This window comes from Oryzias latipes, chromosome 18 (assembly GCF_002234675.1).
Source record: "Oryzias latipes chromosome 18, ASM223467v1".
NCBI lineage: Eukaryota > Metazoa > Chordata > Actinopteri > Beloniformes > Adrianichthyidae > Oryzias > Oryzias latipes.
This window is the reverse complement of record NC_019876.2, coordinates 19,243,151-19,315,239: the sequence shown is the minus strand read 5'-3', so window position 1 is coordinate 19,315,239 and position 72,089 is coordinate 19,243,151. Positions and strand designations below refer to the sequence as shown.

The 72,089-nt window shown below is 39.9% G+C and overlaps 3 protein-coding genes across 8 annotated transcripts in view; all 3 read right to left on the bottom strand.

Annotated features, from left to right (window-relative positions):
* The window catches only part of actn3 (actinin alpha 3), a 41,547-nt gene extending 24,959 nt beyond the window's left edge, over positions 1-16,588 (bottom strand). The window contains exon 1 of the mRNA XM_004079863.4: positions 16,214-16,588. Coding sequence (XP_004079911.1) covers positions 16,214-16,351 — 138 coding nt within the window. The 5' untranslated portion in view covers positions 16,352-16,588. The remainder of the gene's footprint in view (positions 1-16,213) is intronic.
* Positions 16,589-23,113: 6,525 nt separating this feature from the next.
* LOC101158309 (RNA-binding protein 4) lies at positions 23,114-47,331 on the bottom strand. Of its 6 annotated transcripts, XR_002875224.1 has the most exons (6): positions 46,925-47,054; positions 37,475-37,827; positions 31,690-32,725; positions 29,036-31,509; positions 28,505-28,594; positions 23,114-26,396 (listed from the first exon to the last, which is right to left on the bottom strand). XR_002875224.1 is itself a non-coding variant. In XM_023965778.1 (4 exons), exons 2-4 carry the CDS (start codon positions 37,821-37,823, stop codon positions 31,200-31,202), a joined length of 1,695 nt encoding a protein of 564 aa, XP_023821546.1. In that variant the 5' UTR covers positions 37,824-37,864; positions 47,074-47,331; the 3' UTR covers positions 23,114-31,199. The 6 variants fall into 6 exon arrangements, 3 of the variants coding, with proteins under 3 accessions (XP_023821546.1, XP_023821545.1, XP_023821544.1); XR_002875223.1 differs by having other exon boundaries at positions 28,505-31,509; XR_002875222.1 differs by having other exon boundaries at positions 23,114-28,594.
* Positions 47,332-51,479: 4,148 nt separating this feature from the next.
* Positions 51,480-65,666, bottom strand: ccs (copper chaperone for superoxide dismutase). Its single transcript, XM_004079861.3, has 8 exons — positions 65,511-65,666; positions 65,254-65,326; positions 63,886-64,023; positions 61,832-62,009; positions 55,908-55,968; positions 55,515-55,592; positions 53,640-53,743; positions 51,480-52,435 (listed from the first exon to the last, which is right to left on the bottom strand). The coding sequence occupies exons 1-8, from the start codon at positions 65,532-65,534 to the stop codon at positions 52,285-52,287; spliced, it is 807 nt and encodes a 268-aa protein (XP_004079909.1). The 5' UTR covers positions 65,535-65,666; the 3' UTR covers positions 51,480-52,284.
* Positions 65,667-72,089: the final 6,423 nt, after the last annotated feature.

Genomic DNA, 72,089 nt, shown 5'->3' with positions numbered 1-72,089 from the left:
GTTCTTACAAGTGTTGATGTGTTGCTATTCCTAATGTATAAATTGATGATTGTTCTCTGAAGGAAAGAGTTGCTTGTTATGTGTTGTGTTTCTTTGTGGAAGTTAGAAAACAGTGGGTACCCACAAAGAACATGTGCATTTTTTTTTTCTTAGATGGTTATTATGGTCTCCAAATAACCTAAATTAAAGTGATGTTTCTTTTTATGTACACTGCAAATCCCAATCCAATCTATATTTGAGGTTTTAAAACAAATAAAATGCTTATATCAGCAGTAATATTAGATTTTCAGGGATTGAATTAATTCTTTTTAATCATAGTTATTTATAAAAATGTAGGATATTCAGACATTTGTTTTGTTGGTGATGGAAATCTGAAATTTCCTGAAATCTGCCTGTTCAAACTACCTTGTCTCCAAACAAATTAGTGAATTTCGATGGCTTTTTGGATTGTGAGCTCTACAGAGAACAAGAGCTCAAGCAGGAATGCCCTCTCTGCTGTAATTTGATGTAAGCAGCGTCCCAGGAGAAAAAGAGGCTGCCTGTCAAGCTCGCCGGGTTTTGAGCAGGTGCTGCTCCCGCTTTACGGTGGCATGACCAAATTTAGACTGACTGCTAATGCAGCACCCAAACCCTTAGCCCAACTTGCAGAGGAGATAAGGAGGAGTCTGAAGGAGGAGGCAGAGCGCCAGCAGAGAAGGAGGAGGAGAGGAGGAAGTGGGAGAGGGAGGATGTACAAGCTAAATTGGGTTGGCATGGGATATCACCGCGCAGCTGAGACGGCAGGATTCCTGAGCTAAACTGTAAGACAGACGTGGAGGTGCAGGGAAGGAAAAAAGATGCTACAAGAGAAAAGCTGATGAGAGATGACTCGTAACCCTAAACCAGGAAATGGAAGGAAGTCACCTTTACAGACTTCAATATAACAAAAAATGTATTCACCAAACATAACTTTCCCTCCTAAATCTCCAATCTGTAATTGTCCAATCACAGATGTATGTTGAATTGAATTTAGTCCTTCAGTATGAAGTCATTCTGACGCTGAAACCTTATCTGCCTCCTGTGGTCTTTTCCTTCTGTCCCCACCTGTTGGTCTGTTCTGACCCAGCTTTGTACCACTTCTGGCAGAATGAGGTCACTGCAGCTCAGCTGCATGTCTGACATAACTGCGGCTCTGCAGGCTGTCCACCCTGAGTACAGCTGGCATGCCTGCATACATGTCTAACCACGCCAACAAAGACTCCACTTCCCATCTGAAAAGGCTTAGAGGTCTCAATAATGCTGCTGGCTTGACGGTCGGTCAAAACACTGTGGACCGCAGCTCTGCTGGAGGCCTGGACGCCACTACCTCTGGACAGTGAGCTGAATGCTACAATTTTCCAACATGAACAGTCTACAAAATGCTTTATTTTTTAATTTTAAACATTTTTTTTATCCCAATTACATCAAAAATTAAAAATAATGCAGCATCTACACAATGCAGAAGCAGAATGGGCCTTGTACAGTTACTGTTCCCCAATCTCATTTTTTTATGCCATCTTTCATTTTTCCAACATTCAAGCTATGGTGCTTTTCTTTCTCCCCTGGATGTGTGAAATGAAAGTTAAATTTCTTATTAAAGAAGGCTGGTCTTGGTTCAGAAAATAAAAAAACTCTATTTAAATAAAAACAAAATATTTAGTTGAGTTTAATGTTGGTCATTTTTATTTTTATTTATTCATTGATACTTTTCCATTTGCTCTTAGAAATTTTTGAAATATTAATAATAATGTGAAAAGAAATCAAGGATGGACACACTAGCTCACTAACCCTCTATTACAATATTAATGATGACCTGACAGAACCCATAAAATAGGATTAGTATTTAGTACTTGTGTAGTGCTTGTATTAGTTGCAAAGTAATTCAGCCAACCCATTCAAATAATACATGATCCACCCTGATAAATAGCCGAGCTGTGGTACACAATTCCTGTCTGTCTGCCTGTCTGTGAATCAGTCCTCTGCATTTAGTATTTTCAGGTAATAGGGTCTTTCTGGTACAGAAAGATGTACGGTGTGTCCAATATATCTATGGACAATTAAAAAAGGAGAAAAAGAGCAGATGAAAATAAATGCAAAAATCTGCTAGCTTAAAGCATTGACTGTATGAAAGAACTGGACTAAGTGAGTGTGACTTCACTCTATGGCTATGTCCGAATTCCCACCCTAATCCCTAACTACTAAAAAACTATTTAGTGCAGGACTATGTAGTTCCCTGGATTTTATAAGAAATTCGGACACGACGCTTACTACTTTTTTTTAACGCCGAATATGACATCATCGATTTTACTAAGTTCAAATCTAATTGATATGAACGTTTTGGGACAATCGTGTGTGAATTCATTGTCTTCTGAAGATAAAAAAGGTAATATTTTAATTAAAAAATATTAAAATGGTTAAATAATTATTAAAATTATTAAATTAATTAATTGTTAAAATTATTAAAAATACAATTTTTTGCAAAAATTGTTCAGGCGCAGACTGTTTTTTTGAAGATACTTCTGGGAAATGTGCAGGGCACTCGAATTTGGAATTGTAGATTTTGACAGCACTACAAAATGGCGAACGCACTCTATAGTGAGTAGTAAAGGAGTTTGGACGTATAGACTTGCCTCAGATGGCAACCACGTGAAGTCAGTTCAGTCGCCATTTTTTTATGATTTGGACTTCACCATGTTGGAGCCAGACATGGTTAGTAAGCGGTAAATTGTCCGTGTCAGTCTGAGTCATCATTTCTATGGCAATAACTCTTGCCAATCAGCAATGAGCTTGTTGTCAGACCACACCCATACCACTTGAAAGCGGGCTCAGGAGAATCTGGCAATCAAATGTTTGGAACGTTTGACACCACGTACCTTTATCAAGGCAACTTATTGGCCAGATTCTAACTTGAATAACTTGCAATTAAGGAAAAATATGATTAAAAAAAAGAAGATTATCAAGAACATGTTAGAAATGTATCAGAGCAAGAATGGTTATTCTGACAATTTTAATGACTGAGTAATAGCTGTTTATTTCTCAATAGAAGTTCAGGGGATTTTGGCTTTTTTGAACCAGCGGGTACTTCCTATTTAAAACACAAGGGAGATGGGTAGCCAAATCTAGCTCTCTTAGTCAATGCTTGTGGCAGCTGTTTTGTTAGCTACAGAGAGAGAGAGAAAACAACATACTTAAGAACTGCTTTTTTGTTTTTGTTTTATTGCAAAAGATTTTATTAGAAAAAATGAGGGTCTTTATTTTTGTCATTTACATTTCTTAAAAAAAGAATTTGAACAGGTAAAAATTTATAACAGATCACTCTTGATACAATATCTAAAAACCTGCCACCCAAATCAAGAATAGGATACATTTAAAACAGTGTTAAAAGCCATGACATCTCAGATGCTGACAATAACCAAGGATATGCAGAACACCACATGACAGAAAAGTAACCACGGAACCATGACTTACAGCTTGGTTCATCAAATTTGTTGTATTTGTTGTTATAAAATAGGACAACATTTGCTTTTAGCTTCAGAGTACATTATTTGAGAAAAAGGAAAAAGCAAAAAAAGGAGACAGTTTCTTTTTATTTTGAGCTTTGAAAATTCTTCCTCCTTCAACCAAAAAAAATCCCATTGACGGCGTTACCACGAAGCAGCCCTCCAAAGCTAACAATTTTGTACAGAAATGTCAAGGTTAAGCCTTAGTGTGCATCCAAAACTTTGAAAGTGTGCTTTTTCAAGCCTTAATTACTAAAATACATGCCCTCTTCTTGTCTGCTGTTTAAATGCATTTGAATAAACATGTAACCCACTGTGCTCGTTTACACAGCTCAATAAACCTAGCAAAAATACTTATGATCCTGCTTTTGTTTTTGATAGCTCTTGTGCTTTAACAGACTGCAATCTTTTAGATATGTATGCAACCTTTTTACAATCATAAAACAAGCATTTATAGCTCTGTACGAGTGTAAAAATAGTTTCCCTGCACAAGGGACCTTGTTGACTAGAGCTAGAGTTTTCATCCACCTGTTCAACAAACATTTCCAACAGTCTACATCATATATCCACTCATGACACATTAACAACTCAAACCCACTTCCATGCACTGTGCAATGTGTACACTAATATAGGAAGACATAAAAACATAGTTCTCTTCTCTTTATAAAGGTTTATGTCCATCACAAACACATATATATGAAATATAGATATACATCTGTTATCACCGGATCTCCCACATTTCATGATTCCCTTTTTACTTTACCTTTTGACCTAAAAATGATCTTTTGACATTTGATAATAAGATTTTGACCACTCAAAGTTTGGGTATTGAGCGTTGGCATTTGTAAACAACAGAAAATAAAATAAGCATGAACCCCATAGCCTGTAACGGTTCGTATCATATTTGCAACATGCATTTCTGATTCCCTATCTAGTTGCACATCTGGTTTTTCTTAAGCCTTTCAGAGTAAACTATTTACATATATTGGATCAAATATTACCTTTGGCACACTAAAATACAAATTATTTATTATATATGTTATTTTTATGAACTTTTCCAAATCAGAAGTAAAAGGGACTTGCTTCTTTTGAGAGGTTCGATCTCTGAGGCACCACCTTTTGCTCCTTGTGGGTGCCGCCCATTTCATAAAGTCACCCTAGAGCCAGTGTTCCCCGTAAATCTGTCCTATTCCCCCTGTAAAAGTTTCCTAGGGGTGGGGTATTTTAACCTTTGTGCTATCCTATGACCCCACCCTCCTTACATTGAAGTGTTCTCCCTACCATGACAAAGGTGGATAAAGGTGGAAAGATTTCATGTAATCTGTGGACACCAGTGAAGATCACAAATCATTGAAGAAAAAAGGTTCAGAGCACTGTCTAGTGGGTCTAGACGACCCAACTCCCAATGTTAAAGTGCCTAGGATAGCACAAGGGTTAAAGGAGCCCGGCCACTATTAGAGAGAATCCGCTCTTTTTCATGGGTTGGGAATAGCTAATGCTCAGAGTGCAAAATACCGCTTTGGGGTTGTTTATTGTCAGGAATGAACAGCATAATCAGTGCTTTAATTGGACAACAAAAAGTGGTCCTCTCTTTCATGAAAATTGAAACATAAAACGGAGAGAATTGTGAATGTAAATATTGATCAATAAAAAGAAGTCAATGCCTTTGTTCAATGCGTAATAATGTGAAATAAGAAAGAGGGAGCTCAGGTCAAGTCTATAAAAACATTTAGTCATACATTGACTGTGTACTTAAAGTTATTTTAATTGGTGTACAATTATAACATTGAATTTTTTATTTGATTCAAAAATAGGCAACTAACAACAATGTAACAAAAAATGTGGCATTTTCCTGAAATGGAATAACTAGTCAGATGCCTCAGTAAAAGCACGTGGTCCCTGCTGAGCCGAGCTGAATGTTTGATTGACAGATTCTCACAAGCCGCTTTCAGAGGAAGGAGGGGTGTAGGCTACCAATAAGCTCACTCATGATTGGCAACTGTAGTTACCCTAGAAACGTGACTTAGACCATATTGGTCAATCATCACAGATTTGGCCTCTTTTCGCAATAGCCAGAGGTAAGGCATTTACTATTGGTGACGTCACACCTTCTCTGTCCAGTGATAACATATTTTAGCAATGGTCACAGACACATTGGGCCTGCTGTCAGATCTGGCAGCGCAAGAAACTGGGGGAGACTATTCAATTTGCCTGTCTGGGTGGATTGGGGTTTCAGTGTGGGCTTTGTCAATGGATTTTGTTTTCTAGCTGTTTACTCTGTTTGGCTTCGTTTATTTTATTCTGTTATGTTTATTTCTTTCTGCACTATGAGTGAGAGGGAGAGGATGATGACACCCTTGTGTTGAAAAACTTGAGTTCATATGATAAAGTCAGAGTGCATTCTGACGTATTGCTCAGTTAGACATTTCTAAGGATGACGCCTGACACTAGTGGTGCAAGTGCGCAGTGCAGGTGGACAGGTGCAGAACATTCCAATGATTTATAATTATTATGTCTTTCTTTTCTTAAAAAAAAGAAAAAACATTTTTAAGTTTCCGAGTCTATGGCTCTTTAGGGAGACGAATCTTCTGGATCAGTTCATTTCGAAGAGCCGTTCAAAAGACTGGCTCTTTTGGCTCTTTTTATATTTATTTATTTTAAAGAAGCCAGCCTGTTTATTCATTTAATCCTGGAAAAAAATCACAAGGCGGATTGATGGGCATAGATCTGGATCAGAATAATTCAAATACAAATTTCCAACCAAAAACTGAGTTTAAATTACTTTTGAAATATCAATTATAGCTTAATTTAACATGTGTGGACAAGATGTTAAAGTCTGATGTGGATTAATTGTAAACATTCCACAGCCAGCATATACAGTGTGTATGTATAAGGAGTGTGTATGTGTACTTTGAATTATGTAAATGATGCAACAGCTAAAACCTGGGCGCTGGAACCCCTAAAAGAGCCATTTGGTCCAGTTTCTTACTGACAATACATAGTTAGAGCCACAAAATCTCACTACTCTTTTGATTAAAATACACTTTTTTTCCGGGCATTCGGTCATTTGTTTATACACGTAACTTTTAAATATTCGCAATAATTAAACTAACAATGTTATATTTTTCAATAGGCTACATAACAATTTTGATTTATTTTAATCTCACAGCAGCACATTTAAGTTCCTTTCAAAATTAAACTAAACTGTCAAAAAAGATCCTTCTAAATCATTATATGTACTTGCACTTAATATAATGCAATTCTTTCATTTAATAACTTTGCTTCTGAACAGAAACTAGGAACTACTGTGCAGCAGAAGTTAAAAACATGAGCTTTAAACTTAATCTAAGAATAAACAGTCCTGACAATAGATTTAATTATCATTTTACACAGTCATCTGACAAACAAGTTGTTTTTTTTACTATCATTAAATACCTTATTAAAGAAAATAAACGTCCATGTTTTCTGCCCTGCAGTTCATTATCATTTAACTTGGGATAGCACTTTCCCTGCTCATTTCTAAATGGCTGCCTCTGTAAAATTTAAAAAAAAACATTTGGCGGGAAAAGTCATTTTGTAAAAATCATAGTGATAATAACCCACTAAGATGATTTTTCTTTTTGGTTTGTTGTACAGTTAAACTTTGTTTAAAATGTGTGGATCAAATTTGAGACAGTGGGTATTAAATAAGATAGCAAATATTTGCAAATATTAGCAAATATCTGTCAGTTTGAACTCTGAGCTCTTGACTTTTGCTCCGAACATGTCAAAATTCAATCATCCATCCACATGAGACTTCTACTAACACGTTTTTGGGAACCATTAAATATATCTGATGTTTACTACAATTCAGACATCTTCGTTTTAAAAAGATAGACAGAGATGGGTTGTAAATGAATATAATAAATTGACTACGTGTGTTTAAAGCCAAAGTTGTAACATCCTCAATGTGAATTAGTCAGAAAAATGTTTATGATAAATGACTTCGAAATGAGAACAAAAAAAACCCTCAAAACACTCAAAACACTACTTAGTTTGATTCATGGTGGAACTGGAACTTTGAAGAGAAAGTGTTTTTTACCTTAAATGCATTAATTTTGCTTGTAGCTGCTGCATTTTTTCTCTCTATCATTATTCATCTGCTTCATTTTCAACTAAAATTGATCAGAAATGCCACAAATTCCTTAACAAGGGTTATATCCCAACATATTTCTTCTATATTTAACCCTTGTGCTATTTTAGATGACCCCACCCTTGCATTGACGTGTTCTTCCTACCATGACAAAGGTGGATAAAGGTGGAAAGATTTCATGTAATCCATGGACACCAGTGAAGATCACAAATCATTGAAGAAAAAAGGTTCAGCGCACTGTCAGTGTGTCTAGATGACCCAACTCCCTATGTTAAAGTGCCTAAGATAGCACAAGGGTTAATCAACTTCCAGACTTCATCAAGGTTTGGCTTAACTGCATTAGAAGCACAGTCAGGTTAACCCCCAGATCATTAGAGTAGCACCATAATGGCCTCCAGTGAAGGGCCATTGGATTTGTCTACAATTAGAGGGTAAAAGCCCCAGTTGCCCCACTCCAGCCAAAGATGGAAATAAATGCAGGCATATGCATGTATTTCAAGTCAATTCAAAATAAGCTCACATGGATTCTTCTTGATAAAAAAGTGAAATCAGAGGTTGATTTAAGACAGCATGCATTCCACAAAAAAATAAATGAAAAATTGGGCTTATATTACAATTATTTCATGCAAATTGTTGCATTAGCTGAACACTCAAAGCTCCAACAATGTTTGCAAACCAGATTAATATGAGAGCTTTATAGTTGTCAAGGTAATAAGCCAAACACCTGCCATTGATTTACAGCATACAGACAGATAAGAAGAGGCTCCAGGCTGCAGCAGAAATATAACTTCCACTGGTGACACCATGTCAACGCTGATTAGGGTTGTCTTCATCAACAGCTTTTCTTAATTTCCTCTCTGTGACTTTGTTTCTCTTATTTTGAAACAAACCAAAAGAAGTCTTGTCTCTCCCAGCTCAGCAGAAACATTAGGTTTCTTTAGAAGAAATTGATCCACTTTGAAAAGTGTCATCCATATGGGGACCGTTTGTTTTGACACAACCATCCGTCTGCATTGTCAAACTAACCGTCATTAACCCTTGTGCTATCTTAGATGACCCCACCCTTACACTGACATGTTCTCCCCACCATGACAAAGGTGGATAAAGGTGGAAAGATTTCATGTTATCCATGGACACCAGTGAAGATCACATATCATTGAAGAAAAAAGGTTCAGAGCACTGTCTTGTGGGGTTTAGTTGACCCAACTCCCAATGTTAAAGTGCCTAGGATACCACAAGAGTTAAAGCAAACACATGTTGCACCTTCATGCTGCTCTGTGTGGTGTTTCTCTCACAATTTTGTGGCCTGCGTCATAGTTCAAAGTTCAGTCTAAACTTAGCATCTGCACACACCTAAGCAGAGACACACCATTTCTAGATTAGTCAAATAAAAGGATCAATCAAGAGGAAAGGCGGAGGGGAAACAGAAAACAACAGCTTATTGTGGAAAGAAATCTAACCAAGTACCAAACAGAAATACCTTCTAGTTTCAGCAAACTGAAGAATTAAGAAGATGAAAGAGTTCTCTATTTCGTTTTGATAACAAAAACAAACCACACGTTGCAGACAGCAATACAAATTATTTAGCAGTTACTCAAAAAATAAATGGTAGAGCTGGTCCTAATAAGGTAATTCCTTAAAGAACAAAAAAGGACAAAAAAAGAATAAAGTTAGAAACAAACTTTACAACATAAAACAGAAATTTTAAGAATAATCTATCATTGATTTTAAAAAGCACCTAAAACTAAAAATATGTTGCTCATTTCCTGATGGTTCATTTAAATTAGGGACCAAACTGATCAAATTATACACAATAATAATAACACAATACTAGAAGTGTATTTTCGAAACCATCACAACATTTCTAAGTAAATATGGTTTCTTGCAACAAACTAAAAAAATGACACTTTTGTCCTGATTCCTTTCTGGTTTTCATGATGGGCTGAACATCTGCAGCAATCCCCAGATCTTAGTTGTAGGCAGGACAGTCAGACACACACCTGAAACACACTTAAAGCTACGGACACACTGGGCATATTTCCATAGGCAAGACACTCAACCCCACATTACTTCTGGTAGCTATAAGCAGTTTAAAGCTACGGACACAGTGGGTAGGTGACGCATGTTCTTGAACGTGCCTTTAGTCCATTGTGTTCACACTGGACGAAGCAGTTTTTCTTTCTACCGTTTACTACCGCAATATCCACTATCCATTGTTAAAGAGCATACTGTGAAATCTTGAAGTGGTTCAAATGTCGCAAATCTTGCTCCAGGCTTTTTCTTTCACAGCTCTATTCCCATATATGAAAGACTTGGTGTCATTTTTCTGGCCGGGAACAAACTGGATTGAGCCTGCCTGACAAACATGTTTGTACTCTCGTCCTGTTCATCTGAGATCTAAGATCTAATTTCGAGATCTGAGATCTAATTCCAGGTTGAATTTCCAGGGATAAAAATAATCTCTAATTTCCTAAAAACTGCTGATGCTGACTTGTCTGTTGGTGCAGGACTTTGTTCCACTCTCACAATTTAAAACTTCTTAAAAATATTGTAATTTGGCATTAAAGTGTATTTTTTAATTACTAAATAAAACATACAGAATAACTTTATGATATTCTTGCACACACAACATCTAGCTTTATCATCAGTTTGTTTTTTTCCTCTTTGCACCTGCCAGCAGCTGAACTGACACCATGATTGATTGGAGAGAAACGCTGGGGATCATAGAGGTTCATGGATGACCTCAGCAGCACTGCCTCCATTCTCACCTTCAGCTGTGGAGCCACGGGCCAGCCAGATGAACTGGTACCAGTAGTTAAAAAGGATTTACTGCAGAGAAGCTGTCCTGAATCGGATGATTGGCGGAGGCCGGGAGGAGGGTTAGGTCTAATTTCAGGCTACATCTTTCCAAAACTCTTTAGGCAGATCTGCGCTCAGCTAATTCATCTTAGCAGAAACCTTGACCATGAAGACATACATGTGAAACTGATCTAGGGGCTGTATATAGCAACAGCTAGGTTTCCCAGCATTCATTTGGCCTAAAGAGCAAGTCACAGAAATGACCTTGTGGTTCCTTCTCCGCCCGCCACAAAATGAGGTTCTTCAACACTAAATGGAGCAGAGTTTAAGGTTTCACTTTGAAGATATGAAACTTGACTCAGAGCAAAACCATGACTCATTCCTTAAGCATGTTTCATCATTCAGGATGTGCTCTTATGAACACAAAGAGCTAGGAAGAAAGCTTTTGTATCATCTCTAAAACTACATCCCAAACAAGGTTTCAGGTATATAAATGTTTATATTAACGTTGTCCAATTAGCAATATATGACCAAAAAAATAAAAAATAAAACTCTGGAATTTGGATCTGAGCTGAAGATTTTTGGAACACTTATTCTTCTCTTTTTCTTGTTTTTTGAAGCAGCAGACTTTAAAATGACTATCTTCTGCCAATTAAAAATATCAACTGCGTTAGTGAAACAGGAGCTTAATTCAGATTGTTTTTTTGGTTTGTTTTGTCTTGTGTGTTTAGTAAGACTTGTAGCTCAGGCTGTTGGATAATTGGAGCAAAATAGCACAAACACTAGATTTCGGACTCTTAGCATTTAGACGAGGGGTGACGTCTTTTCAACTGTTGAAGAGCTCACAGACATGGTGGCGTCTTGCCCTCTGCATTTTCAACACATTTCAACACATTAAGCCTTAACCCCATGACTAGATTTTCATTTTTTCCATTGTTTGCTGGAGTGGTTCATTTGTAAAGCATGTGATAATTTAAAAAAAAATGCATTTGTTTTTTATTTTTACCAACCCTCTGTTCTTTTTTACAGTCCTGCAGAACTGCTCAAGTCAATTCATTTCTGCTGTGTTCACATCATAGATTTAGACACTGCTGCTGTATCGAGTCACAACACACACAAAAAGGCAGGTTTTCATGGCATTAACACATAGCACAGCAGCCAGGTCCTCAGCCTTTCCTCCATGCAGTCTCAGAGGACTCCCGGCCTTGCACTACAGCTGTTTATAGAAGCCTCCATACATGGACACGGCTTCTGGAATAGTAACTGCTACCCGATCTGCCTGCAGACTCTCACCTGTCCGCTTACGTAGGCCCTCTAAAAGATGCTCTCTGATGAAGCTCCCAGTGCTGATACACTGCACCACAGCTCTTTAATGCCAGTGATTTTAATACAGGTCAGGTCAATCACCCACTGCTGAGCACGGCGTAAGGTTCTTTAGTGGTTTTTAATTAATGGTTCAAGCCTTTAAATCTACTTGAAATAATGTAATTAAGGGTTAATGCAAGACAAAAAAAATGTTGGCACATTTTAAGTAAGAAAACTATATTTTCTAAATGCATAAAACTACTTTTGTGTAACATTTTATTATAAGGATCCTCAATTAATGTTGCTAAATGCATAGTTAGGTATTAAGTAACTAATAAAAAGCATTAAAAACCACCTTTACTTTGCATTACCTTAATGCATTAGTTAATATTTAACTAATGTTTTATAATTCAACTATACCTAACCTTACGTAATACATTGCAAAACATTAATAAAAGTTTTCCAATGCAATTTCTTCAACATATAATGAATACATACATTATGCTTAAAAATTGCACAAGGTAACATTTGTTAGTGCTCTGTAAAATATTAAGTAATAAACATTAGTAAACTATTTACTAATGCAACTGAATACACTTAGTAATGCATACAAGTTTTATATAAGCCCTTTATTTAATGATTCATGCTTAACTATGTATTAACTAACATTATTAAGGAACCTTCATTATCAGCCTTTAAAAATACTTAGTGTTACCAACCTCTTTAGTGTTGTTGGTCTGCTGGGAGAAATGATGGTGGAGACCTCCAGGCATCACCTCTAAAGCTTGACTTTTAGGTCATCTGATCTCTAATGCCATCTTTACATCTTGGGATGTAAAGTCACCAATTGTGTCTGAGTGGAACAAGTGCATGACAGCAAAATCTGACATTCTTTAATAAAAGCAAACTGGACACAGACTTTAGTCGAAAAAGAAATGCTTCAGTATGTGTCTCTTCAATTACTGCAGTCATGCTGTTCAACAGAAACAACTGAAGAAGTATTTTGAAAGAGTGAAAAACTGATGTTTTTATTTATTTTGACAACTAATTCTTAAAAGAAATACTTTTTTCAAGTCCATATTTAGCTAATGATGTCAGGAAATGAGGACTGTCGTGAAGGTTTATTTCTGATCGAACTTGCTCAGTTTTCAGGAACAACAGAGAAATGGAGAAAACCTTTCAAGAATAAATGCCAGTTCTTTTTGTTTTTAACACTTTTGTTTAGGTGCAAACTGCAGGAAACTGTTGCCTCCAGTCATCTGTCAGTGAGGAAAGAAGCTCTTGAACTTTAGGGGGAATATGAAATCTCCTCTGGAGGAATGATGTGGCGGTGTGGACTCACTAGAGAGACTAATCGATATGTCTGTCTAACTCCCACACAGCCAGCTGAGATGCTGGAAGTTCACAACAAGATTAGACCAGAAGAAACCTAAATATGCTGCACCTTTAGATGTTTCCTCACACGTTCTCACACATGAGAACATTACGTAATGTAAAGTATCACATTTCTAAATATGACATGGTGAGAGTCAAAGCATTTGGCCAATAATTTATAACACAATGTAATCACCGTTTCCTAGATGAACCAATAGGAGAGTCGATAACACCTCTGAGCGATAGAGAGGAAACTTGACTGAGCAGCAAGTGGTTAGCAGAGGAAATCTCAAACTCAAACTGAAGAAGACCTCAGTCACAGTGATGATCCTTCTTCTTATTGACTTTATTCTTTCAGTTCACCACACAAACTGGTTTGCTGGGAGAAAGGATGGATGTGATGAGAAATCTTTCAGGGATCTGGTCTTTAAACATCTACTTCACTCATATATGTCTTTTTATCTGATTAAAAGTTTGTCTGTTCACACTATTTTCAGTGATCTCACTCCACAAATTATTCCAGGGGGTTTTAAGTCATCTAGATAAAACCTTCTTTGCATCTTCTTATATGGAATACTAACTTCTGGTTTTGCAGTAGACAGATCTCTTTTCTCTGTTTCTGCTCTTTACTAGTGCGAAATCAAAACAAGCTGTCAATCATTACGTTCACAATCTCAAAAAGGCTTCATGATACACAGACCAAGATTGTACAATTCAGATATTTGAATTATTCTTTAAAGCTGTATCGGATTCTGCCCTGATCTGTGTTGACAAACACTTTACAGCCACGTCGAATGGTGGGTGGCTTTTTCCGCTGAAATTTCAAGGATAGAGCAGACAACAGGTGCTGTGAAGCTTTGCTTTCATATTCACGACACTCTGCTGTGATGCGCGGGCTATATTCACAGGCTGATATCAGCTCCTTGAGTTGCATTTTACATGCCGACAAGTGCTGTGAGGGCCGTGACCTACTCCACAGGGAGGATGGAGGCTAAAGACCACAGGCCTGCTTCACTACGGAGGCTTGATTTGAGCAACTAACTGCATTAAAAAAAATTGTAGGTCCACCAGACACATAAACACAGTGAGCAAACTCCACCAATATTTAACACAAAATACTGATAATAAAAAATGTTCCTGAGTGAAGAAAAGACTGGGGATGGACGGAAGGAGCAAACCTGGAGCCAAATGATTATTTTTAGCATCATGTTTATTTGGAGGCCTGTGAAACCTAGCCGGGGGCATACATCCACCAACCTCTCTCTAACATCTGTTGAAAGCTCTCAGCCTGTCACTGGGCTTCACAGGACATTCCATGTCCAATGCAGATTCACCCAAGCTGCTGTCATTTTGGTACTTTAAGTCAACATGCGGCCATTTTTCAGATAAAAATTGTTTAAAAAAAAGATAAAAGTTAAAAATTATTGCAAATAAATTAGATAGCAAATAACATGTAAAAGAAAAATTAAAAAGTAGTATTCAAGTAAAAAAAAAAAACCTAATGTCTGTGCAAAGTGCTGTAGCATACCTGCGGATTTAGCAAAATAATCAATTTAATTTGGATACAAGTATTTACTGTTTTTGTATAATCAATGAAATAAGATCATTTGGAAGATTGTAAATAAAAATTAATAAATGTACTGTCCTTCCAGACAAACCTGTACTAGTGCAAAGAGTTAACATGCAACATTCACTATTTAAATCAAAACACTCCAGAATCAGAGCACGAAGTATATTTAAAAAAAATAAAAATATAAAAAAACCTTGAAAAAAGCAGCTTTGAAGACCCAGCAGTATTTACATCTAAGAATAAAGTAGCATTCAAGGTGTGGTACAACATTGGTAATTTTTACAAGAAAACCAAAGTCGGGTGTAACAAAGTTTTATATCATGAAGAGAAATAAAAACCTGAGATTATTTTTAAAGTAAGAAAACCTCATACGGTAGAAAATTTGTACCTGGATGGTTGTCCTTAGCAAAAGTAGTATATTTAAGGGAACTACAAGTATAAATAGTCTATACTAAAAGCGAGAAAGTAAACTTGGAAGTTGACTTTTTTATTCACTGTCTATTTATTGTAAGCTTAAAATGTTTAAATTTAGTCTGAGCAAGTATTCAGTTAGTATACTTCCTACACTATGTTTACATGCTCTGTTAGTATACTAGCTATACTTACACTCAAGTATATTTAATAAAATAAACTTCTAGTGATTACTTTTTGCCAAGTGTTAACCAAACTATTAGCGATGAGCTTTTTTTAGCTTAGGCTCAAAAGGAAGGCCCGATAACTACAACACACACTTACTCACACAGAGCTAAAGCTAACATGAAGCTATCACGCAAATAAAAAATAGATGTCACGAAGACAGACAAATTTGGACTTGGAGTTTCTCACCGACACCTGGCACACCTGTATTCTTGACTGTGTTGCCATGGCAACAACTGGCTCTTTTTTTTCTCAGAATAATATAAGTAATTTATGAAAAAAAGTCTAACAGTGTATGATTGGTATTTGCCTTAATAGGCCTTCTCATACATTACTATCTTTGTTCATATATTCACTTGTATTTCTTTTTTTTAAATAGTATCATTTGTTTTAGCAATTGTATATTTTAAATTAAAGCTCCTAAATTTGTTTTTCTTAAATAACAGCTAAAATGCTCCCCCCTCCCCAAAGCTTTGGCTCTCAAACTGTCACAATAAAATCTTAATGAAAATAAATTAAATTTGATTTAAACATTTTTTTAAATGACTTCAAAAAGAATGGGGAAGGCAGAATTATATTTAGACAGTCTGCAAGGGAATCGGGGGGTGACTGAAAGACAACACTGAGAAAGTTCGGGCGCCTAAAATATCTGCCCACACAGCTTCAAGTAGGACTGAAGGGCCAGGTGCATCAGCTGCCAAGGAACCAGCTATTTACTGTGCTCTTCCAAGATTTAGCCTAATACTCAGGCATCAACGTGAGTGGAACTCAGAATGCTAAAGAATGGGGCAGTTACGGCGGTGTGAGCAGACGTAGTTGTTCTGCATCATTGGGCACAAGCACTCATCTTCACAGGAGAGCCAGCACATCCAAACCCACCTTCCTCTGTTGCTTCTCCCAGGCTGGGTCCAGCAGCAGGTCCCGGTCCCAATCATCCTCCTGAGACATGTAGGTCTCCTCTTGGTGGATGGAATAGGAGTTGGTGTATGTTATTTGGGATTCAACAGCTGTCATCATTCCGCCTCTGTCAGGACTTCAAAAGTCCCCCACAGCTTATAGTGTGGAAAAAACAACAACAACAAACTCAGCAGTAGAGACGACTTGGTGAGGGCAGAAGCCTCCTGGAGATGAGGAGACAGTTATGGGCGGCTGAGACCAGACTCCACTGGTGAGAGGTGGCTGTGCGGAGGTGGTGCTCTCCCACTACCAGAAGACCCTGCTAACAGGTGCTCCTTTCCTGGTCAAGTGTCACACGTGACCACACCCCAATATGTATGAGAACCACAGGCCTGGGTGTCAAGTTCTGAGCCTAAAAAGGGCCAAAAGGAGGGGGTTAGTGCGTTGTGGGCATGGACGAGGACTTGTGAATGGTGTGGTGGTGGATGAACTACACCTCCTCTCACCAGTGAGAATTTTATGGGCCATGCTATGCACCTGTCGCTGTTAGTGATCCTCAAAACAGACATGTTCAATCTTAAAGACCAACTCCAATGAAATTTTTATTTTTAACACGTTCTTTCAGCAGGTATCTCATAATGGAGGACATGTGTAAAAGAATTTAAGATTAAATCTTCATTTCTGAGTATTTCTTTATTCAAATCACGTTGGATCATGAAAACCAGATGTTTGAAAAACTTGGACACCTGACGCATCAAATGCCATGGGCGCTCCACGGTCTTGCTGTCTCCGCTACAATTCTAAATCCTCCACTTGCAGACAAATAGATCCATGTACATTTTCATTTTCTCGCCTGAGCATCCATCTGGCTCTAAACTGTGCGGTTGAAAACTCTGATATTGTTCACTGTATTTCTGCTAGCATTAGTTTGGGCTTGTAAGGCACTTGTTAGTGGGAGAGAGTGTAAACAAAGGCATGCTCGGAAATTAGCTAGGTTAACTTCTGCACCAATGATCCCGCCCACAACCCAAAAGCGAATTTCTAATGAGCTTCTGCTGTTCTGCACAAAAATGGGTCTTAAAAATGAAAGGCTTATTGATTTTTGCTAAAAAACGGCATAATCATAGTTAAAAGACAAACGGGAACGATTCTACTGAAGAAAGAATATATATTTGGAGTGGGACTTTCAAGACCCACTCCAATCTATGAGTAGAGTTCTTACCTTCATCCAATTCCTCTCCAGCAAACTTTCCACAGGCCTGCACATGTACTTCTTTAGCAGGGGAAATGTCTAGCACTGCAGGGTCTGAGTCCCTGATGGTGTAGTTTGTTACTGATGGTAGCCTTTGTTACTTTGGTCCAAGCTCTCTGCAGGTCCTCTGTGTGGTTCTGGGATTTTTACTCATTGTTTTTTTAAACATTTTGACCCCACGGGGTGAGATCTTGTGGGGAGCCCCAGATGGTGGGAGATGGGGTCTTGTGTTCAATTTAATTTTATTTATATTGCCCAATCTTAAAACAACAGTCGTCTCAACTGTCGTCTCAAGGCAGGGTCAATGGCCAAGTTTTGGAGCACCGACGAGCCAACTGGGATCTGGAACCGCTCCCGCAACCCCGAAGGGGAGTGGGAAAGAGGGACAATACATGAATCACACTGCACCGAACAGAGGCATGGAGAACTAAATGATAAATAAATGGTAAATGGTATATACTTGTATAGCACTTTTCTACCTTACTTGAAGGCCCAAAGCACTTTACAGTCACACACTCATTCACCCAGTAAATGATCAAGAATAGAAGAGAAGAGAAGTAGATGAAAATAGAATATGGAACCCCAGTGCACCATACTTTCCCCAGCTTCGTATTTCTAGCAGCCCACTGACAGCTAATTGTTATTGAAATTAAGTTTAATTCAAACCTGTTAATAGTAAGTTAAATAGTATCTGATTACTAGCTAGCTAGATGAATGTTTTAAGCCTAACTTTGAATGTAGAAACTGTGTTGGCCTCTCTTACTTGGGCTGGGAGCTTATTCCAAAAACAGGGGCTTGGTAGCTGAAGGCTCTACCTCCAACTCTACTTTTAGAAATTCTGGGAACCACAATCATTCCTGCATTTTGTGAGTGAAGTGTTCTGTTTGGGTGGTAAGGCACTATGACGTCTTTAACACAGGATGGAGTCGTACCATTACAGGCCTTAAAGGTCAGCAGGGGGATTTTGAACTTGATTTTAGAATCAAATTTGGAGCCAGTGAAGTGAAGCTAACACAGAAATGTGTTCTCTTCTGCTAGTCCCTGCTTGCTGCTGCATTTTGAACAGGCTAGGAGCTTTTAGAGCAAGCTGCTGGCAAAATGTTACAGTAATCCAGCCTAGACATAACAAATGTATGGATGAGTTTTTCCGCATCACTTTTAGATACTATGTTTATGATCTTAGCTATATTGCGTAGCTGAAACTAATGCAGTTAGACACGCCTGTGATTTGAGAGCCTTATATGATAAATCCTGGTCAAATAAAACCCCTAGGTTTCTTTTATTTTTTATTTTTACTTGTCCTGTCCAACAGCTGGGCAGACAGATGAGAGCTGAAGGCCTCTTGTGTTGGACATATTTTACTTTAACAACGGGGGTTATGAATCTTCTGACAAACCAGAGGTATGTCTGAATAACCCCCTTTTGTAATCGAAGCCAAACTTTATTTATTTTAATTGTTTTTGAAAATCTTTTGTGTTGGACTGGACGGAAAAGGAAAGGAGGGAAGAAGAGAGAGGGATGTTAGAGAAGGGGGGATAGGAGGGTGATCATAGGAGGGGGGAGGGGGGTAAAACCATGAAGCAGCATAAAGCAACAAGCTACTCCATGTTTATCATTACGGTAAGGTTCAGATAGAATACAAATCTCAAAGGGGCGGGGCCTGTCCTCACACACACTCAAATGTTATAAACACACCTGTTAGCTGCAAAAATGTCCACATGTCAACATGTACACAATACAGATATTGTTCACACATGCATACTTATGCCTTGAAGCCAACTAGTGTGAGATATTTCATTCAATCACGCAAACTAGTGCAAAGGTGAGCTAACACCTCAGTTGAGTGTTTATGTTCTTCTAAAATGGATGATGGAATGTGAAAAGAAGGAGGGGGAGTGACCAGCCACCCCCACACCAAGACCCCCGCCGCAGCAGCCAGAAGCCCCCAATGCCACGCGGCAGCAGGTACAGAACAACCGCCCCCCGGGTGACCACGTCCGCCACCCAGGCCAGGGCCAGCAGGACCGCCACGAGGCCCCCAGAGCCAGAGAGCAGGGAGGCATGGGGGGAAAGAGAGTGCCGCCCCAGCCCAACCAGGAGAGCAGCCCCCCCACCGCGCCAGGAGGGCCCAATGCCGGGCCCCACCCGAGAAGGGTGCCCACAGCCCCAGACGAGCACCCCATCACCACCCAGGGGTTCTGAGCATCCCCCCGCCCCAACCCCAGGTACAAGCCAAGACCCCCCAAGGGAGACCCGCTCCGCGCTCCAGGCAGCCATCCACCAGGCCCACGGTTGGTCCAGAAAGGTGCAAGACAGGGGCCAGCCGCCCCCGCCCAGGAAGGGGGCACCCCAGGGAGAAGGGGGCCCACCAAGGTTGTTGTAGACATGGCCCGACCAGGCTCGGCCACAGTTGGAAGTTTGGCGATGCCCAGCACCCGGCGGCAAGGACCAGAACCCACCACACAGGGACACAGATCCGGCTCAGGTGTGATATGATCCCCGGCTTCTGGCCTTGCCAGAAAGCTCAGGGATCCCCCTCTCCACGCGGAGAGAGCACCGCCGGGCCCAGGAAACCGGCACCCGGAGGAGACGGCCGGCTGTTGCCAAGGGCCCAGCATGCCTTACCAGGGATGGTGGGATGATTCCTTGCGAAATGAGTGTGTGCTTGTGTGTTAGTGAGGGTGTGTGTGTGCATGTGTGTGTGTTTATGTTGGAATGTATATTTTGAAGCGGGAAGGGTATGTGTACAAAGGGGGTGCAGTTAAAATTGGCAGGTAGGGCACTGAGGGGACATCTCCGGATTACTCACAGTGATGTCCCATCACTCTCCCCACCAAGGGGCCCTAAATGTCTAAGGTGCAGTTAAAATTGGCGAGTAGGGCGCTAAAAGGACATCTGCTGCTTGCTGGCAGTGATGTCCAAGCACCCCCCCACCAAGGACCCTACATGTCTAAGGTGCAAATAAAACCGAGAGAGGGGGGCCCATTCCATACGGCAACCATGGGAGGGGGGCCACTGCCAAGTAACACCCTACAAGGCGCAACGCAGGCTAAACCCCTCACCCTAATATAAGATTATATGAGGAAGGGGTAAGTTGGGGACAGGTGGTAGACTGTCCCCCGGTGGTCAAACAGCCCCCCCCAGTAACGCGCCCAGGGCCCCAGCCCCGGGGCCCCATCCTCCGAGGCGCCAACGCCCCGTGCCCAGCACCACCCACCCCACACAGAGAGAGAGGAGCCAGAAAGCGCCCCCCCCCCCCCCCCCCCCCCCCCCAGAGCAAGCCCAGGCCCCCACTGCTCAGGTCTGGTCAGGCCTTGATGGGACAGAGGCAGCCAACCGGCCATGGCAACCGCCAACTGCCTCGGCAGAGACCCCGTCCTGTCAAAACCCCAAGGTCCCGTACCGATAGTGGAACCCCCCCCAGAAAGCCCCCCCCCACAGGACAGGGCCGACAAGCGCCCCCCCCCGCAGCCGCAGCGGATGACACACAGAGCGACCGGGAGCCCCAAGAGGGTTGCCCCGCCCTGTCCCAGAGCCAGGGAAGGGTTGATCCCAGCCCCAGGTGTAGATGGGTAGCCCTAGGTTTCTAACTGTGGAACTGAAGGCTATACTTACACCATCCAGGGAGACTATCTCATCAGACACAGCATCTCTCAGGTATTTAGGACTTGATACGATGACATCAGTTTTTTCTAGGTGTAGGAGGTAATTAATTTTTATCCAGGTCTTTATGTCTCTGATGCTGGCATTAAGTTTCTCTATGTGGTCATTCTGGTCAGGTATAATTAAAAAAAAGAGACAATTGTGTATCATCTGCATAACAGTGAAAATTAATGCTCTGTTTCCTGAATATGTTTCCTCAGGGTAGCATGTAGAGCATTACTGAGTCCTAGAACTGAGCGCTGTGGGACTCCGTAGCTAACTTGAGGGCAATGAGAGGACTGTCCATTTACATTGGCAAACTGGTACCTGTCAAATAGGATTCAAAGCACTGGAAGGGCAGATCCTCTGATTCCCATGTCATGCTCTAATCTTTGGAGTAAAATACTGTGGTCATTAGTGTCAAAGACGGCACTGAGGTCTAACAGGACCAGAATAGAGAGTACCGGTAGTCCTTTTTCTGAGGTCAATAACAAGTCATTAAAGACCAACCAGTGCAGTTTCGGGGCTGTGGTGTGGTCTGAACCCTGACTGAAAATCTTCAAAGTGGCTATTGTCCTGTAGGTGGCTGTAAAGATGCTCAACTACAACTCTTTTTTTATGTCTGCCATTTCCTAGTAATTGCTCCCACGGTTGATTTCTTCACATCAAGCTGTTACCTATTGCAGATTTTGTCTTCCCAGCCTGGTGCAGGTCAACAATTTGGTTTCTGGTGTCCTTAGACAGCTCTGTGGTCTTGGCCATAGTCGAGTTTGGATTGTAACAGTTTGAGGTTGTGTACAGGTGTCTTTTATAACAATTTGAAACAGGTTCCATTAATACAGGTGACGAGTGGAGGACAGAGGATCTTCTTACAGAAGAGGTTACAGGTCTATGAGAGCCAGAAATCTTGTTTGCAGGTGACCAGATCCTTGTTTTCCACCATAATTTACAAATAAGTTATTTACAATCAGACAATGTGATTTTCTGGATTTTTTTCTCATTTTGTCTCTCATATTTGAGCTATACCTAGGATGAAAATTACAGGCCTCTCTCATCTTTTGTAGCAGAACGTGCACAATTGGTGGCTGACAAAATACCTTTTTGTCCTACTGTACAAGTCCATCAGGAAAAAAAAATGTCACAAGAACATGTTTTTAAAAAAAATACCAAAAACACAACCATCATTGGAGTGGGTTTTACGACTCGCTCTCAAGGAGAACTGAAATACTAAGATGCTTTGCTTGAGTGGAGTTAGCCTTTTGTCTAAACTCAAAGACTGTATATGAGAACCACCTGTGTTCTGAAAATTGACTGTAGAACTGGACTCAGTGTGATGTCACCAATAGAAAATTACTGGCTTCAGGCTCTGTTCAAATGAAGTCAATTCAGTTGCCTTTTTATCGCAATACGAGCGTCGCCATGTTGGAGCCAGACACCATTAGTTAGCAGTGATTAGTCCGAGGTCTGAGTCAGTCGGTCTGAGTCAGCATTTATGACAACCACTCTCGCCAATCAGGAGTGAGTTTGTTGGAAGTTCGCAGCGCTACCACTTGAAAGCGGGTAGGGAAAATCTGTCAAACATTTTGAATGTTCAAAATGAGGGCCAATGGGCACAACATACTTTTATTGAGGCATCTGATTGGTGAATTTATAACTTAACATGCAATGAAGAAAAAAACAAGGATTAGCAAGAACATGTTACAAAAAGGAATCAACAAGAATAGTTATTCAGACAAATAGAATGACTGAGTCATAACTGTATATTTCTTTATAGAAGTCTTTTGAGATTTTGGCTTCTTGGAACCAACGGGTAATTTCTGTTCGGAACATGAGGGGGTTGAGGCGTTAGTCCAGTTCTCATATATATTTAATGGTCTTACCTACACCAACAAGTAAAAACAGGGATTACTTTTTAAAATCCAAAACTTGTCTTCAAAGCATCCAAAGATCTTCCTGCAAACATTTCTGTTAAATAAGAGATCTAGCCATCATTATTTAAGAATTTTTATTTATGACGTGCATGCCTACTGATATTCCAGAAATACATATTAAATGGCATATATATGTACATACATGCATGCATACATAACCATACAATATCGTTACAAGTGTATAACCATGACTAGTCATTCACAGTAAACTAAACTAACAGTTGGTCAAATTAAACATCCTTACATTCATCTTGAAGCTCATTTTTGCTAAATTTTGGATTGTTGCTTTTATTGAGATAATATATTTTAACCGCCCGCCCCCATATATACATATATGGAAAGTGTTGGTGAGACTGTTTGGTTCTCTACTTTAAGCTGGTTGTTGTGGTTACATTGTTGTGCTACCAGGAAGCCACTGCCTGACTTATTCAGGAAGTCTTTCATTTTTAATACTGTGAGCTCCTTCAAAGAGGAACTCATGCCAGCAAATGTTTAGTATAACTATCTTCTGAAGGAGGCGGTTTATTTCCTCCCCGTCAGCTTTGAGGCATCAGCTGAGAGTAAAACCCAGCTGCTGCTGACTTCATATAATAAAAAAGAAATCTTAATCTATCCTACAAAATAAAGGCATTGCGGTTGGTATGAGTTTAGGACCCTTCTGAAGAGTATCAAGCTGGGCACATGTTTATCTCACATCTGGGATTAGAACCAGCACAACAGAAGCTTCTATTGATATTTCCAGCTGAAGCCACACATGGAAGAGGGGCAGAGAAATTTGCCAGATGACACCGTGAGATTGGGAGTTTTTTTTCTTCTTCTTTCAAATTACGCATGGCAGCATTTACTAAAGCACTGGAAGCCCAGTTTGGCAAGCTCCTGATAAAGCCTTTGTGATTGGGAAACAGAGAGGAGTTGGAGGCTGTAATGCAGTGTGATCTGTTCATGGAGGATGGGAAGGATGGTCTTACTTCTGATATGGAATCAGCAGTCTGGAAAACTGGCACAAACTTTTCCCCATTTATCAAATTGTTAGCAAATTAGGATTACAGGCAAAACTTTCTTCTGAGAGTGGCTTGCAAAAGTATTCATACCCTTGAACTTTTCCCCATTTTGACACATTATGACCACAAATATTTTATTGGAATTTTATGTGAAAGATGAACACAAAGTAGCACACAATTGTGAAGTAGAAAGAAAACTATACAAGAGTTCATTCTTTATTTTTCAAATAAAAAACTGTAAAGTGCAGAGTTCAGAAGTATTCACCCCTCTTTTCTCCGAGTGCATCCAATTGACTTCAGAAGTTGCTTGATGATTGGTGACTTATCAAATGTCGACTTGATCACTAAATAGAGTCCACCTGTGTGTAATTTAATTTCAGTACAAATATAGCTGTTTTGTGACAGTCTCTGTGGTTTGAAAGAGAAAATTGGCGAGAAAATAGCATCATGAAGTCCAAGGAACACACCAGACAGGTCAGGGATAAAGTTGTGGAGAAATTTAAAGCAGGGTTAGACTATAAAAGTATTTCCCAACCTTTAAACATCTCCCGAACCAAAGTTCAATCCATCATCCCCAAATGGAAAAGGTACGGCAGGTGGGGGAATCTGTCCATAGGACAACGATCAGTTGTGCACTGCACAAATATGGATTTTATGGAATTGTGGTAAGAAGAAAGCAATTGTTAAAAGAAAAGAAGTCCCTTTCACAGTTTGCCATAAGCCATGTGAGTGACCCAGCAAACATCTGGAAGAAGGTCCTCTGGTCAGATGAGACCAAAATTAAACGTGCTGTGTGTGGCGGAAATCTAACACTGCACATCACTCTGAACACACAATACCCACCGTCTAACATGCTTGTGGCAACATCATGGTCTGGAGCGGCTTCTCTTCAGCAGGCACAGGCGATCTTGTTAGAGTTGATGGGAAGATGGATGGAGCAAAATGCAGGGAAATATTGGAGGAAAACCTGTTAAAGTCTGTAAAACACTTGAGACTGGGGAGGAGATTCACCTTCCAACAGGACAACAGCCCTAATCATAAAGCCAAAGCTACAATCTAATGGTTTAAAATGAAACATATTCATGTGTTGCAATGGCCCAGTCAAAGTCCAGACCTAAATCCAATCGAGAATCTGTGCCAAGATCTGAAAACAGCTGTTCACAAATCTTCTCCATCTAATCTAACTTCTCTTGAATTGTTTTGTAAGGAAGAATGGGCAAAGATTTCAGTGTCTAGATGTGCAAAGCTGGTAGAGACATGGCGCAAAAAACTTGCAGCTGTAATTACAGCAAAAGGGGGTTCCACAAAGTATTGACTCAGGAGGGCTGAATACTTTTGAACACTGCACTTGTCAGTTTTTTATTTGTAAAAAAAAATAAAAATTGAACTCTTGTATAATTTTCTTTCCATTTCACAATTGTGTGCCACTTTGTGTTGGTCTTTCACATACCATTCCATTAAAAATATATTTATATTTATGGTCATAATGTAAGAAAATATGGAGAAGTTCAAGGGATATGAATACTTTTGCAAGCCACTGTAAATGGTTTAAAAGATCAAGGATAATTCTTAAGTAAATGGGGGAAAGGTTTCCGACCGTAGCAGTGTGGTTCTCCACTAGCAGGAGCTGATAGGATCAAACACCAACTCACCTAATAATTAACTGCTATCCTTTATCACGTTTTCATTTTTCAACTCTATTCCTTGTCTCCTCCCCCCACAGAGGCTGTGAGGGTCAAGTAAAGTAGCTTTTCATTTTATTTCTAGTAAAAATTCTTCAGTAAGTCAGGGCTCATCACCTTCACCCAGGATTACCAGCTGCCAAACCAGAAAGGTCCTATAAGAGTCCTGAGATTGATGAGAATCTACAGGTCAGGTTGGGGGCCTCACTGCCATGGGAGTGTCTTATAGGACATTTCTGATTGGAACTTAAAGGAGGAGCTGGTTGATATCTAAATTGATGTGAGGACAAAACACTGCTCCATGTGAGGTAAAGTCCAACCCGTCCTGCACATACAGTCTCCTGACACCCCAAAGTCACAGGATGGAGGGGGGGGGGGTGTGTGTTTGGGCCAGGTGGATGCTTCTGCCAAAAAACCTAGATCCAAAGTGGCGGCGGCGGTGGCGGCGGGATAAGCGTCGTTTGTGGACGACAGAGAGGAGAGGCGCAGAGGGACACAAGGGTGTTGAGGGAGGGGGAAGGGAGGGGAGGGAGAGGTAAGGCGGCGAGTTCGGCGGCGTTGGACGAAAGTTGACTGTTGGCAGGGTAAAGGGTGAGGGTGTGTCCGCAGAATCCCAAGCCTCGCGGATCAGTGAAACGGCACCAAAGAGAGGACGCTCTGCTGGCACACACGAGCACGCCATGACACGGCAAACACCCTGCTTACACAAGCTCATACATTGGCAGGACAGAAGGGGGCGCTGTCAACCGCATTCTGTGCTGATGCAAGGCCGGACCCAGTCTTAGGGGAAGATCTCAAACCTCCCTACACGACCCCCTCCCCCAGCAAGGAGAACCCGAAGTACACAGTCATATGCAGACAATAGCATTCTCTCCTTCTGTAAAAATCAGGTGATTGTACTTAATCTTGGTACAGGGAAAAAACCTCAAGACTTAATTTTCCTTTAATTGAGTCAAAATGATGCAGCAAAGTGTAAAATACAAAATGTAAAGAAAATCTATTTTTTTGACTGACGTCTGGCTGGAACCAACTCAAGCGGCAGTAAAAGTTTAGTTATTGGCCTCCAGAATCAGAAATAGCCCAGAATGCTGTTGGATGTTTTTATTTAGATAACAAATGCTAAGTAAATAAAAAACTCTTGTGCCTTATACCTGAACTGTTGTGCATGGATTATACTTCAGTGATTATTAATTACATGGATCGCATTGGTCACAAGGCAATCGGAAGGGAATTGCACTATTCGCTGCAAAATGTGACAAGCTGATGACATCATCCGCAATTGGAATTTTACGTCCATAGTACAATCGCGTGCATATCGCAACACTTAAGCTTTACTTATTTAGAGCGACTGGAATACACGATGGCGGAGCAAGCTTGATCCAGAAAATTGTTTTTTTTAAACACTGCTCGGAAGAATTACCAGTTGATGTAATTTCTGGAACACTTCATCAAGCATCATCCAACTGAAAGCAATGTTACGTTTATATTTATTCCAAAAGTCATTGTCAGAGTTGCCTGGTTGTAAGCAAGGTTTAATTATTTCTACTTGGTATTATAATTCCCAAAATACAGAGTGGGAATAGATTCACAATTTACACATATTTTTAAGCAAACAACAGAATCACTTGAAAAGTATAAACACCACTTAGAGGTTCGTTGAAGTTATCGCTGTCAGTTGCAAGTTAAACTGGCCAACCTTAGTATAACCTAGATAACACAATTGCGGAAACAAGGCGATACAATTGATGCAATAGCTGATTGCTATAAAGTATAAAACTAAGGACTATGACTATAGAGACTATGTCCATAAGGAGCCAACTGCTGGTTTAACCCATTAACACCAGAGCTTTAGCTCCAGTGTTGACATTCTTGAGACTACTGCAACTCTTCAATCGTCTACGCAATCAATGCTATCCCAGTGGATTTTGAAGTAGTTTGATGTAGTACAGTAGTGAAGGGCGTACACGATCAACGCAAATCAGCTGACTGTGAAGAAAAGTGGATTTTCGCAGTAATGACACATATATTGGTGCCAGAATTAGCTGATCAAGTAAACGCTGTTTCGAGTCAAAGGAAGTGTATATTTAGGTGTCACTGGCAAAATTTCTGGTGTTAAATGGTTAACTGACAATGCTGAAGGCAAAAGTGCAAACTTGACACAGCAGAACAAATACCCTAATCATCATGCTCCCACAAACATGCTTGGCTGAGGAAAAGTTGAGTTTCTGATACAAGATTTTTGTTTCATCACTAATGTCAAAAACTTTGTGTTTCTCTCTTTTTGGTTTGTTGAAGAGGTTTTCCTCCTCAAAACTCATTTCAACAAACCACTTATTTTTAACAACCTGCTGCTGAACTGTCTCAGACTATAAAAGTTACTGAGACCTTCCGGCCTGAGATGCGACTCTTTGACTAGAAATGAACACCTAATATTTTGATAAAATGTTATGTTTATCAAAGATTGTATCGTCCAATGCTAAGTCCCACTCAGAGGAGTTTTGGTTGTTTTTACAAAAGACAAAATCATGTTGAACTATAGGAGGAGGTACTAAAATCTGCACATGAAGGTAAGCACTGCCAATGCAGCAGAGGAGGGGTGAGGGGAGGTAGCAGACCGGGTAGAAGGAGTACTGATGAAAGAGGGTAGGAGCGGAGTGGTGGTTGGTCAAGGCACAGTCAAAGGAAGGGAGGCGAGTGAGAGGTCAGTGCTTACATTTTTTTTCCTGGGGGAGTGGGGTGGGTGGGGTGGCGTTTTTTCCATTTACCTTGGTAGTGTAGAGGGAGACAAGTTTCCGCTGTGATGACGTTGCGCTAAATGTTGTCCCCGTGGTTCACGTTGGGTCATTCCAGGCCACCTAATTCAGTTGACATGGTTAGTTCAGAGCTGGACTGTCTAGGTTTTTTGTTTGTTTGTTTATTTGCTTGATTTTTTCTTTGTGTGTGCTTTCTTTCCAGGAAAGTTACAGTTTTTCACACATGCAAGTCAAAGAGTAGAATGAGCAGAGACACATGAAGAGGAACTTGGTGCAGCGAGTAAAGACCAGACCAGACGCACACCCATCAAGCCCAGGGACAGAATTGCTCCACAGATCAAAATGCACCCAGGCCATTCCATCTGTGTGCCTCTCCCCAGCTCTCAATGTCAGTAAAATCATTTCTCCAAAAAAAGAAATCAATTGGAAGGCCACAAATCTTGCAGGAATGTGATAAACGACTACCAAAAAAAAAAAAAAAAGCCCTAAAGAGGTTTGGATTTGAGGGGCTGGAGAGAGGAAGGAGCTCCAACCCGAACTTACCCTGACCAAAGAGAGAAAAGCTGGAGCAGCAGTTACACCTGCCTCCCCCTCGGTCCCCCAGTCAAATGGTTCTGGCCAGTATTAACGAAAGAAACAGATAGTAGAAAAGAACATAAACAAGAAGGGGAAATGTCCAACCCTCGTCTTTCTTTTATCACAGCAGTCAGCCAACATTCTTTATTATAATAAGATTAATATTATACATGTTCTCAATAAAAAGCATGCAGATTTTTTAAATTTTAAAATTTTTAATTTTCTCTGTTCCCTATAAAAAAAGGCTAAATAAAAAATTCTTCTCTAAAAAATACATATAAAACAAGACATTTTCGCAAACCACATTTCTACAAAGGATGCAAACTGGTATGTGTTTGTATAAAGGACACAGAGATTATATTGGGAGATGCAGACGTTACTGAACCACTTACAAAAACAAAAACACAAATGGGAGAGGGGTATCGATGAGGCAGTAAGGTGACTCAAGAGTGTGTGTGTGCTTCAGACTGCTGTCAAACAAAACTAAAAAATATCAGAGTTAAATGGAACTAAATAGGTGGCATTTCCCACTTTTATAGGTCTATAAAGCAAAATGTACATGCAGTCGGAGGTTCAGATCTTTTTCAAATCCATCCCAACTATCCCTATGTGGCAAATCCCACCTATATGGTCAGACAACAATTTTCAAACAGATAAAAATAAACAACAGCAGGTCTGGGATTTTTCAGGACCCAAAAGGTTTCTTCAGGTGACTGGAAGACACTGCCCCATCTCTGACTTCATTGGTGCCATCACTAGTTTTCTGCTTTAAGCCTGCAGGTTCTTTCAAACCTGCCAGGCTGACTTTGTGGCTTTTGTCTAAAACCTTTGAACATGAAAATCATGGATTGAGGAGGAAAAAAAGCAAAGCTGTGTTGCTTGGAGGAAGTAAAGCCTGCATGGTTTTGTGTACTTCTGAAGCATTTCAAAAACTAAACAAAAAACAGGAGATCCCTTCACGTAATGCACTTTACTTGAGAATGATAGGCACATGGTTGTCTGCGTCACATTACTTTTAAAAGAATACAGTTTGAATTTGTTTTGTAAACAGTTAATTCAGTAGTCACAGAAATTGTTTTTGTACTTTTACAGTTCATTACATCAAAATAAAAACTTGTATTTAAACTATACTACAAATAAACAAAAAAATTATTGTTTACTCTAAAAGAAAAAACAAAAATCCTTTGAATACGATGAAAGAATTGACGCAGAATCTCTTCAAAAACAAATCTATGCTTTGCTCTATGCTATCTATATTTCCAAGTCCATGAACCGGATGAAATGTAAGGGAACAGAGTCGGTGCTGAAGTTTACAGTAAGAGGTAGGTTGGACAGAGGTGAAGCAGTGTCTTTCAGTGTGACAGTTGAAGTGAGGGGAAGGGCCCAGAGGGGTATCTCAACAGACAGTGCAGTACGCATATACGTGTGCCCCCCCCCAGACTAGGCTTGGACTCCGACAATGCGTTTGTGTGTTGCAAAGTCAACAGCTCACAGCGTCTCAGGCATTCACACAGCCCCCCACCCCAAACAAAAATAAATAATAATAAAAAAGCAACCCTGAACCTTGGATCCGTTGAACACAATCCAGTGCAGCGCCTTGGCTTCCCATCTGGTTACAAATAGAAACATATCAGCTTAAGGCAAAAAAGGTTTCAAACTAGCTGCCCTAACTGATCATCTAGGCCGAAAAGGAGCATGGCAGATGTTCACTGGAGATTTGGCCTCAGAAAACCATCATAAAGAAATAAAGGCATATGAAACGACCGACTGGGTCAGTCTAATACTGGCACAAGGTGAGACTGGCACAACAAGAACAGAAAACTGAGAAGCGTAGAGAATGCCCGCAGAATGGACGGGAACCTCCCTTTAACGGCTGCACTGTGTGTGCAAGATGGACCAAGGTGAACAGGTCGGGTCCCTCGTAAAGCAGGTTAATAAACCCAAAAGCCCCAACCCCCTCCCAGTTTGATAGCCCCACCCACACACTGCAGATTATCCCCACAGGCAAGCACACGCAAACACACAACTGCTGGAAGGTCAAGTCTGGGTGGAAAAAAGGTGATGTGGGGGTGGGATAGGGGGTTCGGGGCAGAGAGGGAGGAGCTGGGGGAGGGCAGACAGTTGAGTGTGACTATCGAAAGGGGGGCTCAGGCGTGTGAAGGGAGAGTTCGGGGCGGCGGAGGATGGCCTCCTTGCGCGCGGGCGGCGGCAACGGCGGCTCATACACCCTGGGCGCAGCCATGGCGGCTGCTACTGCCGCAGCGGTGGGGACCACTGGCCTGAGGGCATCCAATGTAGCGACAGGCTGGGCAGTCATCCCAGGTACTGCGGGAACTCCCGGGACCCCCGGTATGCCAGGAATGGCTGTCACTGTGCTCTGTGGGTAGGCATACTGGAACTGGGGGTACTGCTGCAGCTGCTGGTAGTACTCTGCATAGTACCTAAGAAGACAAGGGTAGAAGCACAGCAGAAGAATGTTGTTGAAAACTAAGGCAAAAGTATACAGTCATTTGAAAGGGAAAGGTCCAACATGTAACACCCTTGTCTAGGGGTGTAACATGTATCATGAAGGCCAAAAATCACCAATTCTGTTGATGGTACAATTCAGAGGGATGTCCTACCTGGCCATGGGGTCTTCCACGCCTTCTACTGCTTCTTCAGCTGCACGGCCAGCCGGTGTGGGCAGCAGCGGCCTGCGGGGTTTGGCCCTCTGGTATATAAATGGCTTCATTACGGGGTCTGGGAGCAGAGGTGCCGACCTCCGTAGAGGACTGCGATCCCTCTCCCCAGACTTGGCCACAGCAGCTGCCACTGCAGCAGCCGCCGTCTGCTGCTCAGCCACGACTTGATGGCCTTGGGCAAAGTAGTGCGCCTGTCTGGCAGCCTCAAAGAGGGCCGTGGTTGGGTCTGCGGCTCCCAAGGCGCTTATATGAGCGTAGGCTGGTGTGGCTGTGCCGTAAATTGCCGAGGCAACACTGTAGGCGGGGTTGACCGCGGTTGCCCCTGCTGGAACTTCCATACCGGGTGCAGCTGCTAGATAGACGGGGTGGTTGGCCATTGTTGGGGTGTAAACTGGAGTTGTATAGGCGGCGGCTGCCGCAGCAGCTGCAGGGGATGTAGCCATCTGCCCGTAGATGTTGGGCGCCATGGAGCTGTATACTTGTGTGGCCCCGGAGGTGAGAGCTGCCTGACTGGCGACTGTTCCGTAAAGCTGACTGGCAACGTTGGCACCGTACACCTGACTGGCCAGGGCCCCATACACAGCTGGATTCACTGGATTCCCGTCAGTACGCGAGCCCGTGGTAATCCCTGTCAGAGCAGCATATGTGGGGTCAAAGGTGGAGGTGTTATAGACCGAGTTGTGCACACTTTGTTGGACTTGCAGAGGCAGACCAGCAGCTGCAGCCGCTGCCGCAGCCAAGACAGCAGCCTGACTCTGGTACTGCTCCAGAGAAGGCTTGCCCACGGGGCACTCTCCGGCATAGTGGCCCTGCTTCCCACAGTTGACACAGGGGATTTTCCCTGTCGGCGCCTGTTTGCTGGGCTGCACCTTTGACAGCTCTACAGAGAGGGGGCGGCCCTTAAAGGAGGTGCCATGGAGGGCTTCAATGGCCTGAAGAGCATCTTCCTTGTTTTCCATGTGAACAAAAGCATAACCTGCAAAGAGACTTCATTTCAGTTGCACACATGATCAGAATCAGTACATCAGGAATAATTTTCTCCCTAACAACATTTACTTACGCAAGTAACATTTACCATAAGGCAATAACCCAATATCCCATGTGTGATTATAGGTTGATAATTCAGAGCAGTATTATTAGGCTAGGTCTTCTTTTTTATTGCTAAACCACTTTTCCTTAGGAAGGTCTAAGGGCAGGGATGCCCAGTGTAGTTTAGTCTGTTTAGAAATAAAACTGAATTGGTGGGTTTCATAGCAGGTTTTATGTTCTTCCTCTTCTAAACAAGGCGAGTGGCCTTTAAACCAAACAGTTCCAGTTTGGTCTCATTTGACGACATGTCATTCTCACAATCCTCCTCTGGATCAACAAGTTAGTTTCTGGAGAAATTTAGTCAGGCCTGGACATGTGTTGGTTTAAGTCAGGGGAACTTCAGGATTTGAATTAGTGACATTAATTTTGTTACACATAGTAACATCATGTAGCTCTGGAATGTCTCCTCGTGGTTCTTAAGATCATTTGAACCTCACCTGGTGGGATCTTACATGGAGCTCTAGGTGGAGAGAGATTGTCAATGATTTTGTATTTCATTCATTTTCTAATAATTTCTTCAATGGTTGATCTGTTCTCACCAAGCTGTGTGCTTATTGTAGATTGGTTCATTCCAGTTTTGTTCATTGTGAAGAGGTTGCAGTTTGAACTGTTTAAGGGTGTGGCAGCTTATACAGATAACCAGATAACAGGTCTGTGAGGAACTGAATTCTTGCTTGTTTGTAGTGACTAAATATTTATTTTCTGCACCATAATACTAATTTTTATTTTACACAAATAATATAATTGGATTTCCTGGATTTCTTTTAATATTCAACTTTTGAAGTGTATCTATGATAATCATTACAGATCTCTCACATTAAGTGGGACAGCTTGCAGAACAGATATGGGACCAATTCATTGTTTTACAAGTCACAAGTAAGCCTCAAGTCTTTGTCCTCCAGTCTAGAGTCAAAAGCAAGCAATATGAAGGTTAATATGCTCCAAAAAGAATGCACTTGTAGATTTAATGTGAGAACTTGTAATATAGAATGTGAGAACTTGCACACCAAAAGTCTTCATCTGTGTGTAAAAACAAAGATGATTTTCCCTGTTGACGGTCCGTTGGCATCCGTCTCCCTGCATGTCGGCATTTAAAGCTCATTAAAATGCAGGAAAAAATTGACTTTTTTCTTTTGAGATGCATTTGTGGTTCACTCTGTGTTAAAATGATTGAGATACTTGCTGTCACATTTGAACGTTTATCAGAAGAGTTATTGAAGCAGGAAGTCCGAATCTGTGAAGACCTTTCTAACTTGACCAAGTTCTCCGAGTCCTGCACTCTGATTGGTTGACTCCACCTCCTCCAACCCTCCCTCCCCCCTAGTTCCATTTTCGGACACACATCAGTTTTGACAAGTTTCTCGCAAAGAATTTGTCAGAATTCAGAGCGCAGTTGTAGCGCACTTGTGATTTGTGCCAGCAGATTCGAGCACACGCAGAAGCACATTTGAGCAGTTGTAATCACAGATTTGAAGTTGTAACTCTAAATGAACACATGCAAATGGGAATTTGTCAGTTCACAGCAGAAGATTTTTACACACAGATGCAGATTTTTGGTGTGCAAGTTCTCACATTCTATGTTACAAGTTCTCACATTACAGGGCTCCAGACTGCGAGCAATTGGTCGCATTTTGCGACCAAAATTTGAGAGTGTGCGACTAAATTTTACATCCAGTCGCACATGTGCGACCAGTAAATTTGCCTCCCCCACCCTTCGTATTTTTTTATACATTAAACGTGGAAGGGGCACGTCAATGATCAATGAAATAATCAATGAGACGCGAGCGCACACGCACGCAGGCAGACACACACACTCGCGCACATACTCATGAAACGCGAGCACGTACACTCTCGCGTGATGCCTGTGTGTGAGGCGGCCACTGCGTGTGAGAATAGGGAAAGTCACTGTGAGTGGCTAAAATGCGTGGAGGGGGAGGGACCTAGAGCTGACCAACCAATCACAGTGGGGTATATGACTCTTGGGGGCGTGACAATGACAGGGTTTTGCAAGCAGGAAACCTGACAGCCCCCTCCCTCCCCGGACCACATTAAGGAGTTCCTTACTTTCCTTTAGAACGTATTTTTTTGCTCGTAATTTTCTAAATACATGCAGTCCGTGCTGAACTTTTCTCTGGGTCACACAGACCCGGAGGAAGGTTTAGGTTTTGGTTACGGCGGCGCATCATACGGGTTACGGCAGCACACCGACCGCCCCCGTCCCGCGGGAGACGGGTCAGCTGAGGAGAATAAATGTCCCACACCTACATGCGTGACAGCTAACGGGGCTTGAACTTTAAACACGCTCGAGCAAAAACAACATTAGTTTTAGACTCACTGAAAATACTTGGGGAAAATGCAACGATAGACGTGTTTGAGATGAACCAGCGCCTCGTCTGGATCGTTGGGGAGACCGGGGGGGGGGGGGGGGGGGGGGGGGCTGTGAGATGAAAGCGAATCTGCAGCAAGACTGAAGGAGAACAGGAAATTGGAGTCCTTAACATTCAATTTAGTTTTAATATTCCTCTCCCCCTTAGTATGATCTGTGTTATTATATATTTTGATTATTTTAATATTTTGTAATGTATGTAGCCTTTTTTAATGAATTGGTATTTTAAATTATTTTAATTAATCACTCCACTACAAAAACCATCAGGACACATGTCCCATAATGCATTGTTTTGTAGTCTGTAGGGCAGCTTTCAGTCAGTTCAGTACTAAATTTCCAGCTGTGTCCGGGTAGGTTTGCCCCTTGCTCCCACCCCTTTCTCGCGATATTTTTGTGATGATTGACAGTTAATGTTGGAGCAAAAACAAAAATATATGTCACACACCAGGTGATCTGCGCAGCGTTGAGTTCACCTGGGTGATCTCAAACACGCTTGTTGTGCATCTTGGCTGCACCTATTTGGTGTCACAAAGATAATTTTCCATCCGTTTTCTTTACTTATTTGTACTGTCATGACAGCGATGCTTTTGTCAGTTTACCTTCTTGTTGCATCTTCAAAAGTGCAGAATAAAATGTGACACTGAATTAGAAACAGCACATTGTAATTTCTGCATCTATTATTAAAGTATTTATTAGTAATACAGTGGAAATTAATAGATTTTGTTAGAATGTTGATTTACGGTATGCGCCCCTAAATTTTCTGGTTGTGCCCCTAAAATTTTCAGTTAGGGGCCACTGTGCTCCTAGTGAAAAAAGTTAGTCTGGAGCCCTGCATTAAATCTACAAGTGCGTTCTTTTTGGAGCATATTTACCTTCATAAAGCAAGTCTAAGTCGAGTCCCAACTCAAAGCGTCTCAAGTCCTTTCAATGACAAAGCAATAATATTTTCACAGGCACAGTTTGAGCTAATAGGAAATTGAGTTATTTTTCAACATTTTGATGGCACACCACCAATACAAAATTTGTAAAAAAAAACAAAAAAAAAAACATCACATATCCTGCATGTGCCGCCATGATTGCTCCTCTCTCACCCATTCCTGTTATATGAGAAGACCCAAATCGTGACCTGCTGCAGGTGTCGGGTATCTGAGTGGTGTCAAAGTAATCTGTGTCCAGTCTGATTACAGAGAGCTTTCTGCACACCCATACAACATAATGTTAGCAGAGAGTTTACTGTAGTTTCATGTTCCCGCAGCCAACCATTAGCCGATAGCGATTAGCTTTCATTTAGAACCCACTGGTCATTATGCAACTGAAAGACCAAATCGCGTCTAGAGTCATCAAATTCATGACTTGGAATGAATTGAGTCCAAGTCATTTGACTCCCGTCCCCACTTCTGCTGCTGACTGTGTCCAAATTCAAAGGGTTGCGTTCTTCCTGGTTTGCTTACGTCAGCGACGCAGCAAGTGCTGTCCAAATTCAACGACTCCTTCAAATGCGGCAATCGAATACGGCCTTCTTTTCCCCCAAATTCAAGGATTGGTCTGGTGCATCGTTCTATGCTATCCACAACCAAAGATGAATTGCGCCCAAACCCGGAGATTTTCTGACAACAATGGCGGACTGTGAAGCAGGACCCGGATTTAGAGAGAACACCTTTTTTATTAAACCTCCAAGATTAAAAGTTGGATCAAATAAGCCAGGAAAATTTTGAGTTCCATGCATGATTCACTACTCCTCTCTGTTCGGGACTCACGGTTGCTAGGCAACAGGACATTCACCGATGTAACGGCTGGAATTAACTAAAGGCTAGACTTATCCAAATTCACAGCCGTTAACATCCGGCCTAACCGCTCAACGAAGGACTTCTTTCAAAGGCCACTGCCATTGAAAGAGGAAGCCCTCAAAGTTGGACACACCCTATAAATCACAAATAAATGCTAGAGATCATGCAACTGATTGAATCTGAAAAGATATTTCTTTGTTATTTTGTTTTCAAAAATAAATAAATCTAAATTACATAATGGTCTTTTTAGCTGCTCACTACTGATATTCCAGAGAGAAAAACATCTTTAAGTTGAGACTTTTAGTTTTGAGGTAAAAATACCTTATTAAACTTGCATAAAAAAGAACATCAATGTCCTGACCTTTTGAAAATATTTAGATTATAAGCTCCATGTTAACATACAAAAGGATTCATAACATGTTGAAGAGATTTTGTAACAACAGAGACCAGGTTGGAGTCGTACCTTTGACTTTGTCACACTCGAGAACTTTCCCAAAAGTCTGGAACAGCTGCTGGAGGTCTTCGGTGGTGCACATGCCACTCAGATTACCCACAAACACCTTGGTGGAGTGCAGTGGCCTGCCCCTGGACTCCTCCACTACCAAGTTCCGACCACGAAACTCTCGGCCATTGAGCTCCCTGATGGCTCGCTCCGCGGCGCCCTCACCCTGCAGATGCACAAAGGCGAACTGTCGCAACACGCTGCAGCTGACCACCTGGCCGTATGGCTCGAAGATGGCCGACAGCTCCTCTTGGGTGGTGTCTAACGCCAGGTTGCCAACGAAGAGCTTGACTGTGTGGCTTTTGTCCATGGCGCTGCACAGAAAACAGAGGACCAATGTGTTTGACCACACTTGGGGACAAGAAAACAATGAAGTGAGCAGGATTGCTGCCAGCTGCTACAGATTTAGCAGCCACAGTGAGAGGACAAAGCGATATTTTTCCTCATGGATTAATCTGGCAGAGAGGGGGAAGTGACGGGATGCACTTGTTTGGATATGACAAATGACAGCAGTCAGAGAAGCACATTACACACTCTTTATGTTCCATGTCAAAGCTATTGCTAACCCTGAATAACTGAACCAAGCCCATCTCTATGCCCTGAATAAGATGCTAAAGTCTTCTTTCATAGATGATAATGAGTGCTAGTAGGTGTGTGTATTGGCAAGAGTCTGGCAGATACGTATCCCGATATAATCTACCGGAACACATTTTCTTTTTTTTTTTTTTTAAAAACTCCACCCGAATTTAAATACGTCTTCCATTGTAATAAAATTTTCAAATTCAGTTTATTTAGTGATCACAATGCTAAGCACTGCAACCGTTTCTCTCATTCTCAAGCAAATTCAAATTGCTTTTATTTTCATTCATTCTCTAATCCGCTAGTTTCCTTTCGGTGTCACGGGGCTGCCGGAGCCTATCCCGGCCACTTGTGGGCGAAGGCAGGGGACAGCCTGGACAGGTCGCCAGTCTGTCACGGGCTATTATTTTGGTAACTTAAAATATATAAAGGGAACAGTCAACATTGTCTAATTTTCACAACTAAATATTTTTCACAATAAGAAAAAAAAAATTTAATGAATGTGCCTTAACCAATAAGTATAAGTAAATAAAGTGCTTTTTATTTTCAATATTGCTTAATGTAGCTTATCCAGAACTTTTAAACGGATCAGGAACCTAAACGGTGCTTCAAAAAGGAAGGGTAAAACAAAAATAAAAATTCTTTCCAGAATCAATAAAGTAAAGTAAAGGCAGCATTACAGGGTGAAAGAAAGTTGCTTTAATTTGGTGAAGACGCTTTGTTGACAAATCAGTCTGCACTGCACACCTACAGTCCCGCTTTCTCACACGCGGAAGTAAATTGGTAATGGTCATCGACACAATGTTGGCCTTTTTTCAGAACGTTGTACACATCACTCTGATCCATCAGGTTGTTAAACTAGAATCTATTGCTGGGAGGTTCTGCAGAACTTTGGCCCGCTTGCAGACAGCATTTGCCTGGTGGTGCTACGTGCATTAGCTGCTGTGCAGCTGCACTGCTTCACTCGTTCTTATCTGAGTCCGCTACAAAGCACCGCAATCCGCGTTTTTCTATTATACTGGCAGCAACATGGCACAGAGATTCGGTTCAGTACCCATCCAAAGTGAAAACTAAGTAGTACATGTCTCATAACAAAAATAGCTGCCTGTAGCTGAGGTCTTCCTGTTTTGTGCGGTGTAGAGCTCCTCAAAGAGGCCCCGTGCGCTCTGCTGCCAATTAGTGGCTGGATGTTAAAGTGGAAATCAAGAGCCAGCCGCTGAAGGACGCTCAAAAATAATTAATTTCGTCATTACAGCATTTTGAAAGACAGCATTTGAGTTTTGCCAAATAACCTATCGCGATATATCGCCGAAACGATTTTTTCTAACGCCCTTAAGTGCTAGTGCCGGGGCAGAAATTGAAATGTATTGACTGTAAATAAAATATTGTTCACATCGGTCGCAGTGTCTTTAAATGACTTATCGCGTGTGTTGGTTTGTGTTCATTTGCATAATTTTGATTTAATAGAAACCGTGTACTTTTCTTGCTCTTTAATTTCATAGACAGAAAAAATAAAAGTGGGAGAGGGGCTGATTTTCAAATTTTACAATGCCAAACATTTTCCTGAAAAGTACCTGTAGATAAAAACCAGACAAAGCAGAACAGATTGTTTTCTCAAATCAATTCCAACAGATTTGAAACCACCCCCCAGAGCAGGGAGCTTGTGACCCACCCAGCTTTTTTTTTTTTTTTTTTTAAACAGCATTGTTTTCAACTTGTTTGAAACCAAAATTTGGCACTGAAAAATAAAAGATTTGAAAAAACAACAAGACTTGAATAAAGTATGCCTTCCAAGTCAAACTTATTTTGCATTTCTAGTAGATTACTTTTCTCTCCCCCCCGTTAAATTATTTTTTTACGCTATATTATGTTTAACTCCTAATAGTAAGTGGCCCTATCCTGAATGTAGGAAAAGACTGATTAGAAACCAGAAACCCATGCAAGAAGATTATATTAAAAGATTTTGGTTGAACATTTAATCAGATTTGGTTGTTTGGTTTTTTTGCTCACTAATATTACTATGAGGAACCTACAAGTGCACATGAATACTAAATCGGTAGCAGATAAAGATGTTCTCACCCCAACTGCAGTATTGTTTAAAATTACAGTATCCACTGTTTTTAGTTAAGTTTGTATAAATGTACTTGGCATTTTTGTACCTATTATAATTACTTACATTTTGTACAACATTTTATTGTTCATACTCTACATTTGTGTCATTTTTACTGTTTTTTTTTGTTTCACAGGGCTGTTGGCATTTATGGACTGTCACACAGTCCATAAATGTTTAGAACCGTTTTGTGGATGAACCCTGTTTAAGGCTTAATTAATTGAGATTTTGATTTGCAAACCATCATGGATGAGAAGAAATATTCTCACAACTGATGCTTTAGATTGCATGGACACATTTACAATCTTACGATCTACAGGGTAGTCAACAAAGACCAAACACAATTAAATACATCATTTTTGTTGATATAAACATTTCATTTATTTTTAATACATGTATTTACATTATTACTCAAACTGGACAATTAGGGAAGACAAGTTGGTGAGAGCACAAGTTTTTGTTAATAAGAGTCCATTCCTCATTTTCTTGACTGATGACAAATACAACTGAAAGGGGACCACACAAAGTTTTTTATTTTTGTCCAACAAATCCAATCACTTTTCCCACAAGAATCCTGACATTAGCAAAAACCTGGTATTATTTTTACCTGTAAACATAATAAGCATATGGAATCATTGATGTCAAAACTTGTGTCTGCAAGTACAAGGTCACCAGGTAGAAAACTGTCTAAGATGCCACAATTTACAGTTAAATGTTTGTCACTGACTCTACCATAACGTTATAAAAGAAATCCTACCCTGTGGAGTATGATTTAACAGTATTATGATGTTTGGAAGTGTGCCATGTTTGCGCTCTAGCCTTGAGGTTTGATGGTCTGTCAATGAATAGCTCAACGGAATCTATAGTAATAGCTACTTTCTTTACAAATCTTGGTTTCAATCTCATCAGTGTTAGAATAAGGGGCTGAAACTTGGTCAGAGCTCTGCAACTAGTGTATTAATGTGCAGACTCGCAAAGCTAAACACATGAAGCAATAGTGAGAGGTTCTGCAGACCAGTGTAGAATTTGACTTTGCCATCAACATCTTTAAATGAATCTTCATTTAACTGCAAACTGTCTTACTCCTCTTTTAAAGAATTATTTTCAGACAGAAGTCTGTTGATTTCACACTGCATGGCATTTACACTGACCAAAAATATAAACGCAACACTTGTTATTGCTCCCATTTTTTAATGGTATGAACTCAAAGATGTGAAACATTTTCCACATACACAAAATAACCAGTTCTCTGAAATATTGTTCACAAATCTGTCTAAACCTGTGATAGTGAGCACTTCTCCTTTGCCAAGACAATCCATCCCACCTCACAGGTGTGCCATATCAAGATGCTGATCAGACTGCATGATTATTGCACAGGTGTGCCTTAGACTGGACACAAGAAAAGGCCACTCTGAAATCTTCAGTTAGTTTTATTGAGGGGGTCAGGGGACTCAGACAACCAGTCAGTATCTGGTGTGACCACCATTTGCCTCATGAAGTGCGACACATCTCCTTCGCATAGAGTTGATCAGGATGTCTATTGTGGCCTGTGGAATGTTGGTCCAGTCTTCTTCAATGGCTGTGCGAAGTTGCTGGATATTGGCAGGAACTGGAACACGCCGTCGTATACGCCGATCCAGAGCATCCCAAACATGCTCAATGGGTGACATGTCCGGTGAGTATGCTGGCCATGCAAGAACTGGGATGTTTTCAGCTTCCAAGAATTGTGTACAGATCCTTGCAACACGGGGCCATACATTATCATGCTGCAACATGAGGTGATGTCTGATGTGACAGCACAACAATGGGCCCCAGGATCTCGTCACGGTATCTCTGTGCATTCAAAATGCCATCAATGAAATCCACCTGTGTTCTTCACCCATAACAGATGCCTGCCCATACCATAACCCCACCACCACCACGGGCTACTCGATCCACAACCTTGACATCAGAAAACCGCTCACCCACACTGTCTGCCATCTGCCCTGAACAGTGTAAACCGGGGTTCATCCGTGAAGAGAACACCTCTCCAACGTGCCAGACGCCATCGCATGTGAGCATTTGCCCACTCAAGTTGGTTACGACGACGAACTGGAGTGAGGTCGAGACCTCGATGAGGACGACGAGCATGCAGATGAGTTTCCCTGAGACGGTTTCTGACAGTTTGTGCAGAAATTCTGTGGTTATGCAAACCGATTGTTTCAGCAGCTGTCCGAGTGGCTGGTCTCAGACGATCTTGGAGGTGGACATGCTGGATGTGGAGGTTTTGGGCTGGTGTGGTTACTCGTGGTCTGCGGTTGTGAGGCCGGTTGGATGTGCTGCCAAATTCTCGGAAACGCCTTTTGAGACGGCTTATGGTGGAGAAATGGACATTCAATTCCCTAGCAACAACTCTGGTGGACATTCCTGCTATCAGCATACCAATTGCACACTCCCTCAAAACTTGCGACATCTGTGGCATTGTGCTGTGTGATACAACCGAAGATTTCAGAGTGGCCTTGTCTTATGGCCAGTCTAAGGCACACCTGTGCAATAATCATGCCGTCTAATCAGCATCTTGATATGGCACACCTGTGAGGTGGGATGGATTGTCATGGCAAAGGAGAAGTGCTCACTATCATAGATTTAGGCAGATTTGTAAATAATATTTCAGAGAACTGGTTATTTTGTGTATGTGGAAAATGTTTCACATCTTTGAGTTCATAACATAAAAAATGGGAGTAATAACAAAAGTGTTGCGTTTATATTTTTGTTCAGTGTATTATGTCCGAGTGAATTCGGTTTGAAATTCCTTTTCGTTTTGCCCTAAAGACGTCTCCATGAGTTGGCATTCCTCCTGGACAGTGGCGACTTGACTAGTGGCAGAAGCAGCATTCCTAAAATAGTATTAAATAATAAATAAACATGACTAGAAAACAAAAAAACTGAAATCATTATAATGCAACCATTTTATTTAAATCAAAGTCAACATAACTTAAATATAATGGTTTCTCTGTCTATGCTTCCTCCTTGACTGAATGTTTACTATGGCAAGTTCTTACACTGACTTGGTAATAGTTTCTATTTAATAAGAAGGCGTAAATAATTAGAGCATAAATAACAGGAAACAAATAAAGTTAAAAGCAATAGGTGGACGTGAGCGAAGATTGGGCTGTGCTCCCATAATTAAAAATGAAACTTTTTTTGAGAAATACATCAAAATAAAAGCATAAATGCAAGCTTTTCTAAGATTCAGAACCATGATAACAGAAAAGCTGTAGTTCTCAGCTGTTGCAGCTCTGACTAGTTAGCAGTACTGCTAATAAGTTCTTTGCTTTCATCCACCCATGACTACAGGAATCGGGCACCTAGCATAAAATGCTCCATCGGTTGGGTCAATGATGGTACAGGACGTTATTTGATTTGTTTAAAACTTCACATTGTCATCTGCCTGTTTTAGCCTGTGAGTAAACATTTAAGCTAGCTGTTCATCACTGTTAACGATGTATTTTGCCAGATGAGACGATAAATTTGAGGTTAATTTTTCAGGCCTAGTTACACCTAGAAACATACAAAGATCAAAGAGGGGAAAAACAAACCTGCTGTTTGGGTGTTCCACCTGTCTGCAGCCTCCATTGCATCTGCAAACAGCTCTCCAGATTCCCCCACGGCATGCAAACGAGATGCACTCTATATTATCGGTGTAACGATACACGTAGTTGAACCAAATCGTTTCGGTACGGCAGTTTCGGTTCGGTTCACTTCAGTTCCGTTTTAATATGTTATTTCTTTTTTTCCCCGCATATACATTGCAACGACCCAGCTGCTTTGTCACTCATAGCGGGGAAACGAGAGCCAAGTTGCTAATTAACTAGCTACATTGATTGTCCTTGCCCCATTCTCCACTCGCCCTCAGTCTCAGAGAGAGTAGACAGAGAAATAGATTGAGTAATCTTCTTTCCAGCATTAAAACCCATTTATTATGAACACACGAACAGCGTTACAACATGAACGTTACTTCTGTTCATAGCTCTCTCAGTGATGGTGAAGGATTCGACACAAGATTTCACACTTCCCATAAGTCTTAGTGGCTATAGGCGGCCCTAACCCCCCCACTGTAGTAACTTTGCGCTAGGCGGAAGTAATGTTAGCCATGAGTTTCCTCCGAGACGCTATTAGGTGACGGACAGTAAGCATGTCAACATCTCCTTACACTCTCCTGTGTGAGAACATTTCCTACTTTGTTGTCAGCATCCATGAAGGAAAAAGACAATTGGATGAGTCGAATGCTGTGTATTGACATTGTTACACAAAGATAGCATATGCCACAGGTAACACATATAATCTGTTAACGAACTTAAAGCGGCATCAACCGACTGTAACAATCGGGTCTACTACAAAAAAAATGTGCACGTTAAAATGCTTTTTTTCAGGCTAGTGTTAATTATGCAAAATTTTTGGTTCCTGGCAGCTACTAGTTTCTTATTTTACTAAGCAGATCACCTACATAGGTCAATTTTATTTATTGTTGTGTAAAACCAATAAATGCATTTTGTAAGCAATTATTTTCTGCATTAGTTTTTAGCTAGATAGAAAACACACACCACACAATATATAACAATAAAATAATTCATAAAATAGCAGTTCATATCAGGCAGATTTGTTAAACAGCAGTACCGAACCCAAATGTACCAAGCACTATGAAATTCTGAATCGAACCGAATTTAGCGTATCGCTACACCCCTAATCTATCTATCTATCTACAGAAGGGCTGCACGGTGGCGCAGTGGTTAGCGCTCTTGCCTCACAGCAAGAAGGCCCCGGTTAAAGTCCCGGCTGGGGGACATGAAAAACACAACAATGGGGGACCTTTCTGTGTGGAGTTTGCATGTTCTCCCCGTGTATGCGTGGGTTTTCTCCGGGGTCTCCGGCTTCCTCCCACTATCCAAAAACATGCTACATAGGTTGATTGGCAACTCTAAATTGTCCATAGGTGTGAGTGTGAGAGTGAGTGGATGTGTGATTGAGTATATTCCACCCTGCGACAGACTGGCGACCAGTCCAGGGCATCCCTTGCCTACGCCCAAGTGGCCGGGATAGGCTCCGGCAACCCCGTGACCCCGAAAGGGAATAAATGGTTAAGAAGATGAATGAATGAATGAATGAATGAATATATCTATAGATATATATGAGCAATCCAAGGCATAGCCCCTCAGACTCCGCCCCTTCACATGTTAAAACTGTGTCAGCTCTTTGGCATTGGAAAAAAGAGAATCGAGAGAGAATGGACGTGGTAAAAATAATATAGCGTAAAAAATATATATGGTGCAAAAAAGAGAAAAGTAAATGACTAAAAACGCAAGTCTTGTCATTTATTTTCAAATAATTTACTTATCAATGCCAAGTTTTGTTTCAATGCCACGTTAAGCTGGCATCGCTATAAGGCCATACTGATTCACAATGATTTTACTAAATACTCAGAAATGGAATTTTGAGCTTAATTTTCTCTAAATATGTCTTTAATCATGAGAAAATGCCAAAAACAATCATGGGAGTGGGGTTTTTTATTTAAAGTTAATCAGACTTATTTAATCAGTACTATATGATGCTTGCAACTGCATTCTTGTACTTTGACTATTCATGGGCTTTTTTGGCACAAATAACTTTTTCTAGTATCAATTCATTTATTGCCTGATGGGAGTATTGATTTATTACCAATCAAAAGGTTATTTACATTTTGATTCACTGTTCAATTAATTTTCTAATTTCTATTTATGCTTTCTGAATTAAGGAATAACTTTGTGAAGAGAATTTAGAATTTTCAAAATAAATGATTGTTTTGTCTAAAAATTCATAGATTTGATAAATCCTTTTTTTTCAAACATAAAAAACAAAACCTTTGTTTTTAACTCAGCCCTAGTTATCAGCACTTCAAGCCTAATAATACATACGTTTATATGGCTTTAAGACTTATCTCCTGCCTGAAATTATCTCCACAGCATGAGTCACACATCCAAACAGAGCAATTTGGAGCATAACTTCATAGATTCCAACATAATCTCCCTGCAATTACACTGATGATAACCTATAACCTAACGGCTGTTTATGCTGAACGGACTACCGTGGATTTCCTTCATAAAAAAGAAGTTTTTATGAAGCTAACAGGTTCCTCTATTGAAGCTTTTATGGTAGACTGTAAACCAAAGGACAAACGCCATGCCATTTCTGCTTTGCTCTGAAGGTTCAGGCAGTTGAAGTCCTTCTCCCGCGCGCGTCCGTGGATGCTCTGCTCACGCGCAGACTGGCCAGTGAACAAGCCCCGAGTTCAATTGAGGCATAAATCAGGGGGACTTTGTGATGACGTAGCACGGCGCTGAGTCAACACATCTGTCCATTCGCGTCAATACGAACCGGAGAAAAGACGAACACCCCCGAGTCGAGTTGTTCGTACTCGCCGTAGAGCCTCGTCCGCGGTCACCGTTAAAGTTAACCGTGAAAGGATTGGAAGGGGCGCGAGGCTCGCGGGCTGCTCTGAGCAAAACAACAGGCAAAGACGTGACACCACATGCCTGAATTAAACCATGCAATGCAGCCCGCCGAAAAAAGGGAATAAAACACGCATCTAAAAGATTAATATCTGAAATGATAAAGAATTGTTGACCGAAACATCAATTACATTACAAGCAGCTTAAAACAAGCAACATTTCCCCGCAAATGGAATTAATACAAGACGGAGCACTTACAACAACAGCACACGTTCCGCCGAGAACGGAACAAACGCCATGAAAACAGTCCGACTTCGAGCGGAACGGGGTTAAACTACACCCTTACCAGCGCATGAAACAACAATACACGAGAGAACGAGTAGAAATGAAACCATCTACCATCTTACCTAAGCGGTGGTGTGTTTCAAAATGGTAGCGCCTGCTTCCGTTTGAACGTCGGGCATACTGCTGGATCGGCTGCGGAGGGGGAGGGCTACTGCTGCTGCACCAAGAGGATGCTGCTGAAGCCGCACAAATAGTTCCATCAGAACACCACCAGCAGCTCCCTCTGAGCCTGCTGCATTAATTACAGTCAGGTGGATAATTAAGGCTGGCTCCGAACCACGAGGGAAGAGCTCCAACTTGAGAGTTGGTAGAGGCTTGAGACCGTCTTAAATGCTGAGGACGAAGATCGTTTTTCTGTAAAGTTTTCTCTAGTGTTGTTAATATTTAGCTTAGAAAACTACGGTGACAAAGCCCGCATGTTCTCTTTTCAACCTCCACTTTATACTTTTGTTAACTGTTGCAGTTCTTCAAATGACCACTGGAGGATGGCTTCAAAAGATAGAGGGAAAAAAACACTCCCTATCATCATTACAAAAAAAGTACTACCGAGTATGATGCTATATTCACACCAGGCATGTAAACAGGCATTCTTGAACGTGCTTTTAGCATAATGCTACATTCACAGCTAGCATGCGTTGTGCATTCAAGAACGCGCTGTATGCGGTTTTATGATCACAAATTCAACCCATGGTGTTAACACCAGACAAGCACAGAGGGGCTGCTTCTTTTTTTGCTTTTCTACTTTTTGCTATCGCTTGTCCACCACCTGCAGGTAGAAGAGGCTTTGTGCGAAATGTTAAAATGTCGCGAATCTCATGAATCTTGCCTCAGGCTTTTACTTTCACAGCTCTATTCTGATAAATGAAAGACTAACCACATTCCGGCCTGGCACAAACTGCAATTATTAATTTCTTGTCTATGTTGCAGTTTGGGTTTACAGCCAGCTGGAATTTCCGTGATTTAGAAAGGACACCACCTTTATGTCACTGCCAAATGAGAGTCCCTGATTGATCAAAGTTCTGCTGTTTTGTACGGTGTCCCTGAAGAGCAAATCACATCAGCAAAACAATCGATGCAAAAAAAACATTTTAAAGATAACGACAACAACAATTAAAAAACAAAACAAATATAAAAAAAATCAGTATTACATTTTAGAAAACAAAACAAAATTCCAGAAACCAAAACATAAAAAAACATAACATAAAAATATTTTGGAAAACAAAAGTAATTTTCAGAAAACAAAATGAAATGTTAGAAAAATGAAACAATGAGAAACTGGAAAAAGCAGGTACCATGAAACATCGCTGATTGGATGATGGCATTTGTCCATCATTTCAACTGAATGGTATTTGTCAGGAAGCAATACTGCATATAATCATCCAGTAACTAACCTACCTTTTCCAGTTTGTCATTCTGTTTCATTTTTCTAACAATTAATTTTGTTTTCTGGAAATTACTTTCGTTTTCCAAAATGTTTTTTTTTTCATTTTTGTTATTTAAGTTTTCTTTTCAGGGATTTTGTTTTGTTTTCTAAAATCTAATGCTGTTTTTTTAATTTGCTTTACTTTATCAATTGTTGTCGTGATCTTTAAAATGTTTTTGTGATGAGTGACTTCTTGATGTGCACTTCAGGGCTACCGTAGGTTTCATGATTAAGCAGTCAAAAGTTAAACTGGTTGAACTTTCAGCACACTATCATCGAACGCCTGATTTGTACAAGAACCCCGAAACGGACATTAAGTTTGTGTCCAAATTCCCCCCCAAGCCATGAATTTTAAAAGCAATTCGGACACCATGCTCACTACTTTTTCTTTTTTTAACGGCTTATATGACATTATCGATTTCACGAAGTTAAAATCTAATTAAAATGAGTGTTTTGCGACTGTTATTTATGAGTCCACTATTTTCTGAAAATAAAACCGTTGATGGTTTATCAAAAAAATACATTTAAATACTTTTTTTTAATGGTAAAATGTTTTCCAATCCAATGTATTGTGGTCTATATTCGCCGATCTAGTGAGCATCGATGCACCCTGGTTTTTTGCAGACACATCTGGGAAATTTCCAGGGCACTCGATTTTGGAAATGTAGATTTGGACAGCACTACAAATGGCAAACGCACTATGCAGTGCACTATATAGGTAGGGGTTAGGGTGGGAATTCGGACATACCGAAAGACTTGCGTAGCGATGCTTGAACATGAGAGTTCTGAGCATCAAGTCCCGAAACGCGAGTTTACGTGCATTTACATCAGTGCTTCTCAATTATTTTTTGCCAGGCCCCCTTCCCCTAGGAAAAAGAAAATGTTACGCTACCCTCCCCACACACACACACACTTGCGCGGGACAATATATTAGGTTAGTATCTATAAAAATTGTGTAAGTATACCTAAGATTGTATCTTTTAACATTAACAAAAGAAAACAAGCAATATAAATACACTTTCAACAAATATTAACTTTATTTTGCCACAGAAACCCTGTTGTAGTCTAAAACAGAAAAGTAGCTATAAGTGCCTGAAATAAAAAAAAATCTGTCAGTCCTTATTTAAACTGGAAATATTTTTGACCAACTGAACCATCTGATGCTGAGAACAATAATTCAGTCAATAAATAATAAAATGTAAATTGATCTAAAACATTAACACAACAGCACCAACATATTTAACGTTTTTAGTCTAAAGAAATAGGTAAAAATCATTGTGCTGTTTTTTTCTCTAAATGATGGATTGTTTATCCATGATCTCATAAAGTGCAGCTGTTTTACTGCATTACCTGCTGTCTTTCTGTCAAATACTGACACCAACTAAACGACAGGCAGACAAAGAATACATTTATGGAAAATAAAGAGACGTCATCAAAATGTCTACAATAGTTCATGAAGAATGACATTATTAACATGAGCTGAATCATCTAAAGGCATGTGATGATCCTGGTGTTGCACAAAAGGCAGCTCTCCGCCTGCGCTGTTTCACCTCTCAGCCTGAGCCCACTACCCCTCCCTTTTACTTCTCACACTCACCAGCCACTTCCGACAGGAGCACGCAGCTGCAGGAATGGCAATTCACAGGTTTCAGGCTGTTACAAACACTGTGATTTAACAGATAATAGTAAACCAATAGCGACGCAGATTTTTTCCCAAGCACTGAGCCGCTGTCACCACAAACACCCGTTAAATTTGTGCCCCTCGGCAATTGCCTGTATTACCTGTGCCTAAAACAGCTACTACTGCGGGCACGCCCCACTATATGAGAAGCACTGATTTACATAGACCTTTCATTGAAAGTGGTGCTTGAACGCGAGCTGTCCCGGCCAGTGTGCACGTAGCGTAGGGTTTTCACACTGGGCTTGCGCTATTCGATATTAGCGCATGTACTCACAGTTGGTAGAGGCTTGGTGCGAAATGTTGTAGCAGTGCAAATCTTGAATTTCTTGCTCCAGGCTCCTTCTTTCACAGCTCTATTCCAATATACTAAAGACTTGGTGTCATATAATTTCGGCTGTGCACGAATTGCAATTATTAATTTCAGATTCATAATCAATTTTCAACCGATTGATACTTTTGTGAATTGAAAAGGGAGCTATCCATACACCACTACTAAATTTGAGTCCCACTTGCTCTAAGTTCAACTGGTTTAACTTTCAACATCCATTCAATGGCCATGGGGTTTGTTCGTAAATCCAAAAAAACAGTTGTATAAACTTAAGTAGCGACACATGAACGTGAGACTTTTGAATGTGGATGCCTGAAACGTGGCTTTATGGGAATTTACATTAACTTATCATTGGAAGGTGCTGCTTGAATGTATGTTTTCAAGCCCGATGTGTATGTAGCATGAGAGGCACCATAATATATAAAAAAAAAAATAAACATAGAAGAATAACTTCATAGAATTATGAATACAAAAAGTCAATATTTTTCAAGAATAAATGTATAATTTCAAAAGTCATAAGTTTAGAATTGGCCAGTTTTTAACTTGAATAACTTGCAATATAGAAAGAAATGTCGTGGAAACAATTAGGACTAGCAAGTATATGTTTTAAAAAAAAAAGGTAGCAGAGCAAGAAGGGTTATTTTGACAAATGTAATGACTGATCAATAACTTTTAATCCTCTATAGAGGTCAATGGGATTTTGGCTTCTGTTACTTCCTGTTTGAAAAACCAGGGGGGAGGGGTCCCTCAGTTTAGTACTTACCGGTATATACAGTCAATGGAAAGAGCCCATGCTGAATTGGGAAAATAAATTTAAAAAAAGTAGTAGAAGATTTTTTTTAAGAGCTGAGAGTTTGAATGCCACAAAAGTTCAAATGATTAAGGTATGAAGCAGTTTAAATCTACCAAAAATGTATAAAAGACTTAGAAGTGGATCTCAAAAGATAAAGAATCTAAAAATAAATGCACCCGATCATGAATTCCTATACCAGTAGACGGTCCATAATCATAACGGACACAAATGAAGAAGAAAAGCAACATTTTTTTCCATTTGTTTGAAGTTATAAATCCTTTAGATGCATGCTTTTCTTTTAACATTTGTAGCCATCTGTCTGCACTCAGCCCCAACACAGAAATGAGAAAAACAGATGGAACTGTTGGAAGAAACTCAATAAGCTCAATCAGGTGGAAGCAGAACAAGACCAATGCTCAATTTAGAAAATCAATGCAAAGTTAACTACAGCACACAGTTATACAGCCAACGCACTGCCCACCACCAGCTCCTTATATTGATATTTTCATTAAGAAAATTGAAAACAAGTGCCAGCAAGGAGGGGGCCACCATATTACATTCATTTATAATACAACATTTGACAGTTACAGTCAATAGGGGGCACTATGAAAAAGAAACAGTCAATTCTCTTTGGCTCTTGAGGCTCCAAAGTTGGCTGCAGCAGCAATAAAGGAACTCAACACTCCATTTTGGGAAAAAAAAAAAGCTGAGCACACAATCCCTGGAGGGCCTCATTTACAGCCTTTCCCTGATGGAATGTGACTCCTGAGTTTTTAATCTCTTACTTTGAGCCATGAACTCCACCTTATTTATTTAAAAGGATTGCAGGAACAGAAATGGGCTCAGTTGTGTGCATTTTAATCAAAAACATCCAATTTGACAGATATTTCTCAATAAAAACATATTAATTAGTCTGAGAAATTTAGTCTGAAAAGGTATTTTTTTGTAATAATTCAGCGATAAATCTTTTATCTCTAAAGGCATTGTGGTTTTTTATTTTCAGGATGATCTTTCCTCTCAAATGTCCATCAGCGTTAGTGTGTGAGGGTCACAGGTTTGCGGCTGGGGTCTCCTTGCTTCTGCCTTTTCCAGCGATGGGCCGATCTCTCTCCTCCCACAGCGTAACCCCATCACAGGCACAGATCTGTTTGGGGTTTTGGAAGAGACCAGCAGAGCGGGCGATGATCCCAAACGCTAGCCTGCCGAGGAAAAGACAAAATAGGGGTCATTTCCAGAGACTGTGAAACCAAGAAACATCAGAAGGACTGGACCGGTGTTGACACTGTGTGCTTCTACTGCTTACACAAGTATTTTTGACTGCACTTTTACTAATTAGATTTCATGAATTTTGAACATTATATACATTTGGGTTAAGCATTAATGTGTAACCTATGGAAGTGCACTGCATTCAATTAGAAATGTTCTTTTTCTCATGTAATATTTTTATTTATTTATTTAGACAGGAAGTCCCATTGAGATAAAATGTCTCATTCAAGGGAGACCTGGGCTGAGAGGCACCATCACAATAAAAACACAGTTAAAACAACAAATTAGAAATAAAATACAATTAAAATGACTTAAAAAACAAAACAAGTGATTTTTGATCAAATCCTTTCAGTGATTTTTGTTTTAATATTTTTAAGAACTACAAAAGCAAAGATCTCCAAGGATGGGCACTAACCTCAACTGCTCATGAAAACTATAGGATGAGCTGCAATCAAAAGTTTAAAAAAAAAGCCACAATGTGCCCATGTCATAGACATGATCCGTTTTGTTTATGTGCTCGTCAAAATATCGCCAGTCTGTTCTTCCTACTTACCTTATCCACTAACATTAAGGAGCTAAACGTTGGATGCATTTGTATTGACCAGTATTAACTGTCTATTTTTATTTGTGATGATGCAGAAAACGAGTTACAGCTGGAGTTTGCCTTGACGTGAAGCTGCATGTGAAGATGCAGAAGCATACTGGGACTGTCATAGATCGCCAGACAAACAACAGAAGTTAGTCAGTAACTCACTTTAACTTCAAAAACAAGAACTCATTATTGTTAAAACAAACTCCACAGAAAATACTAATATCATACTCTCTCTTAGTGAACCAGCATGTTTGAGTAATGCAAGTTGAAGATGTGTCCTCCTCTCCTCGCTTTAGGACTACAACTGTTATAGTGTAGTGAATTTTACAGCCTTAAACATCTGTAATCCTACGTGACAGATTTTATCTATCACAGGCTATTTTTAGAATGAAACTATGCAATAAAAAGGGAACACTGCAAGAGGAAGTAATTCTTTTTTCTTCCATAATAGAACTAAAGTATTAACAGAATATTGTGCAAATCTGAGATAAAACGTGATCTTCAATACCCAGATAAACCAAACCCCAGTCTCCTTGTGTACACACCTTTCCCCAGAGTTTCCCGTCTGTTTGGACAGAGGGTGGGTTCCTCGGCCAAGATCGTCCTCGCCCCCGTCGACCACCAGAGATCGACCAATCACATCCCAAACCTACAGCCCAGAGGTGTCACATGAGTGTCATTCACCAAAACAGCACATGGAATGTTTGTCTGTTGTCAAAAAAAAAAAATCCTTTCTTGGACAAGCATAAAAAAGTACCATAAACTATATAATATATATTTTGGTTTTAAATAAACCCAAACAGAAACATCAGCATGTTACGCGTGGTTTGTTTATTTTACTTAGGTCCAAAAGACAAAAAGTCTAAAAGCTTCCACCGGTTCAGGAACCACTACGAACCAAAGTTTCTGCCCCTGCCTGGAGAAATGGCATCAGCTGACTCCGAAGCGGCCAGAAAATATCCTCATACGTTGAGGAAGATAATTGCGGAGAACATTGCACTCTCGCACTTAACTGATGAAGGAGGAAGCACAGGCTCCTGGCTTTAAGGCACAGAGAGACAGAGTGTTCGTGATAAAGTATGCTATGGTCTATTGTTCTGAATAAAATAAAATAAAAAACTCAATGCACGCTCTTTGACCCACCTCAACTAGTTGCCATTTGCAGGATCATTGGGAATCAGCTGATTCTAATGTGGAGAAAAGCGGCTTTGCATCGATATGTAACATTAGTAAAGTGTTCCGTATTAGCACAAATTTGCTTTTCTCTGCATCAGAATCCACTGGAATTATGTCAATTAAGTAAATGGTTACAGTAGTACAAAGAATAACAACACTAGAACGAAAGCTCTGGTGTTAAACGGTTAACAAGACAAACACAATACATTTCAGGAGTTAGGAGTAGATGAGTAATAATTCATTGACTTTGATCATTTTCTGAGTCATGTTCATCTGATCACATGACTGTAGTCGGTTAACATCAGGAATTTGGCCTTTGCAAAACACAAAAGGGCAGGTGATGATAAAGAAGGAGAGACTAATGTTACTGACCACTCAGATTAATGCTGGAAGACAAAGATATTCAAGGTTAATGTCAGACATGCTCAAAGAGAGCAATAAAGTCACTTTACTATCTATGGGTGTAACAGACAAATGAGCTGTACTAATGTGATTGATTTTTATTGACAAAAGGCAAGACTGAGACTATTAGTCTACTAGAAAGTCACTTCAGTTCTTCTGACCTGCTGTGCCTGACAGGCTGCAGAACCCGTACACGGGAAAAGTCATTCTTCCACCAGTGTTTGTGACATTGTAGAGGAGGATAACATTAACACAACATTAAAACTAAAGCTGTAATGAGTACCCCTATACTTGAATTTTTGTGATCTGTTCCAGAAAATTTTTTTTTGAATATTTGTGACGTCCAAGATCACGATATTTAAAAGTATAGTAGAGTAGTGAAACCCCACTTCAGGCAATATAACTATTGCTCTAAAATGAAGAATAATATTGGATTTTAAGTATATAAAATAAATAAACTGAACTTGCTACTGTCAGTGGAAGTAAATTAATTTTCAAAGTAAAATACCGGTAAAAGTTATTCTGAAGTTAACCAGGAAGTTGACAGAAAAGCTTTTGTGTGTGAGATAGTTAAAAATAGAAAAATATTGTTTCTTTCTTTCAAAATCTTTTTTTTCCTGTTATATTTTGTTGAATCGTATTTCTTGCTCTAAATAAAGAAATACTTAATGTTCAAATTAGTTTTATTTTAATTTTCATATATCTAGTAAAAAGACAAAACTTAATGGGGATGTGCACGGTTTAGGCAGAAAACTGGGAATAGAAATTAATTTTACTTATTTTTTTTTGCTCATGGAAACCCTAATCCAACCCCTCCAAATGTTCTGCTTGTGTGTCGTCACCTTAAGTTGATCGTCCTCCAGTCGAAATGAAGCTCTGCCATCGGGTCCTGCTACAATATTTCCCAGGTCACCTACATGCTGACAAACAATAAAGAATTGACACCAATTTGCATTACCAGAAAAGAAAATTCAGACAAGAATTACACACTAAATAAACCTACAAAATGTATTGAAGTCAGAAAAATCCTCCTGTTCCTGTGACTAAAGGAAAGCCTGAACAGAGCAGCTCCAAATAGCTGATGCTTAGTCTGACAGAAACGACCCATTACAGCACATCAGGAGGGATTCATCCACAGCTCCAAAGCTTTTTGATTTCCATCTTCCTAACAAGTGTTTTTATTTTCGCAAAACCACAACACAGAATCGAATCTGTTTCCAGAGGAGTGAGCATACCCGTTCAGAGTCTCCTGGACCACCGTGCTGCTTCCCAAATGGATTATAATGTTCTCCACAACTACAAGAGAAGGAGGGACAAAAATGGGACAGATATTAGGATGCTTTTTTTTTCTTTTACCTGTGGTAAAAAAAAAACAAAAAAACAATGCATGATGGAAGCAGGGATTTTTATAGCTATGATATTAATTTCTACCTGCTTTGATCTTTGAAATAAGTGACTGAGTGTAGTGATTTTTTAGTGAAGAAATCTAAGCATAATGCTGTTATTGACAGTCCAAAACAGACTCAGACACCTTTTTTTTTAACCTCGTCGTGTCCAGCAACTGAACACACAGATTTCAGCTGATTGTCTGTTCTGATGGACACATTTTACATTTATAAATCGGGGTTGTGTGATACTTCCTGGAGTGTGCCGCTATAAACCCCTTTTTAACATGGATTTGAACTTTCTTAGTTGAAAGTTTAGACAGGACAAGAGTTTGAAAGAAAGAGGTGGAAAGATTGGAATAGTTGATAATGCAGAGTCATAACATAAGAGTGCCATAAGTAAACTGCATTAACTGAGTTAGTTTTCACAAACACACACCAACAAATTGTATATACACACACAACAGGTTTTAAGTATATTCATACATTAATTATAGAAGACATTTCACAGGGCGCACTGCATGAAATTAACTCGTACACACGGTATCTACATAGCCAACATTTTTGACCGACTCGGGCACCCTTTAGTGCTCTGTCAATTTCAGATTCCCCCCCTGCATGGAAATGGGCAGAGGGGCCCGCAAAATCACCTGTCAATCAACAGAATAACATGGTAAAGAGCGAATAAAAAGATGGTTCAGTGTTTAAAGTATCAGTACTGTGCTGGCATTATAGTCTTGAATGGTGCTGAGATTTACTGTCCTGCTCTGAGGCATTTCCATCTGCAGTCCAAAACATTACAAAGCACCTTCACAGCATAACACAGAAAATGTCTAAATTAAACTAGGAACAAAAAGGAAATATTTTTAAAAGCATCAAGAAAAATAAAATAATTTCATTTTAAAGACCCACTCCAATGAAATTCATGTTCTTGTGTCTGCGTGACCCTGAGAGTTTCATTCCTGTACGTGTGTGGGCAGGTGTGACACACTTCGAATAAGAATGATTGTTTTTGTTTATAACGATATACCTTTCAGTTTGGGTGTATGTTTAAAAACTCCAGTGTTTACCTTAACTCTTCAGCTTAACACATTTAACGTAATTCCAGAATATTATGAAGCAGAGTAAAGGAGCCTTGTGCTGATGGGCAGCACTGCACGGATAAGAAGTGTTTGCGTAATGCTGCGTTCACACCGAACGTGATTTGCGCAGCAACCAGTTTCAATGATAAGTCAATGGTACAGATGCAATCTGAGGCCCTGCAGCGTGATTTGAGCAACGGGCGCGGCGTTTGGTCCGGTCCTTTGAACAATCTGAGAGACGTATGATTTTGTAATTTTTTTTTCTTTTTCAATCTGGCCACGCAATTGAGACCAACATAGAATGTGACATATTAATCCACCATTCTGCAGCATGTGCCCCAATATGACACATTTTAAAATCCCTGTCAAATAGAACTAAAGAAAGTGTTCCCTTTCTATGTCGCAGTTTCGCTCATTCTTTTAATGCGATATTGGGCACCCTGTTCTGAGTTCTGATCAGTTGGAGACCTTGTCAATCAATCTCCTCCGTGCCTCGTCTCCTGTACAACAATGCACAGCTCTTCGGATTTACATAAATCTTTAATCGCGATCAGATCTTTCTTTTCATTCTATAATCCTGTACTTTTCTTTTTTTGAAGGTTTGAACTTTTAACGTTTGAGAATTTAAACGAGAGAGAAACGTGAAAATGTTCATGTCTGTTTGAGAAAAGTTGACAAAGTATGTAGTGTGGAGTTTTACTGCCATAAAACAACTTACTCTATACAGATTTCAGGGGTTATTTTTTAGACTGTAACTCCAGCAATTAACAAGTGCACACTGTACCAGTGAAAAGGTAATGCAGATACACAGTGAGGTCAATAAGTATTTGATTACCCTGTGATTTAGCAAGTTCTCCCACTTAGAAAACATGGAGGGGTCTAAAATTTTCATCATAGGTGCATTTCCACAGTGAGAGACAGAATCTGAAGAAACATTCAGAAATCACGTTGTACGATTTTTTTAAACAATTTATTTGTATATTACTGTAACAAATATAGTATAGTATTTGATCACTTGAGTTAAACAACTTTAATATTTGGTAAAGAAGCCTTTGTTAACAATTACAGAGGTAAATGGTTCCTGTAGTTCTTCACTAGGTTTCTACACACTGCAGCAGGGATTTTGGCCCACTCCTCCATACAGATCTTCTCTAGATCTGTCAGGGTTCGGGGCTGTCGCTGAGCAACACGGAGTTTCAGCTCCCTCCAAAGATTCTCTATTGGATTTAGGTCTGGAGACTGGCTAGGCCACTTCAGAACCTTGATATGCTTCTTACGGAGCCAGTCCTTGGTTTTCTTGGCTGTGGGCTTCGGGTCATTGTCACGCTAAAAGACCCAGCCACGACCCATCTTCAACGCTCTGACAGAGGTAAGGAGGTTTTTGACCAATACCTCACAATACAGAGCCCCATTCATCCTCTCCTTAATACAGTGCAGTCTTCCTGACCCCTGTGCAGAAAAACACCCCCAGAGCATGATGCTTCCACCCCCTTGCTTCACTGTAGGTATGGTGTTCTTGGGATGATGCTCCTCCTTCTTCCTCCTCCAAACACGCCGAATGGAGTTAAGACCAAAAAGTTCTATTTTGGTCTCATCTGACCACAAGACTTTCTCCCATGACTCCTCTGGATCATCAAGATGGTCATTGGCAAACTTCAGACGGGCCTTGACATGGGCTGACTTCAGCAGGGGAACCTTCTGTGCAATACATGATTTTAAAGCACGACGTTTTAATGTATTACTTATAGTAGCCTTGGAAACAGTGGTCCCAGCTCTCTTCAGGTCATTGACCAGCTCCTCCCGTGTAGTCCTGGGCTGATTCTTCAGCTTCCTTAGCATCATAGATACCCCACGAGGTGAGATCTTGCGAGGGGCCCCAGTCCGAGGGACATTGACAGTCATCATTAGCCTCTTCCATTTTCTGACAATTGCTCCAACAGTTGTTCTTTTCTCACCAAGCTGCTTGGCAATTGCCCCGTAGCCACTTCCAGCTTTGTGAAGGTCTACAATTTTGTCTCTTGTGTCTTTTGACAGCTCTTTGGTTTTGCCCATGTTGGTAGTTAGACTTCTGACTGATTGTGGGGTGCACAGGTGCCTTTATGCAAGCTAACGACCTCAAACAGGTGCCACTAATTTAGAATCATGAGCAGAGTGGAGTTGGACTATTTAAAAGCAGAACAGCAGATCTTTGCTGGTCAGAAATCTATCTGATAATCAAGTGATCAAATCCTTATTTATCACAGTAATATACAAATAAATTGTTTTTAAAAAATCGTACAACGTGATTTCTGAATGTTTCTTCAGATTCTGTCTGTCACTGTGGAAATGAACCTATGATGAACATTTTACACCCCTCCATGTTTTCTAAGTGGGAGAACTTGCTAAATCACAGGGTGATCAAATACTTATTGACCTCACTGTATGTCTAGCTGTAGCAGACAATATAAGAATTTGACTTTTTTCATCATCACTGGATGAGAAAGAGACGTGCAGCTGCTCAGTTTTATATGTGAAGTTTAGTGCAAACTGTGAGATGTGTGAGGAGCTAAAGCCCTCCAAAGTATCAAATGGACAATAAGGTAGAAGACAGACCATTTATTGGTTATATTTTTTAAATGTATTAGTATTTTTTCTCATTACTTTTTTCTTTGAAAATCACAGAGTTAGTTGGTTATTTTTTATTTAATAAACAGTGTTTATTTTGTTAAAAGGGTCAGAAATGAATGAATGAAGTTTTATTCATATAGCACTTTCAGGTTACCAAAGTGCTTCACCATAAAAGAAAGACAAAAGAAGATAAAGTTAGACACATCAGAGAAGAAAAATGTTATATGGCCCTCACAAGAAAATGTTTGCTGCATTTCTTTAAGCTTGTGTTTTACACAAGGTACATCAAGCCGTTGGTTCGATTGGCTCTAAAATAAGAAAAAAACAACAGTTTTAAAATAAAAAAATCGAAAATGTGCTGTTTTAAAATATTTATTAACATTCAATCCAAACGTTTTCATCCAGATTTAATGTTATTTCTTTCTCTCATCTGAATTTTAGAACACTATGTGGCCAACGAGTCAAAAGGTTTGCCCACCCCTGCACTAGACTATAGCAGACAACTATAACATAGATCCTTAGCTTCGATGCCCGTTTGTGACCAAACAACACAGTGCTTTGGACGCGTGTTTATTAATGTGCTAGAATGGTGTTTTGGACGCACGGTTTGTATGTGATAAAATGCTGCTTTTTACGCCCATCTTAAGACAACAAAACGTAAAAAGCTGCGTTTTTGATAACCATAATGCTGTTCTTTACACCGCTTTCCCTGATGAATTATGACTCTTTTCGTTGCCATAAAAAGGTCTGGCAGCAGCATGATTTGAGCGGCACAGCACAACTATAGTTCAAATATCTTAATTTTGATTAGTTCACCGCGTCACATCTACCAATTAGGGACAGCTTTGGGCGTGTGACGGGGCAAAGTTGTTCTGAATTTGTGGGCAAATATTGATGTGGGCGGGTTTGGGGTTGGTTCTGCAGTTTTTATTCTTTATCCAAATGCTTTTCAACCAGGGAAGTACGGTCCATGTAAGCATGTGAGACAGTACCACACGTCGTTGTTTTTGTCCTGAACTTCCCGGAGCCCATCCCGGCTACTGTTGGGCAAAGGCGGGATAAACCCTGGACAAGTCGCCTGCCTGTCACACCCGCAGTGAATCTCTGTCTGCCGGCCAGTCAGCAGCGGGGCTGGCGGTCATCGCTCGTTTGAACTTAGTGATATTTTTCATATTTTCATAGAGAAAATATTTTAAAAAAAGTCCCCTAATTTTATTTATTTTCCCCTCTTGGGTTAATGCGGGGCAGTGAGCCTTCAAACTGGCTCACAGAGACAAAGAAACACATGGGAAGCGGATGTCATACAGAAACAGCTCTTGCAGCGAGAGTGAAGCTCATGGTACCAGAAGAATCTTTAAATGATCACATGAACCCAAACATTCTTCATAATTGATAAACCTGATCTCTAAACATTCTCAGTGTCTCCCATGCATTGTGAATGAGATAAACAGACAACGTTCCATGTAGCAATCACAAAGAAAGCAGTCAAAGGAAAGTTAATGAAATTAAAATGTGGGACAGCCTTAATCTGTTTATTAAATTTGTTCATTTTTAAATGTGTTACAAAAGTATAGAATTGGAACTCTGTATTGGGAGGTACTCAAAAAGAAATAACTTGGAATTGGATTGGGCCCAAAAAACCCTGATCGGGACAGCCCTAATTTTTTCCATTCCGGCTATGGCAGCTGCAATGCTTCTATGATAAACATGACAGACTTCTCTCTGACAAATACCTTTAGGCCCACAGTACATTTTCAACATCTCTTTGAATTTTTATTTTACTTCTATTTATTTGGGGTTTATAATTTAGGATTCTAACATAATTCAATGGGTACCAATAAAAAAAAAAACAGTGAATCAAACAGTGCAACATCAATATGTGGGTCTATTATACAGATGAAGTTTCCTGGATCTGCAATGATCATAACCGTAAGACACGAGTCAATTTATGCAGAAAATGTTTATAGACTAATTAGGAATCAAAAGTCTTAGTACTTATTTACATTTTATGTAACACAGCAAAAAATGAACTTATGCCATTTTTCAGACGCACGCTCTCAAACTTTGATCAGACAATAGTCTTACCTTTTGCAGTCCTGTGTAAGGTCTCCTAAGGTGTGTACGTGGAGGCCGTGGCACCCGGGCTCCAATCCGTCAATGGTCCCATCGATCAAACAATGTTTCTCGGACAGCTGCAGGAAACGCACCACCCCCTGAATGGACCCTGCTCCAGACAGCATTGCCACAGCCGCACCCAGGTTTGCTACAAAAACCAAACGCGTAAACAAAAGCGGAACTGCCAATGCCAAACTTTGACTACTAAAGCAGATGAAAGTAATGCCATCAAAGGATTTCATGTTTGGAATATATTATTTTTTAGAAGGAGCAGAGCAATCAAGGCAAAACCAAATCACTTTGTCTTAGTCACATCCATCTATACGGGGGGGTGACTTGTACGGGTGCTATGAGTTTTTGAGTTGTCCCGGCCCATAGAGGGTCATAGGCAAGAGCCACTGTATCTTAAAGGGAGAGCAGATCCCTTGAAGCTCATGTGGCCACCTTAGGGGACGTCATAATAATGGAATGTACCATTGTCATGGATGTAGTGAGGGTATTGTGACATATTTATGAGGATAATGCAAGTTCCACGCAGTTATGACGTACGGGTGATACTGTTGGACAGTGCCCTTACCCTGCACTCTGGTTGTTGGTAAGATGCGAGTACTGGCTCCTTACTGACCGCACCCAAATGCTTAACGCAGGGGGTGTGCAGAAGACACATACAGTAAGATGCCTGTAGGATGCAAACTACACTTTGATTCTCTAATTTCTACTTTTCTAAGAAAAAATACACCTATAAAGGCGGGCCATTGATAGCAAACAAGATATGTGAATTTGCACAAACACAAAAGCGATTTTCCTAACAAAAAAACATGCCAAGAATTAGCCTGGGCCCATGCTGAAAAAGATGAAGACTACTGGGACACAATACTTTGGAGTGATGGGACAAAGATCACCATTTTTGGAACTAATGGTTTTAAAACTGTATGGCATCGCAAGGCTGAGGATTTTAAAAAAAAACATGGTGCCTACAGGGAAACATGGTGGTGGCAGTGTCCTTATGTGGGGCTGCATGAATGCTGCTGGTGTGAGGGAGTTGCATTTCATTGATGGGATCATGAACTCAACAATGGACTGCTTTATACTGAAGGAGAAGATGCTGCATCACTTCTTGCACTTGGTCGTCGAGTACTTTTCCAACATGACTATGATCCAAAACACACTTCTAAAGCTATTGTTGCATTACTGGAGAAGAACAGGCTGAAGGTGATTGAATGGCCAAGTATGGCTCCTGATCTGAACCCAATCAAACATCTGTGGGGAATTCTGAAGCGACACGTTGAGCATCAAGCTTTCAACAGCATCCAGGCTCTAAAAGAGGTTATTCTTGAAGAATGGAAAAAGATAGATGTTGCAATATGTCGCCATCTTGTTCATTCCATGCCTAGAAGACTTGCTGCCCTTAACAATCATGTTGCTCATACAAAATACTAGATTAAGTACTTTTGTTGAAGGGTGTATTTATTTTTGCTTCAACCAATTTAAGTAAAACGGAAGACTATGTCTAAGTTAGATCTTTAACCTTAATTACATGTTATAGAGTTAAAGAAGTGTTCAATAAAACTCAACCTTGTGGAAATGTGTCTTTTCTTCATTGAGCTACTGATTAAATAAATACTTTTTAAAGGGGGTGTACTCATTAATGTTTAGCACTGTACTACCCCCTTACTTACCCTTACGTGTTGTTTAAGTGATCATGACAACCTGTCGCCCACATCCCGCCAGTAGAAAAAAAAAAGGAACTTATTGCTCTACGGCTTGTCTACAACCTTAAAAGTTAGTGTGGCCCACCTGCGTGCCCTATACAGATTTGACCATTTTTCACCTGCAGACAGGTCAAGACTAAGGTCCAGTTGTGACCAAGGTCTAAAACCAACTTAAGAATCACTATTTATTTTCTGTTTGGAAACATTCATGGAGCATTTTTTTTTGTAGAAGAAAAATCTCTGGAACTGTCTGCTACTATGGTTACCAAGCTCTTTCTTTTTCTTGTGCTCTACACTTCAGTTGTTCCTCACCTGGTTCTGATCCACCCATGCCCTTCAACACAGCTCTGCGTCCAGTGCTTTCTATCAGAGCCTGGACTTCCGCAATGGTCAGAGCAGATTCTACCAGGACCTCCTCCCTCCTGACATCCACAGTGACTGAGGTCACTCCTGGAAACAAATTAACGCAAACAAGAGATAGAAAACCATATCTTAAAAAAATTAACTTCTGCTTATATTAAATAAAGCAACAACTGGAGCTCATTTAAACTAGATTAATATATACAATGCTCAAAAAATAAGGGGAACACTTAAACAAATCAAAGTCAGTCCCACATCTATGTTATCAAACTGTCCAATGAGGAAGCAACAGTGACTGACCATAAATTTCCCATGTTTTTGTGGAAGTGGAATAGACAACAGCTGGAACCAATAGACGATCAGCAAGACGCCTCCAATAAAGCTGTGGTTCTGCAAGTGGTGACCACAGATAACTTCTCCATTCTTATGTGTTCTGGCTGAAGTTTTAGTGACTTTTGAATGGTGACAGTGATGTCACTCCAGCGGTACAATGAGACTGCGTCTAGAACCTCCACAAGTGGCAACTCATCCAGAACAGCACATCAATGCAAAATGTGGCAAGAAGGTTTGCTGTGTCTATCAGCGTAGTGTCCAGAGCACGGAGGCGCTACCAGGAGACAGGCCAGTACATCAGGAGATGTGGAGGACGCCGTAGGAGGGCATGATCAACCCTGCATTAGGACCACTATCTCCTCCTTTGTTTAATGGAGTAATAGGAGGAGCACTGCAAAATGACCTCCAGCAGGTGACAAATGGGCATGTGTCTGCTAAAATTGTAAGAAACAATCTCCATGAGGGTGGTATAAGGACCCGACGCCCACAAGTGGAACTAAGTTGTGCTTGCAGCCCAACACTGCAAGATGTTTGGCATCTGCTAGAAAACAGGTTACATTTCAGACTGTGCAGTAGTTGGCAGCCACACACACTCCTGAGCCTACTGTTTCAAAAACATTACATTGAAGTTGGATCAGCCTGTAGAGTGTTTTTCCACTTTAAATTTGAGTATCATTCCACATCCAGACCTCCAAAGGCTAATAAATTTATTTTCCAAAATTTATTTGTGTGTAGTTGTGCTGTCAGTACCTACAATTATGTAAAGAATTAAGCATTGAAGATGAGCTTTATTTGTTCAGGTATATTGAGTGTTCTCGTATGTTCTCTTTATTTTATGAGCAGTGTATTAGAACCGTGTCTGCTGTAAGGCTGTGCAGACGCTATTTGAGTGTCACTGGTGTAAACAACTAATTACAGACAATATATAAAAAAGAAGCAACAAACAGCAGCTTGCCAGCTGCTGACAACCTGATGAATGTCACTCACCGGATTTTCCTTCCAAAGCCGCTCTAACGGCGTCAGCACAGCTTTCAGATGTCATCTGCACTGCAAACTCCAGCTGTAATCATCGAGACATTTCCCACGTTAAAACACGCGCCTCATTCACAACATTACATCTAATAACTTCTGTGCTCACTTTGAACACAGAAGCTCAAAAGTGTTGTTGTTTAAAGCACGAATGACATAAAATAACTATGTGTCTATCAGCGAGCAAAAAAAAAGAAAAAACAGCTGTTAATAACCTTGGATGGTCTTTTCGAGTCCATGTTGATCACGCAGTTCCCCGCTAGAGCGATAATGAACGAATTTAGGAAGAAACTTCCCAGTTTTGTTGCGGCGGAAGCGAGCTAGACGGGCGCCGCCATCTTTGAGAGTTTGGAATAAACCAATTGAAAGCTATCACTACCCCAATCACGTGACTTCATTGCATCCAATAGGTGGAGTGGATGCGATGTTTTTTTTTTTTTAAAGGTTAAAAAATATGAGAAGAGAAAAATGTTACGCAAAGTAACATGTTGCATTACGTACCTTTATAAACTAAAGCTAAACACGCTCTTAGATGATAAATTATGACAAAAACATGAATTGTTTTGTGGTCTCTTTTGTTCCAAGCACATAGAGGGCGCTTTAAAGAGCAAACCATCTGCAGACCAACGCATTTGATGCGCATTTACGCCGTTTAATATGAACAGCCACATAGATTTTAAATGTATTTTTTTCTTTAGGAAAAACATTGGGGAAAAAAGGTAGTTTATGTAAAGAAAATAAATAAAAAAGTCAAGTAAAGTGGTATATACAGGGAGCCAGTTTAGCTCATGCATTGGTGCCTCATGAAATCAGGGTTCGAATCCGGGCTGCTCCCTATTCCCTTCTCTGCTTCTGTGCCGGTCCCAAGTCCGGATAAATTGAGAGGGTTGCGTCAGAAAAGGGCATCCAGCGTAAAACATTGCCAACTTAACCATGCAATTCATCCTCGACAGAGAGGTTGTTTCGCTGTGGCAACCCCTGATGGGAAAAACCAAAAGAGAAAAAAGAAGAAGTAAAGTGGTATTTACAGTACAGACCAAACGTTTGGACACACCTTCTAATTCAAATAAATTTGAAGGTGTGTCCAAACTATTGGTCTGTACTGTGTTCACTTTCTCCCACTCTCTTTCAAGTAATTAATGAAATTCCTTTTGAAAAACTTAATATTTAATAGTCTCATTGTGTCATGTTCTGTGTGCAGAAGTTAATTAGGCTATTTAGGATTAAGAGTAACAACTGAATTATTTACAAGTGTATGCAGATGCATTCATATGTATTTTCCAATCAATTTCATTAATAATATGGCGGTGTATAGATGTATATTTCTGTTGTTCAACTTCCTTAGTTTCATATTTGTTTTCACTGTATGAAATAAACCATTTTCAAATCCAAAAACAATATCAAATTTTGTTAGAACACATGTACAATAATAGAAAATCAGTATATTCAAACATGTAACTTGACATAAGAACAAACAGTGTTTAATTTGAACATGATTTAATATGATTTGATTTATTTGTTTATTTCAAGGAATAATTGTAGACAATACAACATAAAAATCTCACAGAGCTATCAAACTAATTTCAGAAATGAGGACATGCACTGATAAAAACCGAAAAATGAATGAAAATATAAGATGAAAAAACAGTTTAATTCCTCATAATCATAAATACAAATGTTTGCAGTGACGCATGTGATGTAGAGAAAGATGTGACAGAGGAATTCAAGGTGGAGGTGGGACCACACCAAGGATTTGAGCTCCATCTTGTTTGTAATGGACTGACTGACAGTCAGTTCAGATAGTATTTAATATTTGATAGTCAGATATTAACATTATACTCATCAAAACTTACGATGTTTTCAGACTTTAATGATTGAGAAACTTTGACTGTAGAAAAAATGGGCTAAACCATTTTGTAATGCCAAAAGGGGTGCCATCCAGCATTTTAAATTGATTTTTACAATTCTTTTTTTTAATCCAAAAGAAACTGAAAAAAGGTAATTATCAAAAGTGGTTGACGACCTGATGATTGCAGGCAGTGACAAGAATGTGACAAAAAAGGTAAAGATAGTTCTTACAGCTAAGTTCAAAATAAAAGACCCAGGTAAACTTAAACATTACACATTTATTTCTTTTGAAAAGTGTTTAATATGAAAATATTAAGAATTTAGTATGAATGTGAACTACTGGGGAAATACACACAGACAAAGGTTTTCTAGGAAATTTTGAGGGAAATGCAGGGAGATCTTTTTTTTGTTGGATATATCCTACATATCCTGGATAAATATCCTTCTCTGACGACAACCGGGTTACTACGAATATTACAAATATTCACTGCATCTTTCAGAATAAAGAAATCATAAAACTTTCATCTTCTTTGTTCAAGGTTGTTTATAGATTGTTAAGTATAGTTATTATTAAGTGTATTTGTTTTCCTTTTGTTAGGATTTGACTTGAGTAACTGGGACTCTGTTTCCCCTCTGGATGGAGGAGAAAAGGAGCAGCAGCTTTGCACTTAGACAAGAAGCAAGCAAAAAACTTTTACTTTATTAACATGATGTTTTTTGTACCTGCCTACACCTGATGGAAACAACATTTTACTGGTTATCTTTAATAACATCAGGTTTTAAACACTTGTGTTTTTCTTTTCATTCTAGTGAAGACAATGAAATGTTTAGACCTAACTGACATTTCTAGATCCTCATAGTTTTAAGCTAAAAGTATCACATTTTTGTAATTCAGCAACAATGCTTACTCAGACTGGTACATAGGAAACCAGGGTTCATTTCCCAAGCGGTACGATAAGCTCTAAGGATCCAGTGTGGATCCTTGTGCAAGACCCTTCATATACTATCTATGTAGCCAAAAGAGAGCCCAAGTCTGGGGTTCCCTGTGCCATTCCCCAGCCCGGATTAAATACTGGGGTTGTGTCAGGAAGGGCATCCAATGTTAAAAATCTCTGCCAAACCACCAAACCATTAACTGATTGGTTTAGATTAAACTATTAGTGAAAGTTAAATTGCTGTTGTGACCCCTCATGGGATGTGCCAAAAGGTGAACATTTATTTCTAAAATAACTAAAACCATTTAAAACCTAAATAAAGAAATGAAAACATGAATGTTTGCTTTGCACAATTAGTTTAAAAAAACTTTAATAATAGTAATAATAATTAAAATAATAATAAACTTTTTTGCATGGCATCTTTCAAGATAAAAAAATCACAAAGGGCTTCAGTAAAACACGGTTAAAGACAGAATATAAAATTAATTATAAAAAAAGAAATTTTTTAAGAAGATACCGTACAGACCAAAAGTTTGGACACACCTTCGCATTCATTTGAATGGGACGTTGTGTCCAAACTTTTGGCCTGTACTGTATGTTTTTAGCTGTTTAAAAAAAAATACTGAGTCTGGGGCTGAAAAGAAGGGAGTTTAAAATAGCAAATTTTGTAAAGTATACATCATTTACCATAAAATAAATTGAACAATGACATTTTTGTGCTACTGCTAAATTCACATGTAGGCTTATCTGTCCTGAATGTGTGGATAAATGTATTCATATGAAAAACGTTAGATTTGTGAATCAATGTCTAATTGAAAATATCAGTAAATGAAATGTTCTACTAAAGTTTGGTAGAACATTTCATTTACTGATATTACTGACTTATTTTTTCTTATTTTTCTCCCTGTTTCTAAAGCAATGTGTTCATAGCAAAAATGCAGGAAAAGTTTATACCCTCTTATAGTGATGGAAATAGCTTTTGACAGTCTTACAACCCCTCTGCATCCTGGGCAAGGATGTAGTAGTGGTGGAGGAGTATAAATACCTGGGTGTGACTATCGACAGCAGACTGAGCTGGAGGAGCCACAGCACTGCTGTGTACAAGAAGGCCTGCAGCAGACTCTACTTCCTAAGGAAGCTGAGGTCTTTCAATGTGTGCAGCAAGATGCTGGAGATCTTCTACCAGTCTGTGGTAGCCAGCACCTTGTTCTCCTCCGTGGTCTGCTGGGGAAGCAGCATTGCAGTCAGTGACACCAACAGACTGAACAAGCTGATCAGGAAGGCGGGTTCTGTCATTGGCTGCAAACAGGAAACATTTGAAGCAGTGATGGAGAGGAGGTCACTGAACAGACTCCTTTCAATCATGGACAACCCAGAGCATCCTCTCCACCCTGTTTTGGACAAACAGCGGAGCTCCTTCTCTAGGAAGCTCAGACAGCTCCGCTCCAAAACTGCCCGGTACCAGAAATCCTTCATACCCAATGCAATAACCCTGTGCAACAACTCACAGTGCAAAAGATAACCTTTGCACATTTTTTATTATCTATTTATTTAGTTTTTTTCTATTTTGCACATTTCTTTCACAAATTTTTTACCTGCACTGTTCTGTAAATAGCTTTTTAAATTATACAACCTTGATGTTTGCATTTATGCTACATTTTCTTTGTTCTTGTTTTTTTTTATGTCATTCTAAGTTTTTTTCCCCCTCTGCTGTCAGTTGCTATTGTGACAACCAAGTTTCCCACGTGTGGGATCAATAAAGTATTTCTGATTCTGAAATTCTGGCTCTTCTGGCTTGGCTCACTAAAAAAAGATGACTTTTTCAGCTCCCAATCAGCTCTTCAGATTGTTTTGTTGCTTTAATTTACCTTGAACAACAATATAAAATTATGTACAAGATGAATTCTCAATGCTAAAAATGTGTTTTTTCCTAATATGTGTTTTATATTAATATATTTTTATTTATTCACTGTAGATAAAATGTGAAAAATGAATTATAAAATACAAAAAAGTACTTATTATTCAACATTAAATTATATAATTTTTTCATCTCTTTAAAAAAATTTTTTAAAATAAAACAAAAAAAATCACTGCAAACAGATCACAAAATATAAATGAAAATGTGCAAAAAAAGAAGAAAAAACTTTTTAATCAATCACAGTAAAAGTTGGCATTTAAAATGACTAAATGTCTCGGCTTTGAGGAGCATGAAGTGATATATATGCCAAGACATTGCAAACAAAACTTTCTAAGTTGCAAGGCTTTTTTTTTGTTTTCTACATTTTTTTTTCTTTCAAAAACCTTTTTCTTTTTGCTTTCAAAGACTCTTTTTTGCTTTCAAAACACTTTTTTTTTTGCTTTAAAAAAATATTTTTGTTTGCAACACACATGCTTTTTACATGCGTTGTGTCTCTTCTCGCTTCTCCCCCTTTGATCTTGCGTTCATAAATAAATAATAAGACACTCTGCAAATTAAAATAAAAGGTAAAAATGCTTCTGTTAAGTACATTAAGTCTACTTTGGTGAGCCATCATTCTTTTGCCCATTACTGCTGTTAATCTTGTGCAGCATAAAAGAATATGTGCTTCACATATTTTTTTTTGTTTGTTTTTACAAACATATCTTGAAGAAAATCTTACTTTTTACCAATATTTGGCTCTGGAGGATTCACAGATCACACACAGGCCTGTTGATTTAGTGTAATAAGCTTTATCATTTATTTTACAGTTTAAAAGATTATTACAGAGGGGGAAATGAGGGACACACCCAGGCACAGAGAGGAGGAGGAGGATCCAGGCAAAAGGGATCTTTAATAATTAAAACAAAACTAAGCAATAATACCACTTCAGCATGCAGGCAAACTCAAAACTTGAAAACTTACAATGACACAATAACTAGGGGACAGCAAACTACATCAAACTATGGAGCAGCACAGGAGGAAATAAATGACAGGACTTAAATACATACAGGACTGAAGAGACACAGATGGAAACAATGAGGGCGGATGGGGACCAAAAGTAAAACTCGAAAACACGACACAACACAGGAAACCCTACAAAATAAAACAGGAAGTGAATTCAAAACATGAAGAAACAAGAGACAACTAGAAAACAAAAGTAAAGAAACTAAAACCGTGACAAAGAAAGCATCAATTATTTTTAAAATGATTAAAAATGAATGGTTCGTCAGCCTAAGAGACAGAGGCAGACACCATGTTAGATAAATATGGCGATTGGCGATATGGCGATTTGATTGGTTAGAATCTAGACCAATCATGAGGTTGTTTGATGGCAGCTATGTCACGCTTAACTGAAACTTATGAACGCAAAATAAAAGAGAGGGAGAAGGCAAGATAAGACTCAACGCATGCAAAAACATTTGTTTTGCAAATGCAAAAGTATTTCTTTAAAGCAAAAAAAAGTTTTTTGAAAGAAAAAATGTTGAAATGTTTTTAAAAAGAAAATATTTAATATTTTCATTTGCTACTTATACGTTTGCAGTGTGGTGGCATAAATATCACTTTATGGGCACTCGGCAATATGCGAATGATGAAATGGAGCGTCATTTGAAAAGTCACATGATCATACGCAATCTGAAGCAAGTGCTGGATAGGCCAACAATGACACTTCCGCTTTGAAAGATCGATAGAGTTGAGCCGTCCACTCGAGCAGAACACCCCTACTTCAATGTGCTTGTTGTTCTTCCCTTCAGTTGCGTTTCCTCCTGCTTGCCTAACCTAGACAATGATACCTGTTTTGGCTGGACATCATGTATAAAGAAGAAAGCTCAAAGCACGCCCTGCTCAGTTTTTGCATTAATTTTAGGAAGATGTTTTTGGTCTAAATTTCTTGACACAAATAAATTCATGTTAAACTGCTTAACATAAGATGTATTTCTGACCTCATTATAATTCATCAGGATACTTTCCCCAGAGATAAACTCAGAGTTCTTTTTCACTTTACTAGACTACTGAAGTCAGTTACCTTTCCATTTAATGAAGAAAAGCAGGAC

What these genes read in the sequence shown, in the direction of transcription:
- LOC101158309 (XM_023965776.1), bottom strand. Translation starts at nt 46,965, where the DNA reads ATGGCGTTTGTTCCGTTCTCGGCGGAACGTGTGCTGTTGTT. An exon ending in GCGGAACGTGTGCTGTTGTT is followed by an intron (nt 37,828 to 46,924) that starts GTAAGTGCTCCG and finishes TTTTCTGTGCAG; the next exon opens with CGCCATGGACAAAAGCCACA. An exon ending in CGAGTGTGACAAAGTCAAAG is followed by an intron (nt 32,726 to 37,474) that starts GTACGACTCCAA and finishes GTCTCTTTGCAG; the next exon opens with GTTATGCTTTTGTTCACATG.
- ccs (XM_004079861.3), bottom strand. Translation starts at nt 65,534, where the DNA reads ATGGACTCGAAAAGACCATCCAAG. An exon ending in TGGAGGACGATCAACTTAAG is followed by an intron (nt 53,744 to 55,514) that starts GTGACGACACAC and finishes TCTGGGCTGTAG; the next exon opens with GTTTGGGATGTGATTGGTCG. An exon ending in ACGGGAAACTCTGGGGAAAG is followed by an intron (nt 52,436 to 53,639) that starts GTGTGTACACAA and finishes TTTCCTCGGCAG; the next exon opens with GCTAGCGTTTGGGATCATCG.